This window comes from Populus alba, chromosome 11, assembly GCF_005239225.2.
Source record: "Populus alba chromosome 11, ASM523922v2, whole genome shotgun sequence".
Classification (NCBI taxonomy): Eukaryota; Viridiplantae; Streptophyta; class Magnoliopsida; order Malpighiales; family Salicaceae; genus Populus; species Populus alba.
Window position 1 is genome coordinate 13,568,064 of NC_133294.1, and position 72,089 is coordinate 13,640,152.

A 72,089-nucleotide genomic window follows, 5' to 3' on the forward strand; every position below is an offset into this window, starting at 1 on the left:
GAATCATAATTAAATGAGCGCAATTGATAGCTTCAAACGATCAAGACATAATGACCTCGTTAGTGCTTTTGCTTATAATTTATTATATTATTATGATTCTGGTAAAATCATTAACTTACAATGACATAAATCCATCGATTAAAAAAATTACAAACACATGACCAAAAAAAAAAAAAAACCAGCTGCCTGGAAGATGATCCCCTCTTCTTGACCGCTGCCATTATTGACCTAGTCCACAAAGCAAGTTAGTTAACTAAACTGGTGATGGATCATGGAATAAAATATTTGCGCTACTAGTTAAAATCATTATCAAGACTTACCTTCTCACACCGCCCTGAGTAGCTAGTATCGTCTTCCACCATTTCTGGGAGCATTCTTCCTTCTATGCCTTTTTGCATTTTGATGTGCACTGTCTTCAACCATCTTCACAAACCATGCAGGTTTTCTTGCTCTAAATACAACGTATCCTATAGAGACTCCAAATACAAATCCACATCCATAACCCATTTCTACTGCTTTCCATCCAAATCCCTCTTCAAACATTGAATCTTCTTTCTCGAAGTTTGATTGTTGCCCCCACCTTTGTTGCATTTTACTTGCAAGGGAAACCCGCATAATCCCAAGTTCCCTTCGTATGAACCATTTTCAAATGTGTTGAACTGCTTACCTTGAGGTATGGGTCCCTCAAGTTGGTTATACGAAAGGTTCAGGACTTGAAGAAATATTAAATCTACCAATTGCGGTGGAATCCTTCCAGCAAGCAAATTTGAGGAGAGATCCAGCGATTCCAGATTAGTTAAATTCCCCAGTGATGGCTGGATATAATCGATGAGGCTGTTGTGAGAAAGGTTGAGCTGTATCAGAGATTTAAGCTTCCCGAGGGACTCTGGAATCTTTCCCGTGAATTTATTGCAGGAGAAATCAAGTGTTGCGAGGGCAATTTGAATTTTAGAAAACTCAATCTCCGAACCTTTCCATGCCAAAGTTACAGAATAAACATAAGAAGTGGGTAAATCTTCTGGCCTCATGTAATCCATATTCTCATCAACGCTCATCATGGCTTTGAAGTTGTTGAAATACTCTGTTGGCAAAGGACCACTCAGGCTATTGTTGGAAAGGTCAAGAATCTGTAATTTAGAAAAAGAGTCCTTGACAGTTGGACCCTTCAAAGAACCATGGAGTTTATTTGACCTTAGAACAACAACCTCCAACTGTGGAAGCGTTTCTAAAAAGGAAGGGAATGTGTCATCAATCATGTTGTTACCGAGGTCCAGAAATTCTAAATTCACACAATTGATGATGGATGGTGGTATCACCCCTTTCAATTGGTTGCCATTGAAGTTGAGATAACTCAAATCGTTCCCCTCTGAATAGATTGAAGGGATATTGCCGTGGAGATTGTTGGCACCAAGATGCAACACTGAGAGTCCATCACTGAAGTTTCCCAAGCATTGCGGGATGAATCCACTAAAGCTATTGTTGGACAAGTCTAGAATCTCTAGGAACTTCAGCTCGCAAATGACAGAGGAGATGTTCCCAGTCAGTTTATCATTGGAGGAAAGCATAAGAAGTCTCAAATGCTCAAGCTTGAAAACTGAAGGTGGAATCTGGCCATACAACCTGTTGTGACTGAAATCGATATAATGTAATGAATTACAAAGGAACGGACTTATCTGGCCATACAGTTGGTTATTGTGAAGAAAAAGAGCCCACAAAGAAGGCATAGAAAACAAGGAGGATGGAATTGTTCCATTGAGCAAGTTATGAGATAAGTCGAGAGAGTTTAAACCTGAAAGCCTACTTATTTGTGATGGGATGCTTCCTATCAGTAAATTGTTTGAGAGGTGCAAGATTCTGAGTTGGGTGAGGTTAAAAAAACCATCCGGAATTTTACCAGAAAAATTATTGAAAGAAAGTATCAAGTAATATAGCTTCTTAAGGTTTCCAAGTAAGGATGGAATATGTCCATCAAACTTGTTGTTTGAGAGGTCCAAGTCGGTGAGTTGTGTGAGGTTCAAAAAACGATCCGGAATTTTACCAGAAAAATTATTGAAAAAAAATGATAAGTAATATAGCTTCTTAAGGTTTCCAAGTAAGGATGGAATCTGCCCATCAAACTTGTTGTTTGAGAGGTCCAAGTCGGTGAGTTGTGTGAGGTTAAAAAAACCATCTATAATTTTACCAGAAAAATTATTGAAAGAAAGTGACAAGTAATATAGCTTCTTAAGGTTTCCAAGTAAGGATGGAATCTGCCCATTAAACTTGTTGTTTGAGAGGTCCAAGTCGGTGAGTTGTGTGAGGTTAAAAAAACTATCTAGAATTTTACCAGAAAAATTATTGAAAGAAAGTGACAAGTAATCTAGCTTCTTAAGGTTTTCAAGTAAGGATGAAATCTGCTCATCAAACTTGTTGTTTGAGAGGTCCAAGTCGATGAGTTGTGTGAGGTTAAAAAAACCATCCGGAATTTTACCAGAAAAATTATTGAAAGAAAGTGTCAAGTAATATAGTTTCTTAAGGTTTCCAAGAGAGGATGAAATCTGGCCATCAAACTTGTTGTTTGAGAGGTACAAGTAAGTGAGTTGTGTGAGGTTAAAAAAACTATCTGGAATTTTACCAGAAAAATTATTGAAAAAAAGTGATAAGTAATATAGCTTCTTAAGGTTTCCAAATAAGGATGGAATCTGCCCATCAAACTTGTTGTTTGAGAGGTCCAAGCAAGCAAGTTGAGTGAGGTTTGAAAACTCATTCAAAATTTTGCTAGTAAAATTATTGGCTGAGAGAAGCAAGAAACTGAGCTGCTTAAGGTTTGCAAGTGAGAATGGGAGATGACCTTGAAAACTGTTACCTGAGAGGTCCAACCACGCCAATTGCGTTTGATTAACAAAAACATCAGGAATTGGACCAATAAAATTATTGTTTCCAAGATCCAAGTACTCGAGTTGCTTAAGTTTTCCAAACGAAAAAGGGATTTGACCAACCAACTGGCTATCTGCAAGGCCCAACTCAGTGAGTTGCGTGAGGTTACCAAGTAGACCCAGATTCGATCCAACAAAATTGCACCTTTCAAGATGCATCTTTTCCACATGCTTCAGATGACTGATTGAATCTGGTTCCAAATGTATTGAGATCCGCGTATCTGACAGATCAAAATACGAAAGAGCATTGCTCAAATTGTATGGCGGAAAAGAGCCAGTGAGTCCTCCGTTGCCCGATAAATCGAGCGATTGAAGGTTTGATAGGGGAGAGAAATTATCAGGGAGTTCCCCTTTCAATCCACAACGCCAGAGTTGGAGAGATGACAAAGAAGAAGACAAGTTCATCAAGGAACTGGGTACCACCAAAGACATGTTCACTCCACCCAAGTGGAGTTCTCTCAGCTGGGTAAGGTTCTGAGCAAGCTTGTTGAAAGAAATCGGTTCCAGCATCAGCTCCTCAGAGTTGGAAGAGAGATCAAGTGACACCAATCTGGATAAATGGGAGATTTCTGGGGGAACTTGGCCTGCAAAATTCGATGAATATAGATTTAAATGCGTCAAATGCAAGAACTGACCAAAGGAAGATGAAATGACAGAGCGATTGAAGTCATTGCGAGAGAGATCGAGCTTCTGAAGATGATGAAGGGAGAAGAGAGTGCTGTTAGAATGGAGGGTTCCGTAAAGCATGCTGCAACCAAGGTCTAGGCCAATTACATGGCCAGTTTTCATGTTGCAAGTCACGCCATCCCAAGAGCAGCAATCTGTACCCTCTTTCCACAGCACTTTCTTGGGTGGATAACATGAAAATCCATATGGAGAAGAAGGCATCATGGAAAAGGAATTTTTGAATTGGAGCAAAGCCAGGCTCTGGTCACCGGGGCATAATTGTACTGAAGAGGAGAAATTGGAAGAAGAATGAGCAGGTTGGGAGTGCGAATGGAAGAAAAGAAGGCAGAGAAATTGAGCGAGCAACAATGAAGGTCCCATCATTCCCTAAAAGTGCTCTTCTTAGAGATTAAAAAGAGGAAGTGAACTTAGATTGATGGGAGACTTCTATTAGAATGTAGTCTATATATAGAGACTTCCGGAATGCATAATTTCCCCTTTCCTCGTTGTTTCCAAAATTATTTAAAAAAGAAATCATATAAATATATCATCAAAATATATACTGACGGGAGAACAAAAGTCTAGCCGGAATAAAATTGAAAGCAAATTCGTTCACTGCTGCAAAACAGACTAAAAACGAAATGGGATTTGAAAAGTTGCAGTATCTACTAAAACCTCAGTTCAGCTAATTCGGAAACCAATAGCAAAAATAGACTGGCCAACAAAGTTTGCACTGATAAGTTGCCATTGTTATTCGGAAACTACAATATTTGGATTAAAGGAAAAAAAAAACATAACACTATGCTAAGTCATTATTCTAAATTTAAATTATATTATATACATGATCTTTTGTATCTCAATAAAGATATGCAATGAACATAATGTTTTATACCAATAAATGACTAGGAATAACCTTTATTTATATAGTAAATTTTGGTATCCGATAATAACTGACAAGGAAATAATAATTGACTCGTGCACATAAGCTAGCATAAGATTGAAAATTGCCTCTCCTACTCGTGAGACAATACATGCACTTTATGAACCTTTTATCTCTAACAATTTTTTTTTTTTGTCCTTAAATTGAAAATGTAATTTTTTAAATATTTGAAATTAATTTTTAAACAATCACAAACTCTTTTATTTTAAAACTTTTTTTAACAGTTTTAACTCTTTAATTTCCTAACAACTCTTTTATTTTTTAAATTATTATAACTATTTTTTAATTTTCTAATTTATTTCTTGACTAACTGGTACATGCTAGCAACCTATGTATGCCATGCACTTTTACAATTAAAATATACTGAAAACACCATAGTATTTTTTTGTGTGTTTGCAAGGTTTACTGGTATTTTCTTTTGATCTTGATCTAGTTATTTATGTAACCCTTGTTTTAGAGGAGAAATTTGTTGAATCATGAAGAATGACCTTGTATAGAGAATTTTTCTTAAGGACATTCTTCGTATACGTCTCAGATTTTATTTTGTTTCTGTTTTTCATTGGATTTTCTTACAAAAGGTGGAAGACTTGGTTTTATTTTGTCCGTATGGCTTTCCCTGGTCTTCTCTCCAAATACAACGCAACTTCACTTGATATTCATGGATAGTAAAGTTATGTAGGTCCAGTATTTGATTCCATCAATATTGACTGGACCATAATGAACCCCTTCACACGGTGTTTATTTAAAAGATTAATCAAAATGGTAAAACTAGACAAAGCTATACATATTTCCATGGTTGTTAAAATCGCGAGTCAACTCATAAAATTGTATGATTTTACGAGTCAATCTAGGCTAAACATGTTAAATCGTTCACAAAAATCGGAAATTGATAAAATCGGATCAAAATCGGGTAAAATCGCGCAAAATCGTGATTTTACGCACGATTTTACGTTTTTCTCCAAAACACAAAATGTTGCGCCACTGTTCCCTCCAGCTCCACATGTCAAGCAAGAATTGGCCGATTGACAGTCACACTGTGTGACTTACACGCAGAAGGCAGAACAAAACCACAAATCGTCAATTCTTCAGCTTTCTTCATCTTTTTTCAGTCTCTAAATCCTTGTTCTCCTTCTCTCAGCCGTCCAAGTTCCAGCAATCAACCATCGGTCCACCACCAACGGGCAACAACAATCTTTTTCACCAGCCACCGTGAGATCCAGATTTCAGACAAGCGGCGGCTCTCCACTCTCTAGTGACCAGTCTCCACCAGGCACCAACCATAGTAAGTTATTCTGTTTATATTTTTGCACCTTCTGCAAATAGCATCGTGATTTAGTTGTCAAATTGCAGACCGAATTTTGCCCCTGTTATTTGTCCTCTGTGTCTGAATTTATGAATTGATGGGTCTGTGAATGGGTTGCTCACCGGGTCTGTCATCGACTGCTTTAATCCGTGAATGGGTTTGTGAATGGGTTTGCTAATTGAATTTCTAGTTTGTTAAATTTGTCTGTGAATTTCTCGTTAGGGAACATAGAAGTTTTGAGAACAGAGCAGAAGACTTCCTGGGGAATTAATTTTTATTTTGTACAAAGGCAAGTAGAGCATCACACAAATCATATTTACTGATAAGCAAGCACGTGCTCGTGTGCAGAAGATCAACTTCCTATCATGAGTACTAGTTCTCAAAGCAGTTCAAGAATGAGCTAGGTAGAATATGTGCAGATATGGCCATAATCATCAGAACCACGATAGCTATTTTGTTAAACTGAATCTGATTTTGTAATATTTTGATTCAAAGTTTATGTGGCTCTGTCTTGAATCGGGTACTGGCTGTGAATACATAGAAGATGATTTATATATAAATATGTTGTTTCAATATTGCTTGAACTATGTATCAATTTTTATTTGAAACATGAATTTTTTTTAATGTATTTCAAAATTCCTTATGATTTTATGATTTTACGATCCGATTTTGTGAAGGGCTTTCCGTTTCGTTCTATTCTAAAATCACGATTTTAACAACCTTGCATATTTCACCTCGGACTTGTGAATTGGGCGCCACTAGACTTGGTGCATTGAATTTCTAGGATGGGCCACCTCAATTATGTTTATTATTTTCAAAGCTATTCATATTTCACCACTCGTTTCTAGCTATGTTTATTATTTTTCAGGATTCGATTTCAATACTTGTCAATATTACAAAGTATTTGAAATTGCAGTTGCAATTTGTCTTCCAAAAATTCTGATTTTTTTTTTTAGTTTTGAATTATAATATTTTTATTTACTTTTATATCATTTTGATATGATGATGTCAAAAATAAAATTTTAAAAATATCAATCAATCCCTAAAATCATAAAAAAATTTGAGAATATAAAAGCTCCATCTCATAACATAAATGGAAGAACCATTAAATCTGAGTCCATGTCGTATGTTATTAGTTGATAAATAGTTTTCAAATTATTGGATGGCTAAAAAATGTTGGGTTTACTTCCATCCCATTTTGAGTCCAAAACCGTGTGTGTATTACAAAGAAAGAGAAAACGAAAGTCATTTTTGTTGGGTTTCGTGAAATACTGTCAAAGAATCAATTCAACTCAAAAGCTTAGGCTGTTGGGTAAGGTCCCAAGATATGATTTATATTATTCTCTAACACACCCTCTCAAGTGAAAGCCCTTAGAGCTTAAAACTTACATGGATCCACATTACCTTGTGCTTAATTTTTTATCAAATAAATGGGGATGGTGAAATTCAAACTTGTGACCGCTTGGTCATCAACCATCTGATACTATGTCAAAGAACCAATTCAACCTAAAAGGTTAAGCTATTAGGTGAGCTCCCAATATATGATTTATATTATTTTCTAACAAACACAAACATGCAGTGAAAATAGTAAATTTGAATTTTTTTCAGGAGTCCCGAGAATCTTGTTAGAATGATTTAGAGTTGTTTAAGATTAATGCGAAGATTACCTAAAGATTTGAACTTTATTTCGACTTTGAATATATGCTTCAAGGTTAGGTTGTCGCAAATCATAAGTGTTCCAATTGTTTGGCTTCTAAAGGTAATCCACATGAATCACCTGTAAAAAATCTCATAAACCTTTTTAGAAGAAATGGATTATTATATCTTAAAGTAATAATTGTTTTTTATTATTATTATTTTGTAGGTATTTCAATATTGTACTCTACTCACCTTTTTCACAATTAACATGAAATAAGAGACATGGCTTTCTATTTATAAGGAAACCTAAAAACCTTATAAATAATAAAAATAATATATATATATATATATATATATATATTATTTTAGGCTAATTTTAGAAATTTATTCAATTAATTCTTTACTTGATTTTTTTAAGTCTAGAATTGTAATTTCCTGTATATTAGTCTAGTCAATTCAATATATAAGTTATCTGAAAAATACCTACATATTAATCAATTTAGTGTACAAGTTATCTGACAAGTACATACATATTAGTTCTAAGTATTTCTCGTACTTCAGTTTATGAGAATAATAATTTTCTTTTATAAGAAAAAGAACATTATATGTATTAGTCTCAACAGCTCTAATTAATGTCCAGTCTAATAATAATATTTTAAAAAATAACCACCGCTATAATGTCAAATACTACTAGTTTTCAATATCTTAAATAATGTACTTACTAATCATTTTACTTATTCACACAAGCTCATTTTCTCAAGTTTCTCAAATCAAACATTTTTGAAATAGCTACGTTACAACTAAGAAGACTTGTCAGCATCAAGATTCGTCGGGTCAAGCTTCCAGGTGTGAAGCAACTTAACAAGAGTTTCCTGGAAGGATTGGTGATGCCTAACAAACTAATATTTGTATGGAAGACTGAGGTGGAAGACTTTGTTTTTTTTATTTATTCTTTTTAGAAATGAGGTTCGTCGGGTCAAGCTTCCGAGTGTAAAGCAACTTAACAAGAGTTTCATGGAAGGATTCATATTATATGTATTTAATTAATAGATGGAATTGGTAATGATATTAGTAAATGATCTTAGTGATAAGACACATCGTTTTGTACACATTAGTATTTGAATAGTGAAATGGGTATTCATTTAATTTGTCGCATAAAATATAACACGTCTATATTAGATATGCCAAGTCATTATTATAAATTTAAATTATATTATATAGGTGAGTTTTTGTATCTCAATAAAGACAAGCAATGAACATAAAGCTTTATACCAATCAATGACTAGGAATAACCTTTATAATTATATAGAAAATTTTAATATGTTATAATAACTAATAAAAAAATGATAGCAGCCTGGTGTGCACAAGGTTAAGCTGAGCAAGAAAAAAACTTTTAATTGCCCTCCTATACGTGAGGCATCACATGTATTTTTTAAACGTTTTATCTCTAACCATAATTGTTTTTTGCCCTTAAATTGAAACCATAATTTTTAAAACAATTGGAATTATATGTTAAACAATCACAAAATCCTAACAATTCTATTTTAAAAAAACTTTTTTTAACCATTATAACTCTTTAATTCCCTAAAAGCTTTTTTTATTTTTTTAACTGTTATAATAACTTTTTTAATTTTCTAATTTTTTTCTTGCCTAATGTTACATACTAGCAGCCTATATATACCATGTTGCTATTAAGATGTGCTAAAAACACTATAGTGTGTTTTGTATTTGCAAAATTTATTAGTATTTTCTTTCGATCTTGGTCTAGCTATTTTTGTAACCCTCAATTTAAAAGAGAAACCTATTAAAAGCGTATTTGGGAGTGTAGTTGTGGTTGTTTTTCAAAGTGTTTTTTACTCAGAAAAGTATGTCAATAATGTTATTTTATTTTTTTAAAATTATTTTTGAGATTAGCACATCAAAATGATTTAAAAAAATCAAAAACATATTAAATCCAAGCAAAAAAAAATTCAAATTTTTTTCGGAAACGCTTTTCAAAAGCACTTCCAAACAGACACTAAAGCACAAACCACACATTGAAAAGCAAAAAAATACATGTTTTTTTGTGGGACTCACAAAAAATCAAACACACTTTTAAATCCTAAAAGATAGTTTTGTATTAACAAAATATCTTTAAGGACAATGTTGTACATTTATTTATTTTTCTATTCATTATATTTTCTTACAACAGGTGGAAGACTTGTTTTTTTTATATATTTTTTTTTTTAGAAATGAGATTTTTGAATTTATACTTAATTGGAAATATAAATGTTTGGCCACCCAGATGATTGTAAGGTGGAAGACTTGTTGATATGGCTTTCCCTGGTCTCCTCTCCAAATACAACGACGTCGCCACATGACTTGATATGATAGCTATGTTCCAGAATGCATTATTTTCCAGGATTATGACGACTTCAAAAAGTTTTGACATGTTTATCACTCGTTTCTAGCTAAGCTTATTATTTTTCAGGATTAGATTTTGAGACTTGCCAATATTATGAAATGCCAGATTAGCAAACAATGATAGTAGTCAATCTCCATGTGTTTAGTGCACTCATGGAAGATAGGATTAGTAGCCATGAGTAAAGCTAATTGATTATCATAGTGCAAAAGCATTGGTTAAGAATAAGGCAAAGATAGATCAGCAAGCAAACTACGTAACCATATCAGCTCACTAGTGGTAGCCGCCATATCGAGATTCAGCTCAAGAATTGTGGAGGATGGATTATTGTAACGAGGTTTAAGGTTTTATTAATTTCACAACATCTATTCTCATAAATTTTACTAGAGGCGGTATTAAGTGTCCATGCAGGAAGTGTCAAAATAAAAAGTATATGCATCCAGATGTGTAATGATGCATCTTCTACACTAAGGGTTTATAGAGAATTACCGGTGTTGGTATACACATGGAGAAGTATTTGTTAGTAAGAAGAGAATGAGAGAAAGGATGACTGGGTCAACTTCTAGTGCTAGCAACATGCATGAAGCAGCAAATGACAATAGTAATCCTTACAGGAATATGGTTATGGATGCAATGAGAAAGAATCAAGGTAATGTTAGTCAATGTTCAATCATAGAAGAAGAACCTAATACAGATGCAGCTAGGTTTTTGATTTATTGAAAGATTCTAACGAATCATTATAGGATGGTTACACGAACCACAATAAATTATCGGTCGTAGCACAAATTTTCACCATCAAGTTAGATTACGCGTTAAGTGAGGTTGGGTATGACAAAATTATTGAATGGGCGAGAAGCATTTTACTTGAAGGGAACAGGTTGAAAGAGAACTTCTATGCTGCGAAGTCCATGATGAAAGCCCTCGGTTTAGGATACTAGAAAATTAACATATACCCTAACTTCTACATGTTATACTACCTTGAAAATGTTGAGCTAACAGAGTGCATGACAGACATGTGGACATTTCCATTACAAACCCAGAACTAGCAGGGAAAAGACTTTAGTGGCATATAAAAAACTTAGATACTTCCCAATCACACCTAGACTGCAGAGGTTATTCATGTCACCAAGGACTGCTGAGCACATGACATGGCACCAGTCACATGATGCAATTGATCGAGTGATGGTGCATCCTTCTGACGGTGAAGTGTGGAAACACTTTAACAGTGTGCATCCTCACTTTTCAGCTGAATCAAGGAACGTGTGTCTTGGGTTGTGTACAAATGAATTCAATCCATTCGGTTCATTTGCTGCTCCTTATTCTTGTTGGCCAATCATACTCACGGTTTATAACTTGCCACCGGGATTGTGCATGAGGTTGAAGTTCATGTTTTTATCTACTGTCATACCCGGTCCAAGTAGCTTGGGCCGGAATATAGATGTTTGTCTTCGACCGTTGATTGATGAGTTGGCGTAGTTGTGATCCTCCGAAGCTTTGACTTATGATATATCGAGGAAACAAAATTTCCTTATGAGGGCGACTTTGATGTGGACTATCAATGATTTTTCAGCTTATGGAATGCTTTCTAGTTGGAGCATGCATGGAAAACAACAAGGCATTCACGCTAGCAAACGGAGGTAAAGCTTCTTTTTTTTTACTGTCACCGTCGCTTCTTGCCACTTAATCACAGGTACAGAAAGAACAGAAAAGATTTCTTTGTTGGCAGAGTTAAAAAAGATGTTGCATCCCCGCGTCTTTCTGGTGAAGAATTGCACGATGTTGTATCAGAGTACGGTAACATTATGTTTGGCCTTCAATCAGGTAAGCAAAAGTTTCCTGGTTTTGGTTTGACCCATAATTGGGTAACGCAAAATATCTTTTAGGAGCTTTCTTATTGGAAAACCAATCTGCTCTGCCATAACCTTGACGTCATGCACATCGAAAAGAATGTGTTTGAGAACATTTTCAACATCGTCATGGATGTGAAGGGGAAGACAAAGGATAACATCAAGGCTAGATTGGATATAGTTTTATACTGTAACCGTAAAAATATAGAGTTGATTTATGATGAGTCACGGGTCGCAAAACCAAGGGCAAGCTTCGTGTTAGAGAAAAATACACAACTGTTAGTCTACAAATGGCTTAAGAGTCTACATTTTCCGGATGGACATGCATCGAACATATCAAGGCTGGTTAATATAGAGGACTGCAAATTATATGGAATGAAGAATCATGACTGCCATGTGTTTATGCAAACACTCATCCCATTAGCTTTTCATGATTTGTTGCTAAAGGGAATATGGGATGCACTAATGAAAATCAGTCATTTCTTCATAGATATATGCTCCAACAAGTTGAATGTTGAGCACATTACGAGGCTTCAAACAAATATCATCGAGACACTATGCAAACTTGAGATGATATTCCCTCCATCATTTTTTGACTTAATGGAGCATCTCCCTATACATCTATCGTTCGAGGCAAAAGCTGGAGGATCAGTCCAGTATAGATGGATGTACCCATTCGAACGGTTAGATATTACAGTTGCAATGTAATTCATATATAAAAGTATTTTCTATGTTTTTCTTAATTGAAAATACTTGAATTGTAATTCAATGCAGGTACTTGTATAATCTCAAGAAAAAAGTTAAGAACAAGGCGCATGTTGAGGCTTCGATATGTGAGGCCTATATTGTTGAGGAGATCTCAACATTTATCTCATACTATTTCGAACCTCATCTGAGAACAAGAATCAATCGCGTTCCACGATATGATGATGGCGGTGACGTGCCTTCCAGTGGGAACTTGTCAATATTCTCCTATACTGGACGACCCACACCTAAAAATGTCGTAAAAGGAAGATATTTGTCGGAAATAGAATTCAAACAAGCACACAACTACGTTCTATTTAACTGTGATAAGCTGAGACCTTTTATTCAGTAAGTTTATATATGTGTAATACTAATTAAACTTTGTCAGTAATATACTATTAATTATATATTGTAATATCATACACTCATTATCACTTGCAGGCAGCATCGACAATATTTGCTCTCAAATAACTCACAACTGACCAAATCTCAGATCTTTCAATTACAAGATGAACAATTCGCCACGTGGTTCAGAACACATGGAAGCACTATCACAAACTCATTCTAACTGCAAAATTATTGTACATATGCATGTCATAACGAGATTCAAGTTCATTTATTGTTTATTGATGTAAATTACATATATATAAGGTTTATCAAATGGGAAGGAGTGCGCCTAAGTCATTGTCTTCACTAAGCCTCGGGCCTACAAGAAACGTTAAGTGCTACAACGGGTATTTTATCAATGGATATGTTTTCCATACTGAAGAATACGGGCAAGGAAGAAAGACATACAACTGCAGTGTTTGTGTTGAGGGATCCACTAGTAGTGAGTTAGAAGTTGACTACTATGGTAGATTAGAAGAGGTCATCGAACTGCAATATCATAGCGAGCAGAATAAAGTGTTTTTATTCAAATGCTATTGGTATGACACGATTGATAAAGGAATCAGAGTTGATCTGCACTATGATCTGGTCGAAATCAACTCAAAAGCTAGACACCGTAACATAAACGATGTCTTTGTTTTCGCAAAGCAATGTGAACAAGTTTATTACACATACACCCTTTCATTTAGAAAGGATCGATCAAGAGTTGATTGGTTTTCCATTGTAAAAACGAAACCACGAGGTCGTGTTAAGGTTGTTCAGGATGAGAACGAAGACACAAGTGTGCGGGATGAAGTCTTTCAAGTTAGTGAGTTAGTTGAACCATATTGAGTTGCTCATTCGATTGAATTGGAAGAAAATTCAAATTTTCATGTTTCCGATGATAGTCTTGTTGATGTTGACGTAGAGGAGTTGAACGTTGTTTTGAGCTCTAGCGGACAAGTAAATATCGATGAAGAAGATGATATCCATATTGAAGATTGCGATGAAGGTGATGACTATTCAATTGATGACGAAGAAGAAGAAAATTCTGACTAACTATTAAAACGAAGCCTTGTGTAAAACCCTTTTCTTCATGTAATTTACATTATGGATGATATATTTTGTAACACGAAATATATATTTATTGTTTAAGCACTGTTACTATTGTTTTGTGCGATGAACAGTTTATCATTAAAGTTTTTGCAGGAAGGTAAATAGAAAATACAAACACAACATTTCTTGTACATTGAACAATCACCGACATCCATATCGACGGACCATCATCCGTCGGCATCTCACAGAAAGTTCGAAAATAATTACAACAAAATGCCACAATCATCGACGTCAATACCGATGGACCATTATCCGTCGGCATCTCACAGAGAGTTCAAAAATAATTACAACAAAATGCCACAATCACCGACACCTATACCGACGGATTTATCGACGCTAATACCGACAAAATACTTCCATCGGTAATTTATTGGTGGTCAAATTTTACCGACATAAATACCGATGGAATGTGTGAATTCCAAAAGGTGTGAATTGAATGCACCTCTGACCGTGTCAGCTTACCAACAGAATAACCGATGGACCGTGAAAAATATGGAGGGTAATAAAAAATTTCGCTGCAAAATTCAAAAATTATCGACAGATTTTTGACCTGTTACCGACGAATTTAAAAATAATAATAATAATTTGTAATTGCCGTCGGTGAATCCGTCAATAAATCTATCGTATAAATTCCAGCGCCCACCACTTTGGTTTATTTTTTCTTCTCCTTCGTTTTTCACCTCAAAGTTTTGATTTTTTTCCTCTCAATCCTTCAAAGCTTTCACCTAGAATCTCTAGAAAGATTTGTTGTTGTGAATCTTTATCACATTAAAAGGTATGTGTTTTCTTCTATTTTATTTTATTTTATTTTATTTTTAGTTATTTTTATTTTTGTTATTTTGTTGTTTTGGTGTATTTTTTTAATGTAGATAAAGTTTTGAATTCAACACATTATTAAGGTTTGTCTATTTCTTTCCTAAAGTCTATAGTTTTTTTTTTTGAATTTTTTTAATATTTTTTATTGTTGTATTGCCATAATTATTGATTAATTTGTTGAATTAATATTGTTAATGTTGAATTTACCTTAGAATTAGTAATTAAATATGTTGGAATAATTATTAATTTTACTATATTATTGCATGATGTGTGTAATTTTTTCATTGATTTTAATTGTTAGTCTATAATTATTTTTTAGTTCATTGAATATATTTTATTGTTGTATTTCCATAATTATTGATTAATTTGTTGAATTAATATTGTTAATGTTGAATTTACCTTAGAATTAGTAATTAAATATGTTGGAATAATTATTAATTTCACTATATTATTGCATGATGTTTGTAATTTTTTCCATTGATTTTAATTGTTAGTCTATAATTCTTTTTTAATTTATTGAATATATTTTATTGTTGTATTTCCATAATTATTGATTAATTTGTTGAATTAATATTGTTAATGTTGAATTTACCTTAGAATTAATAATTGAATATGTTGGAATAATTATTAATTTTACTCTATTATTGCTTGCTTTGTGTTTAATTGTTTCCATTTATTTTGAATTTATTGTTTTGTTGTATTGGCATAATTATTGAATAATGTTTTGAATTGTAATTGTTAATGTTGAATTTACCTTAGGATTAGTAATTGAATATGTTGGAATAATTAATATAGATTGGGTCAATTGGTTGTGGCTATTGTAAATATTTGTAAGTTTGTAGATTTGGGTAGTATACAGTATAGGGGAGGTGCTGTCGAATTTTTTTTAACATTTGCATTTTATTATATAATTGTTTATATAAAATTGGGTAGATGCAAAGAATGAAAACCAAAGCTAGTCATTCACATCCGGTCGCAGCAAGTTCGTCTAGCAGCGAGGACGATATTTCCTTAGGTGCCTCTCAAGAAGAGGCACCTACACCACCTGCGCCGTCAACCGATGCTGCCTCTTCCAACACTGGTTCACAGCGCAGATGTGGCATGCCTTCACAGTGGAAGGACGACCTTTCAATGTAAATTTGTTAAGGTTTTAGTTTTTTAAAAAAAAAAAAAACATTTTAAACATAATTTATGAAGTAATCACTATTTCATTAATTTCATTTATTTTTAAGTTCACAAACATTGAGGCCGCCTGAGTAATATCATCGGTGTTTAAAACGTCGATGGAGATTTCATTGTTTCAATGGAGTCAGATATCAAGGTATTCTGAATGAATGCCTCAAATCAATGCATGGTTTTCCAGATTTGATGTTAGTGTTAATATATAATTTTAAGCTTATTTCTAATAAATTATTAATATAATTGTAAATAAATTATTATTTTTTTTATACACAGGATCAATTCTGCTGGAACAATGAACATAACACTATTGTGAGGAGGGTTTGGGAAAATCACGCGGCAACCAGGTAACATTGAAAACAATACAATTTTTTTTTTAGAAAAAAAATTTATGTTTTGAAATGTAATTTTTTCTTGCGTGAAGTAGGTTGCGTGATTTTTGGTACGAAGCCTAAGAAAGAGCCAAAAAAACAGCGAGGGATAAGGGGTTTCAAGGCTGGAACAATGTTGCGGTTTGGAGGGATTTCAAACCGATATACATCTTGAAAGATATATAGCCGCACTATCTTCAGCATGTGACGTCTAAGTGGTTCACACGACGCTCACAGTCCGATTCTAGCAACCGGAATCGGCCAATTCATGGCTTGGTGACAACGCACATTGGCGGCTCCGTTTCGTTTTCTGCACATGCAAAACGGATGGTAAGATTAATTTAAATGAAATATTTTGTTCAATTAATTTGTTAATAAATTGTGAAATGTTTGTTGTTAATAAATTTTTTTCATTATAGGCTACGTCTCTTGGACGTTAGCCGAGCCCGATAGAGCTCTTTGTAGAGACGCACATGCGGAGTCAAGACAGCCAAAAGAAGGTGCAACAGTTAGTTGACAACCGTGCTCAACATTTCATGGTATGTTTGTTCAACCATTTTATTTTGTAAGTTATTATTATGTTTATTGAATTGAATATGATGATTACTTTTTTTATTTTCAGGAGACCTATAATAATCGGTTGAAGCAGAGATACGGGGACGATCCAACGACCCATCCGGAATTTGATCCGGATTTGTGGATGGAGGTTGGATCGTCAAGTGGACCCGATAAAAATCAGGTTTACGGGCTCTCCAACACTACAACCAACAACTTGCAGTCGGCCCGTAGTGCTTCAACCGTCGGGAGCTCCCAATCTAAGGAGTTCGTGGCCTTGCAGCAACACACGACTCAGCTCACCGAAAAGTACAACCACCTATCAGAGGCATACGCACAACTCAAAGAACAACAAAAAACGGAGTCTGAACAACAAAGAGCGGCCTACGAATATCTTCGTGAAATGGTCATAAACATGTCATAAGGTGGAACATGTGCGCCTAATCCTTTTTTGTCGTATGGCCAGCAACTTCCTCCTCCTCCTCCTCCTCCTCCAGCTCCACCTTTATATTAATTTTTAATACATATTATTTCCCTTTAAAATTTCATTTAATATTTTTTTGAAACACATTCATTTTGTAATGAATATTATTTAACTTTGATTTTTTGTTTTTTATGCTTAATATAAATTTTATTTGCATATTTGGTTTTTATTACCCTTAATTTATATCATTTTATATTATGTATCCTAAATAATTTCAAATAAAATAAAATAAAATAAAAATTACAAAGGGATTTATCGACGGAATTAATTCGTCAGCATTAGACAGTAACCGCCACCATCACCGATGAATTTCCAGATGGATACATTCAGTCGGTATTTTCATGACTCACCAACAGATTTACCGACGGAATAATGTCGTTGGTATTTTAACTTACCGACGAATTTACAGACGGATATATTCGGTCGGTATTTTAACAATTCACCAACACATTTACCGATCGTAATTGTCCGTCGGTGAATTGTTATATCACCAACGGATTAACATCCGTCAGTATATTTCAAGCGGGAAATTATTTTTTTGGCACGCAAATTCCGTCTGTAAAACCGTCGGCAAATGGTTTTTTTGTTTTTCCGACCGATATAGCAATGAAATTAGGAATCACCGATGAAAGGTAAGCCGATAGATGTTTTCCGTCGGTAATGTAGTCGGTAAATAAATTATCGACGTACTCTCAATCATCCACCGACAGAATATTTCCGTCGGTAAAATTGTGAAATCTTGTAGTGATTATTTTAAAAAATTATTGTGAATGCAACTTTCCCTTTCAATGGACACATTTTTCTTTCTTTCTTTTTTTATCTCAAAGATCAATTTCTTCTTACCAAAAATAAATAATGTTTTTAAAAAAATATTTGTATAAAACATAAAAAAAAATTAAAATGAATTAGAATAATCTCTTCAGAGCATTAAATACATACAAAATAATTTAAAAAATTTTATTAAAAAAAGGATAAATAATCTCATTATTCTACATTATTTAAAAAAATTATTGTGATTGCAACTTTCCCCTTCAATGGACACATTTTTCTTTTCTTTTCTTCTTTTATCTCAAAGATCAATTTCTTCTTACCAAGAATAAATAATGTTTTTAAAAGATATTTGTATAAAACATATAAAAAAAATTAAAATTGAATTAGAATAATCTCATCAAAGCATTAAATACATACAAAATAATTTAAAAAAATTGTTATTAAAAAAAGGATAAATAAACAATCTAATAAATTAGAGAGAATGAGTATTAACTTATTGAGAAAAAAAAAAAGTGGATGCAACATTTCCCTTTTTAATGCACATTTGTTTTTATCTCAAAGGTCACCTTTTTTTTTAACTAAGAATAAATATTTTTGATTTTTTAAAATAAATCTTATTTATATAAAATATAAAAAGAATTGTACATGAATTATACTATTCTATTCAAAATATTAAATACATACAAAATAATTAAAAAAAATCTAAACAATTAGAGTGAAGGGGTATTAATTTAAATATAAATAAAAAATATTTTAAAAAAAAAATATTAAAAAATGTATAAACCAAAAAAAAAAAAAGAAGGTCAGACACTATTGGGCTTAATAAGATAGATCCGAATGCCTTGCCCATTTTGAAAAGGACATTGGCATCGGCTTGCAAGGTCGAATCCACACACGATAACCTTTTTTGTTAATGGTTTAGACGAATATTGTCTACCCTAAAATCTTTTGAAAGAAAAAAAAAATAAGAGTGATGTTTTGCTTGCTTTTTTCTCAATTATAGTCATGGCAGTGGTTAAAAAGGTAGGGATGATGACTTTTTTTTTGTAACAGCTTATTTTTAATTTATTTTTTACTTAAAATACTTATAAAACATCATAAACACGTTGATAAATCTATATATAACCTCGAACAACCAAACAATCTATCAAGAAAACAAAATCAGCCCAAAAATAAAATAAAAAAATTCTTGAGTTCAAATCTAATATTTCAAGCAAGTTTACAAGCACAAAAATACATAAGCTAAACTCCACTGATTAAATGAAACTCATTAAAAATTAAAATTAATATTTTTTATGGGAAAAATTAGTATTAACCGACTTTCTCTCCCCTAAAATCAACCCACTTTCTCTCTTTTATCTCAAATTAAAGACTAAAACGTAAAGAAAAAAATAGATTTAAATCAAAATTGAGTTTATAAAAAAAAAAAAAATGAGGGATCTAAAGGGTATAGTTTGAAAACTAGACTGAAGGAAAAATATTGAAAAAAAAAAAAATCATCATCTACAGTGCAGTGAAACACTGTCACAGTCTTTGTTTAATATAATGCTAATATTGTTATTCCATTCAAAACGAGGACAAAATTGGCATAATAAATTATTATGATTACGAAAATATTTACATACTCGTGAGGCGTTGACCACTGAACACGCGTCCTCCACTTCGGTTTTTTTCCCTTCAAACTAGGCAGAACTTGACTTTTAAAGAGGTGCCTGAGAATGTCCGACTTGACTTTTAAAGAGGGACAGAAAAAATAACAGATCTCATAAACGCGGAATTTGAATAGGAGAAATTGAAGGTCCTGGGGGCAGGGTTTTGTTTTTTCAGATTGATTCTGGGCTGATAAACGTGGAACTTGAATTTAAGCCCCCGCCCCTCTTGATTTTCCAGTATCATTCAACAGACTAGAAACCCATTTACAGGGGAATCTCATTTTATATATATATATATATATATATAAAGATAAAAGGTCCAGAGCATGTCTTTTCCAAAACTCCTGGAATGATAATGCTGCAAATCCCTCCTGCTCTTGTCAAAACAATGCATTTTTAGGCACTGATACTCATCATTACAATACAACTCCTGTACACCAGGAAATGCAAAAGCTCAGCTGGCCTGTATTGTAATGACGCAAATGGCTGCCATGCTCGCGTTTCAATTTCCCAAAGAGCAGATAAGTTGGCCTCTAAAAGATGTAACTGGTGTACCGTGTGATGTATCACCATCATTGCTAAACCACAACTGGATGCTGGAAAAGGAGCTGCAGCTGGATTAGCCTCACTTTCCCAGGTGAGTTAATATCCTGCTGATCAAAACTTCCTTCTTCCCTGTAACAGGAAGGTTGTGCGCTGTCAAGTAATACTTCAGCTCTGTTACTGTCAAGTCCTTCAACTGCGAAACAGATCCATGAAAAGAGGGATTGTTATCCTTTAATTTAGTAACCTATATTCGATTTCCTTATTCATTTGTTACAGTAAGATATTATAAATAATTTCAACAAGCTATAAGCAAATAATTTCCATCAACCAATTTTATTTAGCTCAAGGTGCTATTGACATATCTGCGCAACTTCGAATGAATATGCTATAATCTCCGAGTATCTCTAGTTAAAATACCTAAAGAACATTCAAATAGAAACAACATAGCTTCCAATATTTTTATAAATCACTTGTTTTTTTATAATGACTTTTCAAAAAAGCTTAAAAGGAATCAGTTCTTCTGTTCCCTTTTCATCTTCCTAAATGATTTATTAAGCTTAGCTTGTTTGGATGGTGCAATCCCAGAGGGAAAAATAATCATTAACTTGTTTGGATCAATTAAATAACTTTGTAGGCCCCCATACATAAAACAGCGATTACTTTGATTTGGATTGCGATTTTTTCTAGGAAAACTTTTTCTGTAGGGATTTATGTCCATTGAACAAATGAAGCCTAGAGTTTTTTACTGATCTGGAGAAATGTTTAAGAGAGGGCTTTGTTTACTCAAACCAATTGTCTATATTGATGGTTAAGCCAACTTTTGTGCATTTGATTAAGACAAACACCATCATACTTGAAAGACAAGAAAGCACACCTGTCCGTTGTCAGCAAGATCAGGCCAGCTGTAGCTTGCAGACTCCTTAGCTGCATTTTCAGCAGCTGTTTTCCGTTTTTTGGAGGCGTCGCTTGCTTTTCCATTGCCCATGTCACTTTCCTCATCGTAATTTTCTCCATAGACAGAAAGCTTGAACTCTTCAACTGCTTTAACAACTCCTGGTCTGTGGTATCATAAATGTGAACATTTGTCAGGTTAACAAAAATGATTGTGAAGATCCACGTGGAGGGCAGGGAATGAAAGAATGGTGGATGCAGCAAAGGATAGGAAGCTACGATTTGATCTTACCTGGCCATGCCTTCTTCATCAGGAAGTGTTTCATCATTGATTTCTGGTATGTCATCTTCATCCAGAGCTAGGGCCTGCAGAACTGCATAGTGTCTCTGCAAACCTGTAAGAAAATGTATTGGAAATTGATGATGAGAATCCAGCAAAGATTTAAAGAAAAAGAAAAATTATATGATTTCCTCATAGTTCACATAAATCAATGTCCTCCAATAATAGCATATATTACAGCAAACTAGTATTATGGAATGTGCTATATCCATGATGCACGAAAATTGTGATCCACATGAATAGAGATTTTATAACTTTATATGTTCAATCAACCCAAATATTGATATTCTTTTTATTTTCTTGCACTTAATTCAGGATCTCTCATTATAAAACCGCTAACTTCAATCAGGGCGTTGCTTAGGCAGAGACCACACTTCATAAATGCATGTTATATATTATTTAATTGGAACTGAGACATAGATTGACCAGTAAGAAAATTTTACTACACCTAAAATAACACGCACTATATTTCATCATTTGCAGAGTAGATTTGACAAAATATAAGAGAGCATAAAAAGTTCTTCCTAGTTCAAATCCAGAATCCATGGGTGTACACGCACTTCTGAACCTTACAAAAACTTTGACTATTACATGCTTAATAAATTAAACAGTACTAATTCTAATCCTAGCAGAAATCCAACTTTTACTCCCAGTACGAGTAATGGTTAAAACCAATTGTCATTTTTCATTGCCATCAATTTCCAATTCATAGTACGAATCCAAATTAAAATCACTTTTTTCCCTCAATAATAACCATCAATTCACACTGTCCATGAATCCATATAAACATTTCCATTAAACTTTTAAGGAAATCTATATCAACATCATATAATAACTTTTATACGAATCACATAAGCTAGTTCAATAAGTAAAATTTAAATGTGTTAATTTCAATAATAAAATAATGTTTTAACTTGAATAACACACATGAGGGTGCGCATGCCAAAACCACTAGTTAGACTATACGATAACATAAAAGTTTAGACAACAGCCATGTGAAGAAGTTTTCAAAATTTTTCCCAATGATTGCTTCTGGTATGGGATGAAAAATCTGAAGAAATGTTAACGAGATAACATCTTAAATTTAAGGGTGAAGTGTTAAAGGTAAAGAAAAGTTTAAGAGATGATTTATTAAGAATGTTTGGTAGGAGTTGGAAATAATGAAAAGTAGCGGGTCCCAAAAAAAGAGATATCAGATTTTAAATTAAATATAATAGCAAAAAATTAAATAGCATATAGTTGCACTCCAAAATGGAAATAAAAGGAGAAGAAAGAATAGATTAGTGTTAAAATCTACAAAAGGGGAGGGAGGGACTCGAGACCCAAAATCCACCCCCCTCAAAATTTTTTCACCCCTCCCCACAAGAGGATGAAATACATGGTTTGACCCTATGGTCTAGGATTTTTGGTCATATTTGCCCTTATGGTTTTGGTTTGATCATTGTTGGTTTTGTACTTGTAAATCTTGTTCACATACAGAAAATTAAACCAAAACCACGGGGGACAAATATGACCAAAACCACGGGGGACAAATATGACCAAAAACCAAAACCAGAAGGGCAAACATGCAAGAATTGTAAGTACAAGGGCAACAATGACCAAACTGGAGCAATAGGAAAAATATGACCAAAAATCCAAAACACAAGGGCCAACCATGCATCTCATCCCCACAAGGTTAACATTTAAAACCATTTTGGGGTTAAATAAAACCTCCATGAAAATTTCCTTTTTCCCCTAATTTGTACCAAACATAAGTAAAATGGGTGAAAAGTTACAAAAGGTTTGGTTACCTTTTGTAACTTTTCACCCTTTATACCCACACCAAATATATCCTTAGCATTTATAAGCACTCTTCAAGGTACAAAGTCTGAATAATCAAAGCCAGCTTACCAGGGTTAGCAAATTGGAATACAGAAAAATCTTTCAAGTCAATGCGTTTTATTAAAGCAGCAGCCTTTTTAATATGGTCATCAGTAGCTCGAGGTGCCCCAGCATTTGTGTCTGAATGAATCTGCAGCAAGTCAACCATAGCCTTGTTGCTAAGATTACTATATAATCCATTTTGAATCAACTTAAAATTGCACTTGCCTCTTCAACATGCCTGACATCATCAGAATAGGGAAGATATATCATGTGCATTCCAGGTGGCTCAACCTGACCACCAGCACTAATAATCTCATCCTGTTTTTCAAAGATATCAATAAGCAACATTAATGACACAGTAATTTTGAAATTAGACATAAAAACAACAGCAATTATGTTCACTGCATAATTAGTTCAAGATAACAATTCGTATCACATAAATCATATTGTTTAAGGAACTTAGAAATCTAGTTCAACAGCATGGACTAAGCACCAGAAATTACTTTCTTTCATTACTCAACAAAAGCACAACAAGGCATGGTATTCAATTCAAAAAGATAGATTCAAATCCAGGAAGAGAGATCTAAAAATATTGGAAAGATAAACAAAAGCACAGGGCATAGTATTCAATTGCAAATGCAGCAAATGACACAATTGCATACAATGACAGCATGAGGTTATTCACATGCCTTAGTTTAATAGACCACAGAGTGGGACAACCAGGTTAGAATATTATCGTATCCTGAAATGCAATTAGGAAAATAAAATAAAAATAAAACAAAGAAAACAAATAAGCAAAATGATAAATGTGTTAGACAAGTATTGGGAACCTAAGCTACTCTCTACCAATCAATCAGTTTACATTACCAGTTTATTTCATTCCTCTTTACATTGGAGCAGAATTTAGTTGCAGGGTCTCCCACTTATTTAATGCAATAGGGTAGAAATTCAAAAGATAGACAAGAAAAAAAAAAAGAGTAATAATGACAAAATAATATAAGGATGAAGATGGCATATTGATGCCAAAATCAGACTTGTTCACCAATTAATTATAAATTCATGCATGCAACAATGCAATGGTACTTTAAAAATGCAGTAGTTTACTTGTGCAACAAGGGCAACCAATTGAGGACGAGATGAGCTTCCATAAAATGCAACTGCAAAACTGCAAAATTTTGAATGAATGAAGAAAGAAAAAAGAATTAAGAATAAATAAATGCAAATAAATAAAAAGCATGACTAATTCAAGTGATAGGATAAAAAAATCAACTTCTGCAATTGATGAACAACACTTCTCTTGGGTTCCATAATTTATATTCCTGCTTTTCCATAACCAAAAAGAAAGTGGAGCTGCTAAAGTTGGGAATCTTGATGCTCCTAGCCACATAAAGTGTAGGTTACTAGCACCACAAAAATTAAAGCCATCACCTAGTTATGCTCCAACAGAATTTGGGTCCTGGAAGAAGAATTTGGAGATGGTTGTGCCCTTTGAAATCTTTATACAAGGTGGATGCACTAAAGTTTCAAGTCTAGACACAGACATGGTTACAAAACCAAGAGTTTGCCCATTGCATCATAGAACGGTCCCTATATTATGATTAAGGATATGGATAATAAATATGAATTTCTACAATCCCAGGCTTAAACAAAAATTGCCCAGGTAAAAGGGTAAAATGCTATCTGTAAATACTACAATAAGGAGAAGGAAAGTATAAACAATAAATCTAAATAAATACAGACAGTGTCTATCATGAGTAAAAACTTATCTCATTACTAAATAATATAACACAGCAATACAAATAAGAGATATTATTAGATTATATCTTATAAATATTTGGGTTCAAGTTCAAGGAATAATACTATAGTTTGCAAAACAAACACTGCTCACCGTTTAAGGTTTACCATGGATCTAAGCAGGGCAATGAAAATGCAAGTGCTACCAATTACTTCCTGCAACCAATAACCAGAAAAGCAAAAAAGTTCTATTACATACCAGGGATGTGATTTCAGGATATATGTAAAGCAAGACGGGAGTGTTGATTGCCTGGAAACAAAGAAACTCAAAAAAAATCTGGAAATATAATCTTACAATCACCAAATATCTGAAGTGCATATATTTTTTGTTTGGTAAGGTAACTACTACTAGTTATAACATCCATCATAGCCACAAGAGAGAAGTATCGAGCTTTAATGGAGAGTGAAAAGGGAATATTTGAGTGGCTTGAAAGTATTAATTTTACTTCTCATTGAAGTTTAAAATTAAATAGATATTCTACCATTTCACTACCAGACTCTCAATTAACATGCTTTTATGTTGTAAGCAAGGCACAGGCATATCTAGACAGACTCATAAGAGAACCATCAAAGCTCCCTGACTTATATATCCTAAAGTAGAAACAATCAACAGAACGAATCATATTATGTCCTTTAGATGCAATTTTGTAGGTGCAGTGGATCAAAATACCATTCACTGCACACCCATGAAACCAACATATTGCCAAATTGCCCAAATGTACTCACTGTATGAGATAATGTGAAACTAAAAAAACTCTTAATGCATTCTTAAAAAAATTTATTTCCATGAATGTGCCATCTTCTATATAGAATCCTATAACATTGCAATACCAACCTAGGGAATCCATTTCTCTCCACTAACTGCAATTCCTAAAGGGAGATATAGAGAGTTGTTACCCAATCTAGGGGAAAATTTTATTTAGCTGTGGCATTGCATGGCCATTTATAGGCTTGAAGAAGCATGCTAAGTCATCAAAAAAAAGTTATCTATAAACCAAAGCAGAACAGGCAGCATGAACTTTAGGAAAATACCCAAATACTGTTCAAGGAAAAGAATTAAGGAACCTTGTCACTAGGAAAAATAAATGTCGAAGGCCTCAGGTTGTGATAATCTTTCAAGCAACTTAAGGGCTTGAATCCAAGAAGATGAAGATGTCCTGTTGAAACTCTTTTGATCTCAGACAGCTCCTCGACAGACAACATGATACTGTCACTGAACCATAAATTGATTAATTAGGCAACAAATGCAAGTAGACAGCCACCATAATTTATCAAATAACAAAAAAAAATATTAAAGTTTTGGCATATACCAAAATCAGCATGCCAAAAAGGACGGTGTGAAAAATGTAAGGGTATGACAACTTTGAAGTTACAATATTGAATGATCTAACGGGAAATTTATTTACATCATATACTCCTAAGAAAAGGGGAAAGGAAGAAAAAAAGATGCAGCTGGTTCTTGAATCAACTAAGAAAGAAAAATAAAAAAGCATTACAAATAACATAATCAACAGAAGTGAAACATGCTTACTTTTTGTAAGGCTGATATCGTTTTGCAGGTTCTTGCATCAATGCACCAGTATCAGCACAGATAAAAGATCTCTCGGTCTACACAATGTCAAAATACATGACCTGATTAAGATCTAACACTCACAAGGTGAATCCAAAATCTAAAACAAAAAGGAAATGATGTGAATAAATTAAAAGTCAATTACATATGATTAGAGCAAGTAAAGAAACTCCCCAGTTTGTATCTAATTAACTGGAAACTAATTCCTTTTTAAGAAATTTTATGGTGTGGATTAGGGAGCAATAAGTAAAATACAGGTAAGTTCAAGAATATAGCACCATATTCTGTTTTACAATATCATTGAACAGAACATAACACCTCAAGAGAAAGCTAATGCTAATCTCCTTAACCTCCTTCAGTGCCAAACTGTGGAGAAAGTTCATGAAATCCCACAAGCTAGAGCCATAATGAGGGAAAAAGAATACTACATGAAATGCATCATGCCATAAGAACCAATCCAGATGCTGGAAAGTGCAGCACAAAATGATCAAGACTAATGATCTCAAATAGGCATAATTCACTTACATTGCACAAAATATGTGCAATGTAAATAAATGTAAGCATTAAACCAATAAACAAAATGAAACATGACAATCTGTTATTACCTTCAAAGGACGATTGGTGACAGAATCAAGCCACGTAATTGCCCCTAGGAAACAAAAGCACAAAAAAATATTCATAAACTGCCTTATGTGATGACAACGATATTAAACAGAAGCCTCTATAACATAATGCAGCATAGAAGTTCAGAGTAATTGTACCTGGCAAAGTTGGACGAATCAAAGCATATGTATTCAGCTCAATTGACAATCCATTTGCAATTGATAATGTGATTCTTCTTACTATTCGCTTTGTAAACATTCGTTTTCTAAGCTGATCTTTCATATCTTGCAATCTGAGAATAGAACACAATGTGAGAGGATTTTATGAAATGAATAGTGCACAAATACACATGAAATGCATGCAAATATAGATAATCAAACATCACTGTGGATCAATGAGTGTATTATAGCAGGATATATGCGCCAATGAGAATTATCATCCTAACAAAAAGCTCTGTTTTGAGGGTTCCCATGAGAGACTCCTGTATAGATGTTTGTTTTTGGGTTTACTGTGAGCAAAACAGGACCCCACATATAGAGAATAACCATGTCTCCAACACAAGATGTACGGGTGTCTCCAACACAAAAAGAGAGAGAGAGAGAGCTCATTTACATGCAGCTAGGTAGGTAACTCCTAACAATAAATATTTTTATGGCCATCAGTTTAGAACAGCACACACACCTAGCATACACACATGCATACATACATTTAATATGTGTGTGTGCACGCAGCTATAAGCATAGGAGCATAACTGTTTGGTGCTCATTAACATTTTTGTGTGTGAGAGAGTGTTTTTCCTATTCCAGAAAAACTTGCACTATCATATGAAGCCCTTATAACAGTATAGCCACTACTTGTGATAGTTTTTATTCCTCTGGAGCATTAGCATTTCCCATAGCTTTAAAATATGGTAAGTCCCCAGAAGCCCAATTCCACAATTGCACTTGTGCAATGTCAGACAGAAAAATGAAATAATCTTTGCAAGAGTATCACAAAAAAAAAATACATACTTTTGCCCTGCTGAAGGCATAAACTGAGCAAGTTCATCACCCTCCAGCCCAATCAAATCCTGAAATATAGTGAATTCTCTATCAAATGTAAATCAACTTGCCACCCAGAGAAGTAAATAAAGAAATCAACTGGAGTAGATATGGAACAATGAAAAATCAACTGGTGTAGGCAAGGACATACAGAATAGAAAAGTGAAACATTGAACTCCTCATCAGATTGACTCAAGGGGAGAAGTTCAATTGAGATGCCAAGATCTTGTGCATCCTGAAAGGTAGCAACGGCATTATTTAACAACGAAATTTGAAGTGAAAAATTGCATTCTCACAAAGGGTTGAATTTTGAAGATGTGCTAGTTATGTCAATGGAAATCTATACTTTAGCTCGCTGCAATGTTGTCCTGGTCATATCTGCTTTGGCTACACCCTTGATGCTCCCAAAAGGATCATCTTCGTTTGTAAATAAAAGAATCCGTTTATCAGCTGTTTTCGCAGATCTGAGATGGTTTCATCCCTTACATTAGGAAACTATGCATGGAAGATATTAAAAAAGAAGATGAAAATATCACTTCAGCTCAGAAGACAATCAAAGCTATAACATCAAAGACAAAGAAAAACATGTATTACCCTTTACGCAACAATGCTTGCGCTATCCAGAGAGAATTGTAAAGGGAATTCTCCCGAGACCCAGACACAATACCATACTGACTGCCAATGTCTTTCGTGAATGATTCTGCAAACAAATTAGATGAAAAGTCATTTGATATTTTTAAATTTCACTAAAAAAAAAAGGCTTTACAAAACATTAAGTAAGAAACTGCTCTCATTATTTCCATATTTGCATACAAAGATCCTCAAAATTATTTTTTTCCAAAAGTTAAAACATCTATGGAGATGATAAGTCAGAGATAATTATGACCATTCAAATTCAACCATCAGCTTCAACAAGCTATTAAGAATTAGAGAACTGAGCTCTCACAACTTTTGAAACCAGAAGATTCAAAGACCATGTAAGGAAAAACAAGATACCAGATAAAATAAAAGAGAGATGAAATCCAAAGCATGACTACTGGCTACTGCATCATTTAGCTATGACAGAGATAGTTGCCACACATTCTTCCAAGAGGAAAAGAAATATTATTAGATTCAATAATCATTGGTGTCATCCCATCTGACAATTAACATTGGAAAGTAAACTAGGAATTGGTTAGAGGTTGTTGGAATTCCACAACTTTAGACATCAAAATGCAGATTCAACAAAGCCTTGCTCTGAAAGACAGACACTATGCTAGCTACGATAATGACAAAAGACTGGTGCATTGAACACAATCGATGTGATACAATTTCAGCACATAAAAATTTAACTACTCAAAATATTAACATTTTTTTATGTTTAAAACAACAGCGGTCCAAAAACAATGTAAGGTTAGATAAAGTTGAGTAACTTTATTTCAATGTAAAAAAAAAAAAAAAAAAACTAAAGGACCCTGTCTGCTATAACAATGAGTGAGGAGAAAACATAAAGAGTTTAGACCAGAAATCAATAAATCTGTACCAAAGCACATAGAATATGCTGTCGAGACTTACCCTCTATGCCATCAAAATCTTTGATAAGTCTTGCAGTTGGCCTGTCTAGATACTCTCTCTCCGCAACATTGAATACAAAAGCACCATTTAGATCCTGCAAATTCTTCTTTTCCCTCTGCAATGATTATCAAATAATGGTGAACTAAATATGCTAACAACTTCCATCATAGCTAGCATGTGATCCTAAAAGAAGACAAGTATACAACCAAGTAACTTTGTCAAATCACATGCCACTATAAATACCAAACTAACCCCAAGAAAAGGATAAACTACAACTATGGAATTGCAAAATGTATTGCTTCTTTCATCTACTTACACCCTTTTTTGTGTTGGCTGTTAAAGCCAAAAACAAATAAAAAGACTTACAGTGTTAAAGAAGCAGATTGCCACTTCATCATACGATCTATTAATTATTTGGGTCTTCAATGACTGCGCGATACAGCTGATAGCTATGTGGAAATGAGTTTCTTCCTTTCCGTCCTCCTGCCAATACCACCAAAATCAAGAAAAACAAAAACAAAAAAAAACATTTCCACAGCCACAAAACAGCAGCATTTCTTATGTACAGTCTATTATTAATTACAAATAAATCATTTGGATTAAGTAAATGGAAAAGAAATTAACGAAACCTGCTATTATGCAATGCTACATGGTAGTGTTTACAATTGTGATAGTTACCACGGTTGCTTTTCAAAATCGTTTGGAAATGAATCAAAATATTTTTTTTCAAAAAAAAATATTTTTCACATCCACGTGTTAAAACGATACGAAATCATTAAAAAAAATAATTTGAAAAAAAAATAAAAACACTTTTTAAACACACTCTAATACAAAAGAAACAGAAGAGAGAGAGAAGATACTGACAGAAGGGCAAGTAGATGAGAACATTTTGGGGGAAGCATCGACAAGGTAGACCACGAATTCTTTCGACGATTCTCTTTGCTGCAGAATGTAGTTTAGCAAAATTAGTGTTTTATTTTTTGGGAAAAATAAACAAGTAAAAGTGACAAGAAGTAAGGACCTGACCTGATAGAATTCGCTATCGGGATCGTCTTCGTCGTCTTTAAAGATGTCATCAGGGTCCAACTCCATTTCTTTCTTTCTTTGTTGATGTTTGGGAAAGAAAAGAGAAAACAGAGAGATCACTCGGGGGGTTTGTTTTAGGTTTCTCTGTGAGCATTCACCCTCCCTCCTAATTTCTTAAATATTCGAAGTTCGAAGAGGTTAGTGAAGAGTACTCGGTACTCTTTGTGCTTGTTTTTCAATCGAAAAGTAAAATAGCGTCTAGCAAACACTGCGCCTGCACCGGTGGGCCTGAGAGGAGAACTAAACTGGGTTTGGCCCGTATGTTTTGTTTGGAAAAACTGTGTTTTTAACAAATTTTAAAAAAATTATTATTTTAATATATTAATATCAAAAATTATTTTAAAAAATATATATATATTATTTTAATATATTTTTGAACAAAAAAAATTAAAAAAATATCATTACTACACTCTTAAATACTCTTAAAACTAAGGTCTTTCTTATTATGATTATGATTGCTCCATGTTTTATTTATAACCAAGTCAGATAGCTTGAGTTTAATTAAATAAATTTTAATTTAATTGATAATTAATGGAATTATTATGTTTAAAATAAAACATTAAATCATATAATTTTATTATTTAAAATATTTATTAATTTAATTCAATTTTATTGTTTGAAATATTTATAGAAATTAACTGCCTTGACTATTTTTCTCTTCATTAAAGAAAAAACATTTTTACATATTATAAATACCACTTTCAAATTAATCTTTAATAAAATACATTACAACTTCACTTATGTGGGTGATTCTAAATGCTTGTGCTCATTTAGCTACCATTAGTTTTGAGAAGCAAATACACACTCAAATTATCAAACTATAATTACAATCAGATATATTTGTGTGTACATACAACATTCTTATTGATATCAAGCAAAGTTAATTATGGTTTGAAAAATACTAATTACGCTAATATTTGATTCTTCATCTATGATTGAATATTTATTTACAAAACCTTAATTCATTCATGTTACATTTATTCATATAAAAATTATTATTATCATATACAACTTCATGCACGTTGTTAGAACTACAAGTTGGCATAGTCATCCTTTCTAGCATGGTCTTGTAAAGAACATATGGTTCTTTATACGCAAACTAACACAAGCATTTCTTCATAAATCCTTTTTGTAGAAGATGCATTGTATAATATTTGGATCAATGAACTTTTTATTTTTACACCTATTACATGTGCATCTAATATCACATCCACTAATATTTTTTGGATCAGATAATGATTAATTAATAAAACCCTCAATCTTATAACAATAATCCATTTAGCGTAACCCTTCGGGTGAAACTCAATACATTTAAGAACGATCATTCATTACTTATATCAAACTTATATAAAATATTGATGACAACATATATTAATTAATTATGTGAATTAAATAAATTAGCTATTATTGATTTAAATCAAACTTATTCAATTTGTTATAATAGTACCCTTAATCATTATCAATTTTCTACAAAAAATCAAATTCCTTCATATTTACCAAAATTTCAACTTAACAATAAAATTAATAAAATATGAAACATACTCATTAAATAAATTATTTATTTATTTATTTATAAAATACCTAAATCACAAAATCAAAATCAATTTCATCAAATTATAAACAAATATAATTTTTCAAAATCTCAAGCAAACCCTAACATGTACAAATCATGCATTCATATAATAAATTTCTATGGAAAAAAGCTATAGAATATAAACACACATACAAACTACATATAATACACCAAATTGCCAAGAAAATTAACGTTTGAAAAATGGGTTAAAATAAGAAATACATAGTTTGCTTATTTGATGTTGGAAATCTTCAAAATAAATTAAATTAGAATAGGGATGCTAACAGTCTGGGTGTTGGGATCGTCAGATTTGTGATGATGAGAATTTGATTTGTGATAAAATAAAAAGATTATTGTTTTTTACAGAGAAAAATAGAAGAAGAAGAAGAAGAAATAGAGGAGGGAAAGAAGGGATGCCAATTGTCAAGTTATAACTTAAATATTACCTATGAATTTACTGAATAATATTAGCGAGAAGTTTATTTCATCAATAATATTGTCTGTAACAATGACATGTTATCTTTTTATTTTTTTTATTTCTCACTGTAATTCTCTCGGTATATATCAATAAAAAAAATTCATCGGTATATACCGATAGATATAAAAAGAAAATATTTCATCGGTAAATTTCATTGTAATTTATCAATGAGTTTTTTTCAATCAATAATTTTATATGTATTTGATAAGTTTCTAGTACTGAAAAGAAAATAAAAAATCAAGCTGGCCACCAATCCTGTTGATGGAAAAGAATCCGATGAATTCAAATTTCCAACTGCAACATTTGAGACATGTCTTATGAGATCACGGGGTCAACATTATAAAATTGACAAATCAAGTATCAAAACATTTGCCGTCCTTAATTCTTACAACATCTTGCCATGCAACAAGAAATTTCAACTTCAAACTTCGTTTATAATAATCACATAAATATCACCTCTTAATTTATAATAGTTTTGATAGTTTTAATTAATCAACAACCAAACTTTTCATGCATAACTTCAATCGAGCCAATAACATATCACCAACTCATCTCTCTAGACAACCATTTGATGTGAAGCTCAAATGGACACGCAAAAAAATGCTTACACATCCAGGAGATTAGCTCCTTCCATTCCTGATTTATTTATTGCTTGAAATATTTTTTGCCTCCTTCCAAACATAATTGTGTTGTGTTTAGATGGCATATGCAATTTCTTTCATTGCACCAGTCATTTCTCTTAAATCTCAAGGATAATCATTTGTAATTGATGTTTGTTATTTTAAGAAGGATGTTATTGACATAAATGGAGTAGAAGATGATGGATCTTGGGCTTTTGGCTTTGATGTAACCCTTTCATAATTAAAAAAAAAAGAAAAGAAAGAAAGATGGAAGTTCTCTAAATTAATCTTATTATTTACTTGCATCTATTCAATGTCATCAATATTCACCTCCCTCTTTTCTTTTTCTCATCTTTGAACCTTCTCTCTATGATTCTTTCTTGAGCTAAATTGCTATAATCTTTCTTATATGTCTTTTTAAGGATATCCTAGTGATGAAAAACAATTTCTCGAATAAACCTTAATTTCGGATGAGTCTTGCAACAAAAAAATTAAACACATTAAAACAATTACAATTAACAATTACATAAAAAAAAAAATTATGGTAAGTGAATTAGAATACTCATACTCCAACAAAGACTTCCACACCTCCATTAGAACCTTAAATGTTTCAGTAGAGTCATTCCATCTAATTTTACTTTTGCATTCAATTTCTTTTGCTAAGATAATTTGATCATGAGTTTTAAAATGATAAGGGTATTTTGAGTTGAGAAATTAATTTATTAAAATTATAAAGGTATTTATTATTTATTTTTAGGTGAAAATAGATTGTAAATGGTATTTTGGATAAAAAAAAAAATACGATTCAATTTTTTGACCACCTTTTTAATGGCAAAAAAAATTGAGCTTGTAAACAATGCATCGTGCAAAAATAAAAGGGCAAACGACATATTGTCAACCCCTTAAAAAAAGGCTATGAATATAGGGTTGTGAGCGTGTCATGTCTTGTTTATATTTTCCATGTGCCCAGCCATGTCCACTTTATATTTCTTCTTCTTTTTTAATGTTTTTAAATACACTATATAAAAAAGGCTTAGCATGATATTTCAATTATTATTCAATTTTTCATGGTTCTTAAATAATATTATAGATTTTTATATGAATATTAAAAATTTGTTTCTAATTATTATGTAGCTGATATGGAAAAGAAAAATAGCTCATGAATATTACCTGAAAAAATAGTTTTAAAATTTTCTAAATATATTTTTTACATGATTTTATAACATCTATAAATTATTTTTTTACCTTCAATCACATTCAAAATATTGAAATATTATTTTAATATTTTTTAAAACTTGCTTTTAATATCATAATAGGTTTTTTCATAGAAGAGAATTTTTGCAATTAAACAAATATGCTTTCATTAAAATATTTCTACCACAATCATACGAGTTGTTTTTATTGTGTTTTTCATCTCAAAGTTGTAAGAGAGTAATTTCTTGGTCTCTTTTAGTAAACCAAAAACATTAGTTGCAAGTTCAACATTTTAAAAAAAAATCTAAAGAAATTAATAGTATCAATAAACTTGAAATACCATTATCTGGAAGCTTATTTAAGTTTATATATTAATTTTTTAAGCTTACACATCACGTGCTTTTTTCCTTCAACTAAACATCCATATACACTTCTTTTTTAAATTACCATCTATAACAATAATTTTTTAACATCATATGATGTAACTCTAAGTCATAATAAGCTATCAGAACCACAATAATTTTAAGTGAGTTATTTTTTTTATAAACTAGTGAAAAGATCTTTTTGTATTCAATATCATCTTTTTAAGTAAAATAATGGGTAAAAAGGGTAGCCTTAGGTTAATGTTGCCATTTAAGTCTCGTTTAGTTCTAAAGTCTTGTTTACATCTGAATTTTTTGCAACCTTCAGGTATTTCAACAAGGTCTCAAAATTTATTTTGTTACATAGATTTTAATTCATCTTTCATTACATCTACCGATTTATTAGAATTACCACTATTAATAGCATCTGAAAATAAAATTGAATCAACATTAATTTCTTAGTTAAATTTTGACTCTCATAGATATACCACATAATAATTTAAAATAACATATTTTTCCTGCCTTTGATGCTTTCATAGAGACCGTTTGAGAACGCGGTTCAACTCGTTTTTTTTTTTAATTATTTTTTTATATTTTTGAATTGTTTTAATGTACTGATCTTAAAAATAATTTTTTAAAAATAAAAAAATATATTATTTTAATGCATTTCCAAATAAAAAACACTTTAAATCGCAACCACAATTCCAAACATGCCCATATTTCTTGTGGTTCATCTATTATAAGTTTATTAATAATTTCTTCATTATAAGATGTATAATCTTTCAATTGTTGTTCTTAGTAATTGTTAAACTATTCAACAATTAGAGGAGAAATGACTTTAAAAGATGTAAAGGGTGATAAAACTTCTACCTTAACTTTTAGAATTTCCATATTGCATGTTTTTTCACTTTTGTTAACTTTATTATTTTCAATTTCAATAATTCTTGTGTTATGGCTACAATAATAAAATTTATACCCTTTAGATTTTTCTAAATAGCTAATGAATAAAGCACTGAATCTTTTTTTTTTTCAAGTGGATTATAAATTTATATTTACATCGAGCAACCCTAAATATATAGGTGCCTTAAACTAAGTTTCCCATCAATTCACAATGCATAAAGTGTTTTAAGAATTGTCTTCCTAGTAACCTTATTTAATAAATGAATTAACATTTTAATAAGTATGAACTCAAGATGTAATTATGGTTTAGTATACTTCAAACAATTTAATTTCCAAGCACTTTTGCCTATAAAAGAAGGTTATGTGACTTGAAAAAAAGAGGAGAGAATTGGGAACTAATGGGGGAGCAACTAGAGAGTGAAAAAAACAATGGCTATATAATTAATTTTTTTGTTACAACTAGTTTTTTTCTGGTTAATAGAGTGTTATTCTTCTTTTTCTATGTCTTTGTTTGTATGGACATTTTTATGTCTTTTTGTTTATTGAAAATTTCCGTATAATCTTTTTGTATTTATATTGTCCGAGTTCTTGTCAAAAAAGAAAAAACCTAAATTGAAAATTTTATTTTTTCTATACAGTATTCTCTTCTTGAACTAGTATTTGTATACAATTTTTTTTTCGTTTTGCTTGATTCTCTTATTTGTTTTCTCACTTATATGATCTTCCTTCATAATATTTGACCATCCACCATTTTGATCTTTCTTTTTTTCTTTTCATCATTTCACAACTTGATTTTGTTTTTTTTTTCTTACTATAAAAACTTATACAAAATGAAACAATAGGGCTTAAAATCATTAAATGATTGTAAATTGACTAAATTACATAAGAAGATATTTTTAAAAAAAGTTTTATATTTTTTTTTAAAAATTGAAAATTCAAGGTTCAAAAATTAGTTGTTACAACTACCTCTTCACAATACTTATAATACAAAGACATTAAAAAAATTGTTTTCCTTTAACTTTGTGTAGTAATTTTGTAAAGAATTATAAGAAAGATATCAATATAAAAGAAAGAGTTTTTTTTTTATGACTTTAAATTAACATAAAAAGAAACGGTATTGTTACAAGATAATTATTTTTAAAAATAAAAAAAACAAATAAAAAAATATATATATAATACTCCTATTTATAGATGCATGTACATAAATATTTCTAAGCTTAAAAATCATAAGAAAATGTAGATTCAAATGAACCCAAAAAGATTCAAATAAACTTGATAACAATGAATGAATATAATAAACAAAGGAGTGCAGGAAAGTATCTTTAAACATCCATATATGATTTAATAACCTAATTTTGAGCCTTTTTTTTATCATAGTCTTAAAAACAAAAATTTTAAAGTCTTGTCTTTTCAAATCTTTGAATTTTATTTCAGTTTTTAAATCTTTAGATTTTAATTTGTAATTTTTGTTTATTCTAAACTCATTCTTTATCTCTCTTGATCTCTCCAGTTACTGCTAGTTTGAAAATGAAAATCTAAACTTTATTTTGGTACATCTTTTTACTTGCTTGTCATTTCTCCAAGATATCCTCAGCAACAATCAGGTTGGATTAATCTTCACATTGCCGGCCATTTTACTTGCCTAACGGCTTTCTCATCTCTCTGTATGCGCGCGTGCATGCTTGGTGACTATAGAAAACGAGATTGTAAAAAAACATGACGAGCGTTTTTAATGAAGGAAAAAATCACCTTCTCCTAGGACAAGTAGAATCATTCAATTAAGATAATTATATTTTAAATTTATTTTTTAAAAATTATTAATTTGAGTTTCAAAAATCTTAAAATTACCGAAAATTTATATAATTGTTAATTTTAAAACTTGTAAGATTAATCCAGATATATGCAAGCTGATCTAGATATTAATATCAATAACAACAATAATAAAAAAAGAATCTTTATCTTGTCCCTATTTTTTACTAAATGAAATTTAACAAAAAAAAAAAAGTATATCAATTCTAGTTAACATCACCTTATTCTGCATAACATGTAATGTCTAATATATACATTTATAGATCAGATTGATGAGTATGCGTTTCAAAAAGAATTGAAACGAGTCATGCAAACTTTTTAATAAAAATAGATATAATTTTTTTATGCAATTACTAGAACAAATTGAAATTTAACCAATACGTTTTATAAACTCAATTCCATATGAGATCAACTCGTTAGTGCCAGTCAACGTAGAAATCATGCCCAAATTAAGTGCTCGTTTGGCATTGCTGTCCAACCTGTTTTTTGAAAAAATTAAATTTTTTTTTGTGCTAAAATTGAGTGCAGTTTGTACTTTCTGGATCGTTTTGATGTGCTGATATCAAAAATAATTTTTAAAAAATAAAAAAACATTATTGGTATGCTTTTCGGCACGAAAAGCTATTTGAAAAGCAACAGCTACCACACTTCCAAACACCCTCTAAGTTTGAAAGGTGTTGTTTTAGAGTATTCTTTATTTTCTTTGTTATTTCCATATTTGTTTTCTAATTAGGTTATACTTTTATTTATTGTTTATTTTAATTAGCTAGATCAATTTAGATTATTATTCAAATTGTTTTGTATATTATTGGCATAATATTCAGATTTTTTTCTACAATTTAAGGGTAATTTTAAAATTCCTTAAATTTTAATTTATTATAATTGTTGTCGCATCACTAACACGAAAGACTTTTTTTTTTTTGCCTGCTCTTTTCTAAAGTAAAACGTTGATTCTTCGTTCTGCCTTTTTTTTTTTTTTTTTTTCATGAGTTAATCTCTATTTTGGAAAAATAATTATACGAGTCCAAGTAAGTGTTAAGACTGTTTAGGGAGTCCTTCTCGGACCGGCACTGATTACGACCATTCACAAGTTTTATTTTCCACCACTCAGCAGCAACATAGGAAAAGGAAAATACAATGTTTTTTTACCTATTGAGTTTTAACTAGAACCCATTTATTTTTATTTTTAATTTTTTACCCACCCCCACCTCTTACCTGCACTAATATATATAGTTGTTTTTCCCAAAATAAAAGGTAACTCGTCAAGAAAGGCAGAACGAAGAGTCAAATTCTATCTTCAGGAAAGGGCATCAGAACCAAAAAGACCAAGTGGTAAACAGGTTCATCCCACTTATTTATTTTTTTTAATGAAAGAATAAAGAGACAAATTGTGTTATTTTTAGGGTTGTGATAGTTTTCTTTTAAATAGAAAAATTGATACATGAAAATAAAATTAAATTTCTTGGAGAATATTTAACAGTGCAAACAGGCCACCCGACGGAATCTAGTTAATGGGATTTGTCATATAATATACTTAAATGCATGATTGTGACAGAAATTAAAGTGTTTTAGAGTGTTCGTGGAATACAGTTATATTTGTATTTTTAAAAATATTTAAATTTTATTTTGTTAAAAATTAATTTTTTATATGTTTTTAATCGTTTTAATATATTGATTTTAAAAATAATTTTAAAAAATAAAAAAATAAATTATTTTAATATATTTCAATACAAAAAATATTTTATAAAATAATTATAATAGTTTTTTAACCTTTCATGAAGCTATTTTGGGACGGTTTTATCATGGATTGAATATATACTTTAACGTAGTTTGTATGGAGTGATCATGCATCTTTGACTGAAACTTTTTCCCTTTACGTTGTGTCTGTGCTTTTTCTTGTGCTCTGCGGATTTCATTCCCAAGATAACTTTTTAAAAAAATATTCTCGCTTTATTATTATAATAGAAGTTAAATAGTATGAAAAATCACTATCACTGTAGATTATTTTTTTTTTATTATAAATTATAATAGTAATTTTATTTTTTATTTTTTCATGAGATGTTTCTTTAACTCTTTTCCCCCTAATAAATTGGTAGTGCCAGCATTGTTAAGAAAGCATATATGATATTTTTCAGTGGTCAAATATGATCATTCGTAGTCTCATTAGATATGTAATGGTATTCTTTTTCTACATGATGTGACGGGTTTAAACGGATAATAATTGAATAGCCGCTGATAATTGATTATTTATGTTTTTTTTTTTTTATTTCTTTTAACAACTAAAATACATAATTATTTTATTTATATTTTTTTTTAAATAAGATATATTTATCATATCTGAAGATCTTGTATCTAATATGATTCTCATGCTGCAACTAATAAAGAATATTTTAAAAAGTTTTTATTTAATTATTTTCTAACTCTAACTTCATGTGGAAACTAGGCATGTCCTCACGTACGACATCGCTTGACTAGCCATTCGTTGATTTATATGCCTTAATATTTTAGTCCATTTTGATACGTTTGACGACAAATGAATTATTATAACAAAAACAATAACATTTAGGCTTTTTCATTGCAGCAATTTACACTTGTTGTTTTTCTTTCATCCTTATTTTTTTTTATTGGACTAATTTGTTAAAATTTATTAAGCTGAGATAAAATTCAAGAAAAAAAGTATTAAAGTATAAAACAAGAAGAAACCCATGGCTAATCTAAAATTTAGGGAAAAAATCTTTTTCACTCTCATAATTTTCCTTTTTTCCATGACAATCCCTATAGTTTTTGCAATCTCAATCCAAAAATTTATTTTCTTTATATTTCAATTTGTAAGTTTAAGAAAGGTGAGAGAAAGTCGTTTGAAAACAATAAGAAAAAATAAGTCTATCCCTTAAAAAAAAAAATGATCCAAGCAAGTAGGACTGTCCTAGGCCCATGAGCTTGGTTTTTTTTTTAAGGCTTAGGTGAGCTAGGGCACCTAGATTCGTGCACTTTAATTTTTTTTTTATTTCATCATTCAATATTAATTTTTTATTGAATTTTGTTTTCAATTTCATCCTTTAATATTTGATTGATTTTGAATTGATCTTTAGTTTTTTTAATCATATAATAAAATAAAAAAATATATTGAACCTAATGAAGTTAATAACCCAAGTCACAAATTTGACGAGTTAACCTCTGTTGATCTGGCTTAATCCAATAAGTCATCATCTCAATATTTTAAAAAAGAAAGATGTCATTTATTTTTATTTAAATTCAAACTACCTTTTTACCGGTAGTTCAAGATGCATTTGGATCCGTGCATCTTGTCTTCTTCTTTTTTTTGTCATTTGGATTTGCCAAGTTAGCCAAGTCGTATTAAAACAACTCCTATACAATTTAATTTGAAAATAGAGCTAGGCAAGGTGTCGGTTAGGATTTTCAAGTTTCACTTACTAGATTGGGTTTAATGACAATACCAAAGAGTTTCCTTTAGCTTAGGCATTCTTTTCTTACATTCAAAAGGATTTTGGTTTGACTCGCACCACAACATGGAAAGTAACTTTGTGACAGAAACTAAAATGCCAAGGGAAATCACTATAACATTCAACAATAACTTTGTGTCGGTTGAAATTTTTTTTTTCAATTTTAGTATTCAATTCCTAATTTCATGATCAATTTTTCAAAATTCGTTATGTAGAGATGGATTTAAAAAAAAAAATACCAAACTATAAAATAAGGAGAAACCTCATGAATAATCTAAAATTCAAGGGAATAATTCTTTTTTTTTTCCCTTATATACTTTCCTTTTTCTTCCTCTAGTTATAGTTTTTGTAATTTTAGTTTTGGTTCAAAATTTTATTTTTCCTTACATTGAAGTTGATGAGTTTAAGAGAGGAGAGACAAATTCACCTGAAAACAACAAAGAGAGAGGGAGAGTCATTAGTTTCTTTACTTTTCAGCAATATAACTTGCCATTCTTGGTGCCAACGTGTTCCATCTAACAAGAATAGTTTGATGGTGGTTTTCAACCTTTATCTTGCATGACAAAGTAGATCAACATTAAAGGAGGGATTTTTTTCTCGATTTGAATTTGTATTTTTGCAATGTCTTTTTGTTGTTTTTTAGGCCGTTAAATTATTTCTTATGGGTTTTAAAGGTGCTATTAGGTGGTTTTGAGTTAAAATAGATTGAAAAATAATTTTTCTAGCAAAATACCCTCCACCCCATGATTTTCTAACAACTATAGTGGTGGTTGGATGCCTTGCAAAGAAAAAAACAATATATTTCCAAGGCTTTGTGGGCCTGCCCCAAGCCTGCGTGCATGACCTTTTTTTAATCCTTTGATTTTTTTTTCTTCCATGTTCATCCTTCACCATTGGATTATTATTGAAATTTTTTATTGGTTTTTTTTTTTTAAGTCATCCTTTAACATTGAGTTCATTTTAAATTGGTCTTTATAATTTGTTTTAGTTTGCTTTCTCTCGGGTTATAGCGGTCTCAAATAAATATTCTAATATTTGGTTGATGCTCAATTTTACAAGTGTCTATTTTTTTATTATATAATTGAGTAAAAAATATATTTTTATAAATAAATTAAACCTAGTGAAGACCATAACCCTAGTTGCGGGTTTGGCTGGTTAAGACGCGAAACCCGAGTTAATCTAATATGTTTCTGACACGATCAAAAGATTGATGTCTTATCCAAAGTGCAGGGTGTCGAAGTAATAAGTAATTCGGCAAGACCGAGATCGAACCACATAGATGTGAACTATATAAAATTATAAACAACAAATAAAAAAGAGTTGAAGAGAATTTTTGAGATGTGATATTGATGTGAGTATTAATCAAAGATAAAAGAAATTGTCAAGGTTAGAGGATCCACTAATAGTATTAGAAATAAGTATAGTATAAATTCTTTTTATTAATCAACTAGAAACCATACACAAAGAAAGTTTCAATCGGATGATTTATTCTTAATAATTTATTATAAATTTTTAACATGATCATATTAATTATCTTATTTTAGGAACACTATACTTTTAAATGTTGTCAGAAATTATTGATGTTAATTTATGTTAACAATAAATTAAGTTCCTTTCATAGCACATCTGTCGGTTATACCATACAGTAGGCTATGAAAGTGCCAAGTATTTGTTGTACCAAGGGTTGTATAACACAAATCTAGATTAATCATTTAACAAGCAAGGTATTAAGAATTACTAATATAAAAAGATAAGACATGTTAATAATAAACTTTCTTAGATGTAAACATTAAAGTCCATGTTGAGTTTATATTATACCTATTGTAACACTATTAGTGAAAACTTTTCACCTTTACATAATAAGCTAAGCTAAACATTGTGAAGAAGAGAAACATAAATAAACTAGATAAGAACATAGTTATAATAAAAAGTATAAACAAGAGATTAATGAAAGCAAAACTTAAATATTACAAAAATACAAAGAAAGAAGGCAAGAATATGATTTTGATATGAAAACCAAGATGTCTAAAATGTATGGCAAATGCCTCCTTTTATAGGCTAAAATTCAAAACTATTGATTTGATGACTAATTATTGAGTGGATGACCACCTCTTGACTTAGTGACACTATTATCTTTTTGTCTAAACAAAACATCATTGTTAACGCCAGAATGTGAACAAATAGTCTTCATGAAAGTTATGGGAATTTATCTCAGCTTTCCAACAAAATAAGAATGAGCTCATTTGGCCTTCTAGAACTCGAGATATGGGCTGAACATTGAACAATGTCTAGGCTGTAGGACAGATTCCGACTTCTCTTTTGTTGCTACAATTGAAACTTGAAAACGGTCGTTTTGAATCTTGGACTCTTCATGAAAGTTTTAGGCATATGTCTTAACTTTCCATCCATATAAATTAGACCTAAATCCATGTTCTACAGCTCCAGTTATGATCCAATAACCGAATGATATTCCAGTTTAAATTGAACCAGAATCTCTTCTTTAAGCTTACCCCTCTTTGTGTCTTTTCACTTTCAATAGTTAAACACATCAATCAATCCTTTAGATTGTGAGATATGCCTGCATTCAAAATGAGCATTTACTATAAATTAAATATATCTTATGTTATCAGACTTGTTATTATAAAACATGCTTAAGTTAGGGAATTTAATGATATTTTAAATGCAATATGATGATATAAAACCTTGATAAAAATACATTTTTAAGTACTAATCAGTTTCCATCTTAATATTATTATTAGAAAATATGCCATCCTGAAATTTTTTTTCTTCAAAGTTAAATCGTGTTTTTAGCAGTCATTTGAGGTGCCTTTAGACCTATCAAGTCAATTAGGTTATGTCAAGGCAACTCCCACATAATTTAATTTGAAACCCAAAGTAGATTAAGAGTCAGGTTAAAAGGTCTCAAGTTTAACCCTTTTAAGCAAGTTTAATGATAATGTCAAATAATTTCCCGTAACTTGAATATTTTTTTACGTTTAAAATTTATCTTATCCAGCCTACAACATAGTATGGGATGTAACCTTTCATTTGCTAAATCATTCTATCATCTTAGGATTTATTTGTTTATTTATTTATAAAAATTACAATAGTGAGGAGATAATGTGATTTTCTCATCTACATATATATTGTTCTTTACAGAATATATGTTTAAGTCAAAGTTGTTAATTCCATTCCATTCTATCAAATTTGCGACCTAGGTCATAAAAATAAGATAACTTCATATAAAATAAACTAAGAACAATCTGAACCTCAATTCCTAGCCAACTTAATATCGAAGGATAAAAGTGAAAAAAACTCAATTTTTTTTAAAAGACTAAAAATAACCCGAATTAACCTGCTAAACCCACAATTTAGGTTATGAGATCAAGATATCATCATAGAAAGCAAATTTAAAAAACTACAAAGCCTAATTCTTAACCAATCCTATGGACAATGATATGTAAGCCATATAGTATGTTTAATATCTTGAACCCTCTCTTATAAGTGTTGGAGTAATTTAATCCTATTTATTTTTTTCCCTTGGTTAATGGTCAATAATAGGTTCTTGAGAAATAATATTATTGATATTTCCTTGTTGGAAGGTAGTTTGTAAGGCATTGCCTAAGAACAAGTTGGGTTGTCTAGGAATAAGGTTATTGGGCCATATAGTAGGTCTAATATTGTTTAGACACCTATGAATTGGGTGGCACCACATTTTAAATTATATTCAAATCCTACTAGGGTTGTGGTTGTGTTTGTTGTGCACATAAATGGTACCTTAGATGTGGTTGGAAATTCCTATACATTCTTTTTAAAGCATTTTCTATTGGAAGACACCTTAGGACTTGCCTTTTGGGTGTTTGTGTGGGAAATCAATTATGTCTCAACTCATTCTAAATTTGATTGCGCTAATCAACCATGACTTACATGGTTTTATTGACTACCATGATATCTTTATAGTAAGTCATGTTTGGTGTGTTTTTCATCTCCTATTGAATGGCTATTAAATTAGCATTAGATAGGCTCATTTGTTAGTTTAAAAAATGATTATTCAAGTGTAATCATTGGTGGCTATCTAAAGTTTAACCATGTGGTAATAATCATCTGCCTATACTATCTATCATTTGAATAAGGTTTGTATATAAGGTTGTGTTAATGGTGTAGGAATATTATTGTGTCTTTTAATATTTGGTGAAGACAACAATGTTGGGAATGATATCAAATGTATGAGCTATTTAATAGTACAAGATAGTGAAAATATTATGTCCTTATTATGAATTGGTCTATATGCAATTCTTTATTTCTCAAAGGAGTTAGACAATGAGAACTGCCATATGGTACATCTAATTGAGGCTATTTAATTGTCCTTTGAGTTGGTGATTGGTTGTTAGATTTTTCATGGTCATGTAATTGGTGTATGTTAGTTACTTATATTGATTGTTGATTAATTATGACAATGTTTTTACCATATTTATTTTAATGCTATTAAGAAGAATATGCTACTATATTAAGAAATAGGTCTTGCCAATTTGTTAGCGTTCAGTGATGTGATTTGTTAATATAAGAAAATCTTATCAAGCATGTATGTCAATCTATTTATTAATTATATAATTTTCTAAAACAATTATGCTATTTTTTTTTCTTTTAACAAGAATAAACTACAATTAAGAATTAACTCCTAAGTAGAGGCAAATAGCAACCTTGCAAATCAAATATAATATATGAAACCCTACTTGATTATAACAAATTAATATATATATATATATATATGCAACTAAACAAAACTAGAAAAGCACAAGAAAAAAATTCAATAAAGATAAATTGTAAATAAAAGAAAGAAAAAATAAATTGCAAAAGGAAAGCAAATTTCATAAAGAAATATGCAAATAGGGCTGGCCATCATTTCCAGTAGTTGGATGGTTTTTTTTATATTTTTACAGAGATGAAATTTTACAAGAACTACAATTCCTATCTCTAGACAATCCTAGTACAATTCATATTTTTATAAGCATATCTCCTTCTTGACAATCATATGATTCCTAGCTAACTTATAATTTATATTAGTGTAATATGCTTCATACGCTTACTCAGAGTAGGACGTGGTCATCTAGTTAATAACATGAATCCTTATCTCTATAGTTGATTGTATTTTACAACTTCTAGCTCTCATGACTTTCCTATCTTTCCTAGTCGATTTGGACTCTCTTTGAACAAGATTGATTTTACTATTTATGATATATATTAAAATAATATATTTTTTATTTTAAAAAAATTATTGTTGGTATTAACATATAAAGATGATAAAAAATATAAAAAAATTAATTTAAAACAAAAAAAAACAATCAAGTTTTTAAAAAATATAGTTTCAACTACATTCCTAAACACTGTTATAATCAATTGGATACCTTATTAATTTTTTTAAAATATTTTGATATATCATAATCAACACATTAAAACAATATAAAAGCATAAAAAATTAATTTTAAATAAAAAGAAAAAGCATTCCAATTTTTTAAGAAACATCAGTACAATCACGTTTTCAAATACAGTGAGATACCTTATTATTTTTCCTCTCAGTACTTGCGTCAAAGCCTAGATACTACTACATACGGCATAGCCATAACTTTTGCTATCCAAACCCACATACGTATCTTGTCATTCTCTCAGACCAACATAAACAAACACTGCGTATAGTACTACTAATTCTAAGGTCCTCACACCACCAGGCTAGCTTATTTTGCTTCTTGGAAGGCAGTTCAGAGCACCCAGAACAGAAACACACCGGCTGGTTTCGGTGTTTACTGCTGCTGATTGCAACCATCAGCCACTGGTTTCGGTGTTTACTGTGATGCCATCGTCTACTTTTTCCTGGCTTTGTTTCTTGCTTTCTTTCACACTGTTGAAGCCGCCAAGAGAGAGCTTCTCCTCTGCCATACGAACCGCATCCATGGATCTGCGTGTTTGATTGATTTTGCCACCGCCCCCGTGACTGACCTCAGCTCCACGTCGAGCTCTTTTGATCATGCACAAGGAGAAAAGGATTATAATATGGACGTAATTAGCGAGATTAATTTCAAAAAATAAAGAAGAAGAAGAAGTGATTCAGGAGCAGAAAACAAAAGACTGGATGGAAATTCAGGAGTTGAAGAACCAGATTAATGACAAGAAAAGCCACAACATACATGGGAAGATTGACCGCTATGATCAAAGTTCTCCGCTGGAGGCAGAGCCTGGTACTAGCCATGCGGAGGACGAAGGTCGACTTTGGCATAAAGCCATTCACCAGAGGCATGCAGGCCATAACGGAGAAATTCCTTCTTTGAGAAATGCTCTAGAACTCTTAACTCTATTTACTGCCTTAAGAGTTGAGGCGAGGCATTATTATATATAAAACGGATGGTGGATGAGTTTTGCTCGTTAATGGAGTGTTTGAGAATATACTTGTGGTTGTTTTTTAAAATGTTTTATGTTTTATTTGGAAATATATTAAAATAATATTTTTTATTTTTTAAAAATAATCTAAAAACAAAAAAAATATTATTTTAAAATAAATAAAAAATAAAAAATTTTCAAAAACGCAAAATAATTAGTACGGTAGCGTAAAGTGTTTTTAAAAAATGTTTTTTAATTTGAAAATACATAAAAAAACAAAAAAAAAATTCATTTTATATTTTTTTCAAGATAAAACACATAAAAAATAAAGATAGCTAGGAATTATAAACACATAAAAAGAAAAGATAGCACAATTCCAAGTTGTCCAATTTACTTTACGCTGCTAAATGCCTTTGGAATTTTGCAAAAACAAATGCACCTTTTTCCCAGACAAATTCTTTTCCTTTCCTTTCCAAAACCATTTATGTTTAATCCGGAAAGTATGTGTTATTTTTCGAAATAATTTAATGTAACAAGTCAAATGAGATATAATTATTCGATCGAGACCATGGGAGGATTGCAAAACAAGAATGTCGAAAGATATACATTTAAACTATAGTGGCATGAATGTTTTCAAGGACATTGCTTTCGGACTTCGAGAATATTCTATAATTAACATTAACAATTGAATAAAATAAAAAAACCCCAAACAAAGATAATTAACATTATCTTCTTCTTCTTCTTTTTTATTTTTTTATTTTTTATTTTTATTATAGTCATTTTTTTCCCTTTTCTTTTAATAACTATGTAAAAAAAAAAAATTCTATCATACCTGGATATATTTTTCTTAAGTTTATTTATTTTTATTCCCCACATTTAGTGGCATTCAGTGATATAATAATGCAAACGGGAACATGTACTCTCGTCTCGTGGGCATGTTACAGCTAGCATGATTGCCATTCTTCACTCTTTACGTAGTGCTAGTGGAATTACCTTTATTCCTTTCAATCTTCCACATTCTTCTCAATTCTTTGGATTCTATTTATATCTCGATTAATTTTATAAATTTAAAATTAATAATAATATAATTTTTTTAATAATTATCATATTATCAATTATAAAACTTAAATTTAAAATCACACGTCCACCTGCATTTTTTTCTTCTTTATTGGGGCTGTAGATCCATTCCTAATCAGTCCTGATCAAAGGACTGGGAATTACATGAAAAATTATGAAGGAAAGAACAAAAACTCCATTTTGTGCTGGGAATTCCATTCAAAGTGAAAAGGAGAACGGCCCTTTGGATATTAAAAACATGGTGATCGATGAACATTAACTTTCAACGTGCAATAATATATAGGAAATTATTTTGATGACAGATTGCAAGAATAATTCTGTTTTCCTACCACCAGACAACTTATCCTTCTGCATATATTCAAGTTGCATGCTGCTCAGTGATCCGGAGCCTATAAGCTTATTTATAGACTTATAATACTTGATTAATGACACTTGTCAGGTATCAGAAGATCTACTTTCTCTTGAAGATAGATATGAACTTTAAAAAATAGTTTTATGCTAAGCTGAAGCATGTCAAAATATTCCAAATTACCACATGATCCAACACTTCGTCTTTGAATAATCATGAAGACATAGTTTTGAAACCCGGCCCGGCCTGGTGGGTAGACCCGGGACCCGACCACCCCAAGGCTGGACGGGGCCGAGTGAAGAAAAAAAAAAGGAAGGAAAAACTCGGTTGACCCGAGAAAACCCGGTCAAGACTCAGTTGCAAACCCGGTGATTTTTGTTTTTTTACAAAAACGATGTCGTTTTGATTTTTTTTTTAAAATCGATCCGGTGACCAGGTCAAGACCCGGAACCCAGGTCTTGGACCGGGCCGAGTCTTAAAACTAAGTGTGAAGGTATTCACTCTCCCTTGTTTCGATGAGAGAGATCAATCTTGTGTCTTGATTGCTAGATACATAGAGGGATGTGGTGGCTTCAGTTAAACAAAAGTATCCAACATCGTTAATAGATATATTTAATATCAAATTAAAAATAAAATTTTTAAAGTTAAATTATTTTAACATGAACTTTAAAATAATTAAAATAAGTTGTGAGATAATGAAAAAACGCTAGATTTTTCTTATATTTTGTATAATGAAAAGTTGAAAGTTAAAATTAGACACATTATACACCAATGTTTTTAGAAGGGAAATGCTACAAGAGAAGTGAGCTTTGGGCATAAGCTATGCACTTTCTCAGCTCGAGATGGGCTTCAGCCATAGGTTTCAGGTCTTGGGCTTGGGTTTGAGTTTGAGTTTACAATAAAAAATTTTTTAGCTCATAAAAAATTAATTTTTTTTTATCAATTCATTATTTTTTATTTATTTATCTAGCCTAATGAATATAGAGTTTAATTTTTGTTTTTAAAAAATCATATTTTAAAGTAAAAATTGTCAGGGTAAGAAATTTGGTTACCATAATTGTTATTCTGTTTATGATGCTTATGATATAAAATCTTGTAAAAATATTTATGTAGTAAGGTTTTAAAGAAAATGATGTTTTGAAATAGATCGAGTCATTTAGGCGACTAAACTTATCACGAGAAATTTTAAAATGGTCAAATTGTTTTGGTGACCAACTCATTTGTGAAAAATTTGAAGATTTTTCAAATGGTTTAATTATTTTAGACAACGAGTATGTTTGGTATTGTGGTAGCTGTTGTGGTTGTGGTTTGAAAAAAATTATTTTATAAAAAGTACTCTTAGTTGAGGTTGGTTTGGAAAAATATATGTTTGGTTAAAACTGTGGTTAAAATTGAGGTTGAACAAAAAGTAGTTTAATGTGTTTGGTTAAAAAAATACTTTTCAAATTCAGGTTATAAAATAATTAATATATATATATATATATATATATATATATATATTATATATTGATGGTTTTTAATTTAAATATTGTATATTTAACTACCACTATTACATCATTAAATAAATCATATTTTATATCAAATATTTTTAATTGTTCCTTTAACTTATCTATAGTTTCATCACGTATGAAATTCATCCGATAAGGACTATGAATTTTAATGGTTTTTTTAGTGTGCAACAAAATTAGGTAAAATATCATCAGAAACAAAATTGGAATTGCAATCAAATTCCACAAATGCTACGTCATCATGCAATCTCCTTCCAATTTATATAGTGTTATTAAATAATATTAAACAATAGTTTTTCGAGTAAAACACAATTTTTAAAAAATTAATTTTTTTTTGGGTTGGACGCGGTTCAATGAACTCGGTTCACATAAATAGAACAGTAACACATGAATTAATTCACCCGGTTCAATGGATTTAGGTTTGGGACGGACCCAAGTTAATGAATTTAGGTTTGGATTGGACCCGATTCGACCCATATGGACTAGGCTAAACCTAGCCATCCCGGCCCGGTCACTGGCCCAAGCCAGTGACCCGGCTGGGCAAAGCAACACGCGTGTACTAAATTCACGCGTGTTGCTACACTGTTCAAGTGAATTAAAATTCACTTGAACAGTGTAATGTTGATAAAAGCAAAGCGGGAGGGACTGAAGAAGAAAGTCGAGCACTTTTTTAGCTATTCCTCTGTTCTGCTCCTTCTTCTCTCATGCTATTCCTTCGTGTCTGCATGTTGGAGTTGGGTGACAAAGCTAGCTACTCTTTCCTTGTTTTCCCCACCCCCTCATTCTCCTTCTTCTTCTTCCATTTCTCCACTGTTCACGTGAACAGTGGATACATGGAAGTGCAAAAAAAGAAGAAGTTGCGCGCCTCTGGTTACTATGCTATAAAAAAGCAGCTTGGAGTTGCTTCTTCTCACCCTGTGTTGCAAACATAGTAATCAATGGGGCCCATGAACAGTAAATTCTATTTTTTACTTTACCAAACGACTTAAATCTGTGGTTTACTTAAAACGCAGCCGCGTAAACAAATGGATTCAACAAGCTAATTTGTGAAAATTTTGGAAAATTTTCAAAATGGTCTAATTGTTCAAGGCAACTAGCCCATTTATGAAAAAATCTATTTTTTTTTTCCAAAATGGTCTCATTGTTCCATGCAACTTACGCTTAAAAAATATTTAAAGATTTCTTGAGGATGGTTTAATTATTCCAAGTGATCTGTCCATTAGAAAAAAAAAATAATTTTTTTCGAGAATGATCTAATTGTTCCAAACAACCTTTCAAAATGGTCTAATTGTACTATGCAACTTGCTTGTAAAAAATATTCAAAGATTTCTTGAGAATGGTCTAATTGTTCCAAGTAACCTACCTATCAGAAAAAATTTAAAGATTTTTTGAGAATGATCTAATAGTTGCAAACGACCTTTCAAAATGGTCTAATTGTTCAATGTAGCTTACCCATAAAAAATATTCAAAGATTGCTTGAGAATGATCTAATTGCTCCAAGTAACATGCCCATCAAAAATTTTTAAAGATTTTTTAAGAATGATCTAATTATTCCAAACGACCTACCCATAAAAAAAATTAAAGATTTTTCTAGAATGATCTAATTGTTCAAAGTAACCTACCTATCATAAAAATTTATAGCTTTTTCAAGAATGGTCTAATTGTTCCAAATGACCTGTCCATTTAAAAAATATTTTGGAAATCTGGTTGTTGACAAAGGTGACATATCTCATGTTTAGAAGTGACTTACCCGACCATGGGATTTAATGACATGGTTAGCCTTTTCATGACATGAAGATGTTCTAGTTGCATGGTTGAGTATGAAATTTCTTGATTGCAAGGTTAAACATGAAACTTTCTAATGACACGGTTAGCCTTTTCTTCTTGATTGCGATGTTGAAACCAATATTTCCCGATGACATGGTGAATTTCTTGATGAGAAGGTTAAATTACTGATTATAGGGTTAAAACTAACATTTCCAAGGTTTTTTTTTTATGATTGCAAGTTTTGAAACTGATATTTCCTGATGACAAGGATCTTTTTTTTAATTGATTACAAGGTTTAAACTTTTATTGGTATCATGGCTTAAGGATAATTTATTTGTTAACTTGGATTCATTGAAGCCTTATTAGACCCTATTGATGATTTTTCATATACAATTTTTGCAAAAATATTATGTAATGTTTGGAGGTTAAATGACATGTATGCATCATTATCTATTTTGAAATATAATCCCTCATTCTCTTCAATGATGACAAGGCTTGCTATTTTTTGACATAACCTTTTTTGGTCACTTGATTTAGTGACTCACTTAAATTCTCCATATTTGAATCTTATAGGAAGTTTATAGTGACCATTACCCTTTTATTCTCAATAGAAAGTTTTTGTTTTGTTGACCATTTAGAATGGATCAACTATCCTTTTAAAATCATGTATGTACCTCTATACCCCTATCCAATCATGCATTCTAAGGGTGATATCGTTACATCATTGCTTACTCATTATCTTTTTCTTGATTAGGTCATGGTGCTCAACTTTAAAAGAAATTTATCAAATCATATATTTTCATAGACTATTTCAAACAAGACTATCATAAAAGGCTTCTGATCATACAACTTTAGTTATGTGTATCATACAACAATATCCTTATTATGGATTTTCCTACATTCAATGCTTATGGTCATCACTTCACTATTGTCAACATAATGAGCTTCTTTAAACTTAATTTTCCTCAATTAACCTAAATATGCTTGACCTTTTAAAGATCATAAAAAGATGTGTATAATATTTTATCAACAAGTTTGCTAAATCTGTTAGCAAATTTTTTTTTAATAAATCATTTTTCATGTTTTGAGACCACTTCATAAATTTTAGGAATTTTTTCTTTATGTATGTTATAGTTGAAATGAAATTATTGAAATGTAAATTAAAAAAATATTTCTTTGGTTGAGATCCAAAGACATGTCTTTTAATACTAAAATGTAGTTTTGCCGGTATTTTTTTTATGATTGACAAGAAATAAGTTTAGAAAGAAATGTAAGCTTAAAATTAATTATCTATCGCGCAAATAAAATTTTCAAAATTTGGCATGTATTGTATTTTTAAAACAAGAATTTACTTGATATAAGTTTAAAACAATTTTGTTTTAAATTTCTAATAATTTCTTGGGTAATAATTATTTATTTAGAAAAATGGTGATTTGGTATCTTATGCCATTGAGATTTGTAGCTAGTGAAAGTACATGATGAGATTACCTTCTATCTGTTATTAGTTTTTATATAAAAGGCTCGAGTGAAAGCTTGAGATTTTGTTGAGAAAACAATGTCTTTTTAAACACTCATTTTATCAACATGAATAAGAATGAGTGACTTGTTTACAATTTCATAACTCTTATGAAACAATTCTTTTCATTTTGAGAGCGTAGTTTATTGGTTCAAGCTGCTTGCTTAAAAAAGACTTTTAAAGGCATGTAATATTGTCTATGAATGAAAAAAATGAGATTCATAGGCTTAAAAAGTATTTCAAGGTTCTAAAGACTTAGGATCATTACCATTTATTTGATTCATTATGTCTTTTGGTATTCTTTTCTTTTGTTGTATTTATTTACTTTGTCCTTTTTTATTGCTTTGGTGAGGCATTTTATTTTGTTTTGACTTTGACTTTGTTAAATTTTATTTTAATTTGAGCATGCCCCCTAATATTTGAGTTTCTCAGGTTCTTTTGCCTTTTAACTTTCTCACAGCTTCTCATCAACTTTTGATTTTTAAAATTTTCTTTTACCCCTAGTTTAGGGTGTGATCCTAGTAAGGATTTTTATATATATAAAAAAACATAAACAAGATCAATTAGGGACCACAATGGATATATTTGTTTTTGAATATGAAAGAGATAAAAAAATATGATATTTTCCTCATTTCCAATGCTAGTAGTTACAACTGATAAAGTTGGACCTTTTCTAGTGTAATGATTTAGATTTACAAAGAGCTGCATTTCACAAGTCTATAATTATCAAATCCATTATATTATATTATGTATATAGCTAAAAATGGTTCAAGATACATTGTGTAAAGGTAAATAAATGCTTTTCAATTTATGTATTTTTGGCTTAGTTGTTTGGTCATTTTAGAGTGAGAATTGATTGATTAATTCATTTTTCATCCTATGAGTAGGATGCCAAAATGCTATTTTAAGCCAACATCAAGTTATTTTTGAAATAAATAAGCAAGTTTAACTTTATAAGATTTTATTGGCAAAAAGTTTTCACAAAACTGATTTGGTAATAACATTTTGAACAGAGCAACGAAATCATGTACAATTAAGGGTTAATATTTCATGTTTTTTTTTTTAAAGCAAGGCTATTCAATAGCGTTTATGTGACATGACTTAAGGGTTCAACCATTTTTTTCCATTATATTTATCAAATTATGGACAACAATAAAATACCAAGAATTGCTTTAATAAAAACATCTCTTAATTTCAAAATGTCAAAGAGAAAAAATAGGCATATTATTAAAAAAATATGATGTGATCCCAATAAACATACTCAAAAACAAAATAGAAAAGTCCCATAACAAAAAGATTGACAATGCAACACTCCTTCAACATTTATTCTTAGGTTAGATTTCCTAACAATATATGTGTCTCAACATTTACCAGGTACTTGTTATGCTAAAAATGGTCTCGTAACAATGTGATCCGTATCATTATCCTCTATAAACTTAACTTTTTAAGATGAGAGCTTTTGTTGTTACTCACTTTTGACCTTACAAAAAAATCAAGAAAAGAAAAGAGAAAAAAATAGAAAAAGAAATCCAAAAAACAAGAGGATATACATGAAGAAATCCTAGAATATTGTCCAAGTTGGTGGTGAAGGATCAAAATGACAAGTAAAAAACTTGGAGGGTTAAAACATATAAAATTATCAACTCAATTTTGATTGAAAAAAAGACTCTATTGGTAAAAGTATTTTTATTTGGGGTAAATAAATATAACTTTGGATAGGTAAGGACTTAATGAGAATTTTGGAAGGAGTTAATTGCAAGGAAAAAAAATGATTTTTGATGTCAATTTATGCATTAAATAAAAGAAATTAAAGTTTGGGGGTGAAGTTACAATTTTAAAGAGTTATTTTGGTCAAATCAGGGAATTAATTACATAAAATATTGAAGTTTGACGGAAAATTAGGGACTTAATTGATAAAATTCAAAATCAAGAATCAAACTAAAAAAAAATGCATGATTGTAAGGGCTGAAATTGGTAAAATTAGGAGACAAATTGAAAAGAATTAAAAGTTTAATAATCAATTAAGGGTTCAACAAATCATAAATCAAAAACCAAAATGAAAATAACACTAAATTTTAGAGTTAATAATTAAGTTTAGCAGGAGTAAAATTACATGAAATTAAAATTTTGAAAAACAATTGTATATATAATTAAAAATGAAAACTAAAATAAAATCAATTAAATCTTAAATTAAAATCCTAGATATTTTTCCTTATTTTCTACACCTTTTTCGGTTAACAAACAGGGTGGTGACATGACTAAGAAAAAGGAAGCAATTATTCTTGCATCTAGATTCTTGAGCTATTCTTTTTCTTTCTTTTATAGTATGATTTATATGTTATGGTGTAGTTTTTAGTACTTAAGATGTGTTAGTTATATCTTATTTATTTATTTATTTTCTTTATCTTTGTGTCAAAATTAATAATTGATAAATAATTATAATGTGAGGGTAATGTTTTCAAATTTTTTTTTTTAATTTTAAAATTTTTTTGTTAAAAAATATTAAATTGTAATTCCTTAAATAATAAAAATAAGATAAAAAATAACCTATAATAATGTGAGGGTAATTTTTTCAAAATTCAAAGATGTTTCAAAACGAATTCAAGAAGAAAATACTTTTTAATTAAAATTTGAAATTGGTTAAAGACAGTTTTCGTACACATACACGTGGAAGAAGATAACTGGTTTCCTATTGTCCCATCACGGAGGCACTGCTAGATCCTTCTCTCTTGTCCAATTTGTCGTGCTCAGCTCGCCACTCTCACAGCCTCCTCGCATTCCCAACAGTACGGCAATAGACCAGCCAGCACTCTCTCTCTCTCTCTCTCTCTCTTCAATGTCAAATACCCTCTCTCACATGCCTTCTGCTCCGCCTTCTCTCACAAACCTTAACTTATTTTACTTCCTAATTTTCCAAAATGCCTTCACACTTCCTCTCTAATTCCCCTTCTACCCCTACCACCAAAACCTCTGATCTCCAAAACGACACCGCCGTTTCCCTCACCTCAACCTCCTCCTCCTCCTCCTCTACTGCTCCAGACATGTGGACTTACCTTTGGATCCCTTTCTTAATTTCACTCTCTAAAGAGCTAACCCTAGCTCGAGCAGCAACAGCTACAACTTCTTCTCCTTCGATTCTCCCCCCGAGTCAACTCGCCGATGATGACTCGCCTTCGGTGCCTAGGTGTTCGGCCCAGGACATCAAGTTGAATTACCGGCCGGTGATTGGAATTTTAAGTCATCCAGGCGACGGTGCGTCCGGAAGGCTGAACAACGCGACGAACGCTTCTTATATTGCGGCGTCGTACGTTAAGTTTGCTGAATCGGCTGGTGCCAGGGTTATTCCCTTGATTTATAACGAGCCACGAGAGATTCTTTTTGAGGTATCGAGATTTTTAAAGGAGAAGTGCAGATATTGATGTTGTAGCGAGTAGAGGGAGATGGATCGTCAGATAAGATGAAATGGGAAAATGGAATGAGAAATTCTTGAGCTTTTTTATTTGATTGCAATTGAGAGAAATGAAATAGTTTTTTTTTAATGATTCAGAAATTAAGTATGCTTAGTTGAGTTAATGACTTGGAGTTAAAAACTTTGCTGATGAAAAAAAAAATTAAAAAATCAAATACAAAATTCTGAATTATATAAAGTTTTGTGCATGATCATTAAAAGGGATAGCATGGCTTCTTGTTATATCCATTAGGTGATAAATGATGGTCAAGCTTGCTCTATGTTGTTGCATTGCAGAAGCTCAATCTGGTAAATGGAGTGCTGTTTACAGGAGGTTGGGCTAAAACTGGTTTATACTTTGACACTGTGAAGGCAATTTTCAAGGTTGGTAATTTTGTAAAATAATAAAAATTTGATTTGAATCTCCACGTTTGACATGTGTTGGGAGTTTACCACAAATAAATAAATAAAAGAAAACATAGGATATTGTACTGTTGGTTTACCCTCCTAGCTGCTATCAATTCAATCGTATTTAACTTGCAGGAAATTTTAGCAAAGAATGATGCAGGCTTCCATTTCCCAGTGTATGCCATCTGCTTAGGCTTTGAAATCCTGACAATGATCATTAGTGAGGTAATGTGTAGCCCATAATACCTAAAATGTATGGATATATAGACCATAGTGATCTAACATTTCCATTCCAATCGTTCCCATATTTTCCATCATGTCCGACTGATTTAGTGCAAGAAGAAGAATTATCAATTTATTATCTTATTAGGATATTTGGTATTAATTAGGATTTTATCACTATTAGTATCAGTAGGGGCCAAAAAGAGTAAGAAGAAGAATTATCAATTTATTATCTTATTAGGATATTTGGTATTAATTAGGATTTTATCACTATTAGTATCAGTAGGGTGTTTTTTTTTTTTAATCATATATAGCCGATAGTGATTAGGACTCTTCAGGACTTTTGGTGTGCCTATGCAAGCACAAATTGTGTATTTTTTTTAGCCATTATGATATTAAATTGAGAATTTCAGTTTCAATTTACAGAGGTGGATTTCCTCCAGTGTCTTGCAGTGTATTCAAGGAAGCTTTTGTTGATATTTAGGAAATTAGCTTGGTGATTCTAGGTTTTCTATCCCTTTTCTATTTTCCGAGTCTTTTACCCCTTTTACATCAATCGGTCTTTGTTCCATGTCACCAAGCTACTCTTGTCTCAAATTTATTCCTAGCGATTCTGCTTCCCTGTGAGATGCATAATTAACTTAACACAGCCTCACAGTGCAGTTGTGAAGTGTTTGCTAGAAACTCTTTTTGGCCCCTCACGTTTAAAATTACAGAAAAATATCAGCAGTGTGAACGTCATTGCAACTATAATTGACTTCATGCGGCTTTTTCTGTTTTGTTTGCTTGATCATCCATCAATGTCAAAATGTCCAAGTAGTTATTTCAAATATTAATACACTATTAGTGGAAATGCTTACAACTCTAAGATACTTTCACTTGAGAAATACCTAAGAACAACAATTTTTGAACTCCCTTTGTTTTCAATTATGAGCATGACTGTTTTTTCTTGATAATAGGACAATCAAATTCTGGAAACATTTAATGGAGCAGATCAGGCTTCTACTCTTCAATTTATGAATAACATAAATATCGAAGGAACTGTATTTCGGAGGTATATGCACTGTAATTTTGTCCCATCTTGTTCTCTTTGGTAAAAGCTCAAGCATTCCTCTTGTACCAGATAGTATAAGCATTCTCAAATCTTTGTATTTATCAAACACGAAACACTTCGTTTTTTTAACAAGGTTCTTAGTTTCTTTATAGAGCCAGAAAGGATCCTAATGTATTAAACAGTGTAAATAGCAATGAATTAGTGCTGATCCTGCAAAGCAGGGATTTGTCTCAATGACTAGCGCACCTGAATCTGTCTTGAAACCAATAATCACTTACTTTGCTAAATATAGAAAACTTTAAGTTCTTAGATGATCTGAAAAGAGAGAGTTGATTTTTTTTGTCAAGTTTTTAGTTATTCTAATTCTCTTATATGCAAGTAAACAATCATAAAACCCAATTAATGGCACCTTGGTCATCAATATTTGTTTTACTTCTTAATTTGTAGTATGCTGTTATCTCAATGTCTTGTTCGACATGCCAAATGCCTACTTGTGATTTTAGTCCGACTTAATTACTAGCATGGAGAAGGTTCCCTGGCTTTGATATGGTTATCACGTCATTGATACAGTTTCTCTTAACTTCTTTGACATTTATTGTGAATTTTGTTTTCCTTATAAAAGTTCTGTTGTGTTTCAACAGCAGCAAAATGATACTTTTAACTGTACCAAGCATGCTTGTTAACATCGACATTTCTTTGCAGATTTCCTCCAGATTTGCTTAAAAGATTGAGTACAGATTGCCTAGTCATGCAAAACCATCGTGTGAGTTCAAAAAACTAGTAGTACCTTTGGAATTCGGTTGCATGGTAAAATATAGTGACACATGATACCCTTTTACTTCTTTCTCTCTATGTTTAGGATTCTCTACTAAAGGGCATTTTAAACTTCAAAAAGGAGCATGCGATTTTTTTTTATATATATAATTTTATTTTGGTGCAGAGTTCTGTCTTATAAACCAGCATTACCTTCTCATTTCCTCTTGATTGGAGATCAAGGAATGTCTGGATATGCATTTAATTCAAATCAAGGAGAAAGTAAATTAGATTTCCTCATAACCCAAGCATATTTTTATACTCTTATACTGAAAAATAGTCCCTCAAAAGTTAACTAAAATACATTGGCTGATGAGTATCACTCAAGTCAAAGACAGAAAGATGCTGTAGTTGGGAGCTCATATGGGATCTAGAGTTTCTTGTTTTTGTTTCCTTTCTTGGGAAATATTTATATTCGGCATTTCCAGAATTTCGACTAGATTTGGGAGATGATCCATGCTTGTTTGCTTCCCTCAATTAAAAGTTTTTCTACTTGCTATTGAACCATGATTGTTGTGTTAATGCTGTCTTTAATCTTTAAAATTCCACTGTTACTCTGAAATTAGAATCCCAATCCTTTAGCCAGAAGGCTGTGTCATGTTGTTTTATTTAACTTATCTGATTTTCCATTGCAACAGTATGGCATCTCACCACAACGGTTTCAGGAGAACGAACATCTATCTAGTTTCTTTGAGATCTTGACTACTAGTACAGATGAAGATAACCAGGTAATGGATGCATTAATTTTGCAATGTAGTTTTCTATATGCTGGAAGAGCTCTAATTCTCTTTCCAATAACTATTTTAGGTCTATGTCTCCACTGTACAAGCTTGCGGCTATCCTGTGACTGCCTTCCAATGGCATCCTGAGGTATTGCTATACGTGCTTTGCATTAGTGCTATTGTGATTTGTTTGCAGATGCATGTTTTGGTTGGTCAAATACGTACTTGTATGAAATATGGAGTCAGATACTCAGGCAATTTGGGAAGGATGATGAGTCCCATATACCCTTAAAAAAGGTTGTTTTGGAATAAAGGGAGGCAGCTGTATTTGTTTTGTAGTTGCAGGAGAAATTCTTAAGTCAATTTTCACTCTCGGTATTCCATTCCTCATCTATATGTAAAATACATGCAAACTATTTTCTTACAGCAATGGTGTCATATAAGCAAGTTCTGTGTATATGTGTTTAAGTTGAGTTTGGTTCTTTTACCTTTCCTTTTTTCTTTCTAAATTTTTATGAATGGTCTAGTACTTTTACACAGATCAGTCATCCATGTATTCAGTTTAATCAAATTGAGCTAGAGTTAAGGTCTGAGCTCTTTTGTGAAGTTGAAAGATGGCAGTTTTTTATTAGCTCTAACATGATACATACCAGGAGGGGTGGGGGATAGAATGACATGATGGTATTTTTATAGCTCAACTTTAACTTCTAAATGCTTTGAACAAATGGTCCCTCATGGTATGGTGCAATTGTCAATTTTCATTCCGCCCCGATCTGCCTACTGTTATTGCAATTTTATAATTGCTTGTAGTGATGGGATCACTAATGACTGAAATGTGACTGTTCATCCAAATGATTTCCAGAAAAATGCTTTTGAATGGGGTTTATCAATGATTCCACACTCAGAGGATGCCATTCAAGTTACCCAACACATTGCAAACTTCTTTGTCAGGTGAGGATTTTGTTGTGCTGAAAAGTTGTTTGCTCATGCTGTAAACTTTTTTGAGATGTGCTGAGAAGGCAATTCGAGTGTTTGCATTCTGAATTGAGGTTGCATAATTTAAAAAGAGCAATGTCATTCACATGCATGTTACAACAAGTTTACGATGGCTGTATGATTGTTTCTGTAGTTTTTTGTGAGGACTCTGTCAGAAGTACATAAACCTCAGGAAATGAAGAGTCCAATTGCGTGCTTCATGACCTTTCTTTTCATCTATTTATGGTACTTTGTTGTTTACAGAAGAGTGATAAGATAAAAAAGAAACTGATTTCAGTAATTTATTTTGTGCTGCAGTGAGGCTAGGAAGTCCTTGAACAGGCCATCTTCTCGGAAGGTACTCGCCAATTTAATCTACAATTACAGTCCCACATATTGCGGGAAAGCCGGGTGAGTGAATTGACTCTTGAGATTAGATTGCTACCAAGTTAGTTTGGCACTTGCATTTACTGATCCGCGTCTCATCTTTTATTCTTCTATAGGAAGGGATATGATGAGGTTTACATCTTCGCAGAGCAAAAGGCACCGAAGTATACGAGGTGCGCTGTGCATGGTGATTGTCATGGACATGTGAAGTTGTAAATATTTAGGACTCAACTCTTCAAGTCTGAACGCATAAATTGCATCATTGTCTAGGCTGAAGATTGGACTGCACTGTAAATTGCCATTTGTTAATATTGAAGATTTATGGACTGGACGGTAGAGCATGAAATTATTATTAGACAAGGCATGTACTAAATGGAAAAAAAAAAAAAAAAAAAATCTTAACAGGTAATGCGGAATGTAAAATCAATTATTAAAACTCTTACCATGTTTTTATAATGCTGTTTGTAACCAGCGTATTTAATATCAGATATAATTAAATAATAATTGTTTACTTTACAATTAGGAAAATGGCGAGGATTGAACGCCTTGTTTATATTCATGTGGTATATAAAGGCAGAGCATTGTGTTTGAGTTATATTCAAGATAAAGATAGCACTCATCAAATACTTGAACGAAAGATTAGCTGGAATTCGAGCAATAACAACGAACATACAAGGATAATTACTTCTATTATGTAGGGGTGATCATTTCCGGTTCGGTTTGGTTTTTACATAAAAAAATTAACCAAATCGACATTATTAATTTTAAAATTTTAAAACCGAAACCGAACCGAAACCGGTTCACAAAAACGGCAAAGCAAATCTCAGTGTGCGGTGCCCACAAACTACAAGCAAATGTTGATATTTGTTATTCAGGAAAACAGATCTGTCCAGTGCCTACAAACTACAAGCAAATCTCGATGTCCAGTGTCCACAAATTACAAGCAAATCTTGGTTTCTGTTGTTCAAGAAAACAAATCTGCCCACAAACTCCAAGCAAAGTAAGTAATAATAAAAAAAAAACCCACAAGATGCAGAGAGAGATAAACTTGAAATGGAGTTAGAATCGACGAAGAACACTTTGGCTTTCTCTTACGACCATATTTCAAAAGTTGAGAGCCCTTCTTCAAAGCAATTAAAGCCTGCAAAATGCAGAAAGATGAACCAGTGGCGTGATACAATTGGCATCTGGATGATATGTTACTAAGACAACAAAAAAACAAAAAGGTGTCATCTTTGAATTTAGTTAATTGTTTTACACATATTTTGGCACAACTGCTGGGAGAGATGAGAATTGAAAGCAAAGAGAAAAGGAGAGAAAAAAGGGAAGGGATTGGGAGAAGATGATGAGAGGCAGAGAAAAGAGAGGTGGATGATGAGAGGGAGAGAAAGGGGGGTTGTTAGAAGATGATGAGAGGAGGGAGGGAGGGGGATGATGAGAGGGAGAGAAAGAGGGACAGTGAGAAGATTATGAGAGGGGGGAGGGAGGGGGGCGGCGTCTGCTGAAAGTTAGTTTAGGTGTAGGGTTTTTTCTATTTATACTTGCTTTTTTTTTTTTAAGTGATGGTATCGTTGAACCGGTTCGGTTCGGTTTAATCGGTTTCGGACTTTAGAAATCGAAACCGAACCGAACCAGAATTTTTTTGTGATTTTTTAGTAGGTTAATTCGGTTTTTTTTTTCGGTTCAGTTTTTTCGGTTATTTTTTTTTCGGTTTCTCCGGTTTAATCGGTTTATCGGTTTTTTTGCTCACCCCTACTATTATGTCCTTTTGATATGGAGCTTGAGAGACGGGTCAAATCTTGATCTTAAAATTATAGGACACGAGCCTGAGGAAGAGACAAGGTCAAATCTTGATGAAAATGAAAGTCAATGGCAACATGTTTGATTTCTGAATAAAATACTATACTATAATAGAACGATGTTGATTGCACCTAACATTATCACAAAATATCACATGAAAACAAGAAAGTTTAACACCAAGATCAAGCATACCCAATTTAGGTCAAATCTTAATCTTAATCTTAATATATATATATATATATATATATATATATGTGCAAAAATTGTTACAAAACTATTAACTATCTCATCACTATGAATACGAGAATCAAATTATCAACAAAAACCTCTTAACTATCGTTTATATAATAATGTTTTCATTGACATTATGATTACATAGAGATGCTTCAACATGAGAGTTTCTAAAGCATAATATTATGTTTGGGAAGCTTGTTTGAGGTCATAAATTGTTTTTTTTAAAGTTTGCACACATAAGATAGAGTTTCATAATCAACAAAGCCTAGGAGTTAGTCATGTAAACTCTCTCTAAGAGATGGCTTTGTAAGAATGCATTATTTACATCAAGTTATCACAAAGTCTAACCATGACTCACACCTAAATTGAGAACAACATGAATAATGGTTTGTTCGACAACATGATTGGATGTGTCATAGTAATCTAATCTTGGACATTGATGAAAGCCCTTTACATCCAATGAAACAATTAGTGTTATATTTAGTTCTAAAAATTCACTTACTATCAGCAATATTGGAACTCGAATAAGATGGTACTAGCTTTTATATTCCATTATGAACTAGAGCATCATACTCTTCAGACACGACCCAATGCCACTTAGGATCTTTGAGAGCTTGGTCACTATGGTTAGTTCAAGATCATTGGATTTGGATAGTTAGGTATGGATATTCAATTTTCTAATCTGTTTATAAATGTTATTCTTGGATTGAGTTGTCATGGTATGAGAAAAAGATGATGAGTCAAAGTTAGATTGGGATTTAGTAATGGTTGCCTAGAATTAGGATATGATTGAGGTTTATGCGAAGATGCAGTAGGTAAAGGCTCATGCAAAGTTGGGTGTGATGGAGCTTCACATATAGCCTAATAAGGAACTTCAACTTTAGATGAAGGAATGAGTGGTGTACTAAAAAATTAGATGTAGTTTTAAGTGGTGGTGGAATCCAGGTGGTAATAGTACTAGGTTATGAATGGGGGGTCTAATTAGAGAGATAAGTGAAAGGAAATATAGACTCGACAAGCTTAACATGCCTTGATACACATATTTTTGAACTTGAAGGATCAAGGAAATAGCAAGCATTTTGAGTTGAAGAGTAGCCAAGAAAGACGCAAGATTTGGAACCTGAATCACGTTTATGGGAGGTATAAGGTCTAAGCCAAGGGTAACATAAACAACCAAAGACTTGTAGTTTAGAGTATTTAAACCAATGCTAAATATGTGTTCAGAGGGAGAAAACAAATTGAGTGTGGGAGTTGACATGCGACAGATTAGGTAAATTGTAGTGACAAATGCATAAGATTAGTAAATTAGAGGAAAAGAAGCATGTGATAGCAAGCTAAACCTAATTAGACTATAAATATTGTGTCGTTTAGAAAATCTATTATGTTCAAGTGTGTGAAATGAGATACACCATTGGTGGCAAGAAAAGTAACAAGAGATATATATCCATCATCATTATCAGAGTAAAGAATTTAGATTTTTTATCAAAATATTTTTTATCTATGACTTTAAATCTAATGAAAATATCTTTTAACTTCTCATTTTTGCTTGAGAGGATAATACCATACTTATTTGATGAAATGATCCATGGAAATAACTTAATATTATTTCAAGTGGTTGGGAAGAGAAGTTTGGAAATGGAAAAAGATAAGTTTTAGCTTTTATTGCAAAAACAAGCATCACATGATAAGTTAGAGTACAAAGAGGAAGATAAACCTTGTTGATTATGAGAAATGATCACTACAAGATTTCACAGTTTTACCAACGGAAATATTCCGTCGGTGTGTGATAGAACTTTCGTCGGTAAAGTATTTACCGACTATATTACTGACGGAATACTCCCGTCGGAATACCTTTTGTCGGTGATTCCACATTCCGTCGCTATATCGGTCGGAAATACAAAAAAACTTTTACCGACGGACCGTGCGCGCTAAAAAAAAAAAGTTTCCCGCTTGGAATATACCAACGGAATATTTTCCGTCGGTGTTATAAAAAGATCGACAGACTATCTCCGTCGGCAAAAGTGTCGGTGATATTTTATACCGACCGAATATTTTCGTCGGTATATACGTCGGTAAATTTATACCGACGGATTTGTTCCGTCGGTGATGGTCGGTGACGTGGCAGACACTGTCCAATGCCGATGGAGTTTTTCCGTCGGTAAATCCCTGTGTAATTGTTTTTTTTCTAATTTTTTTTTAATTATTTTGAAAAAATAATATAAATTAATGGTAACACAAACCAATTATGCAAATAAAATTTATATTAAGCAACAAAAACTCAAAGTGAAATAATATTCATTACAAAATGAATGTGTTTCAAAAAAACATTAAACAAAATTTTAAATGTAAATAATGTTTATTAAAAATTAATATAAAGGAGGAGGAGGAGGAGGATGGGGGTTAGGCGGCCAAAAAGGATTAGGCGCACATGTTCCACCTTGTGTCATGTTCATGACGATTTGCCGAAGCTCTTCATAGGCCGCTCTTTGTTGTTCAGACTCTGCTCTGTGTTGTTCGTTCGCCAATCTTTGCTCTTCTTTGAGTTGTGTGTATGCCTCTGATAGGTGGTCGCTCCTTTGCTGCAAGGCCACAAACTCCTTAGATTGGGAGCTCGATACAGATTGGGAGCTCCCACCGGTTGAAGCAGTACCGGTCGACCGCAAGTTGGCAGCGGTAGTGTTGGAGAGCCCGTAAACCCGATTTTTATCGGGTCCACCTGACGATCCAGCCTCCATCCACAAATCTGGATCGAATTCCAGATGGGTCGATGGATCGTCCCCGTATCTCTCCCTCAACCGATTATTATAGGTCTCCTGAAAAAAAAAAATCATCATATTCAATTCAATAAACATAATAATAACTTACAAAATAAAATGGTTGAACAAACATACCACAAAATGTTGAGCACGGTTGTCAACGAACTGTTGCGTCCCCTTTTGGCGGTCATGACTTCGCACGTGCGTCTCCACAAACAGCTCCATAGGGCTCGGCTCACGTCCAAGAGACGTAGCCTATAATGAAAAAAATGTATTAACAACAAATTAATTGAATGATATATTTCATTTAAATTAATCTTACCTTCCGTTTTGCATGTGCAGAAAACGGAACGGAGCCGCCGGTGTGCGTTGTCACTGAGCCATGAATTGGTCGATTCCGGTTGCCAGCACCGGACTGTGAGCGTCGAGTGAACCGCTCAGACGTCACGTGCTGAAGATAGTGCGGCCATATATCTTCCGGGATGTATATTGGTTTGAAATCCCTCCAAATCGCAACATCGTTCCAGCCTTGGAACCCCTTATCCCTCGCTGTTTTGCTTTTTTCTGGGTGTCATACCAAAAATCACGCACGAAAAAATTACATTTCGAAACATAAATAATTATGTAAAAAAAAGTCGTATTGTTTTCGATGTTACCTAATTGCCGCATGATTTTCCCACACCCTCCTCACAACAATGTCATGTTCATCATCCTAGTAGAATCGATGCTGTATATAAAAAAATAATTTTTTAAAATGTTAATAATTTATTTACAATTTATAACTAGAATTTATTAGAAATAAGCTGAAAATTATATATTAACACGAACCTCAAATCTACGAAACCATGCATTGATTTGAGGCATCCATTCAGGATGTCTGGATATCTGACTCCATTGAAACAATGGAATCTCCATCGACGCTTTTAAACGCCGATGATATTACTCTAGCGGCCTCAATATTTGTGAACCTGAAAAGAAATGAAATTAATTTGTAATTACTTCATAAATTATGTTTTAAATTTTTTTTTTTTATATATAAAAAAAACTAAAACCTTAACAAACTTACATTGAAAGATCATCCTTCCACTGTGCCTCGTACTGGCGGGTAAATTGATTCCGCTTCGAAGGCACGCCGCTTCTGCGATGTTTCACATTGCTGGAAGAGGCAGCATCGGTTGACGGCGCAGGTGGTGTAGGTGCCTTGAGAGGCACCTAAGGAAACATCATCATCGCTGCTAGACGAACTTGATTCGACTGGGCGTGAACGACCAGCTCTGGATTTCTTTCTCCGCATCTAAACAAATTTATATAAATAATTGTATAATAAAATTCAAAATTTTAAAAAAAATCGGCAGCACCTCCCCTATACTGGATACTACCCAAATCCACAAACCTGCAAATATTAACAATAGCCACAACCAATTGAACCAATCTATACTAATTATTCCAACATATTCAACTATTAATCCTAAGATAAATTCAACGTTAACAATTACAATTCACAAATTAATCAGTAATTATATTCAAAACAATAAAAAATATGACAAAAAATAAATTCAATAAATTCAACAAATTATAATTCAACAAATTAATCATTTTAATTCAACATTAACAATTATAATTCAACAAATTAATCAATAATTATATTCAAAACAATAAAAAAATATGACAAAAAATAAATTCAATAAATTCAACAAATTATACTTCAACAAATTAATCATTATAATTCAACATTAACAATTATAATTCAACAAATTAATCATTATAATTATGACAACAAAACAATAAAAAATATTCAAAAAATTCAAAAAAAAAAAACCTACATCAATAAAAGGAACGAAATATACATACCTTAATAATGTGACAAATTCAAAACTTTATCTACATTACCAAAAAAAACACCAAAACACCAAAATAACAAAAATAAAAACAACTAAAAATAAATTAAAAGTAAATAAATTAAATTGGAAATCGATAATTATTCCAACAAACGCAATTATTAATTCTAAGGTAAATTCAACATTAACAATATTAATTCAATAAATTAATCAATAATTATATAGGCAATACAACAATAAATTATATTCAATAAATTAAAAACAAAATATAGACTAACAATTAAATTAACAAATATTCAACAAATTCAAAAAATTCAAAAAAATTCAAATATTCAACTTTAACTAATTCTAAGTTAAATTAACTAATAACAATTCTAACAACACAACAACAAAAATATTCAAAAAATTAAAAAAAAAAACCTACATCAAGAAAAGGAACAAAATATACATACCTTAATAATGTGTCAAATTCAAAACTTTATCTACATTGCAACAAAAAACACCAAAACAACAAAAATAAAAACAACTAAAAATAAAATAAAATAAAATAAATTAGAAAAAAAACACATACCTTTTAATATGATGAAGATTTACAACACCAAATCTTGCTAGAGATTAAAGGTGAAAGTGTTTAAGGATTGAGGGGAAAAAAATGAAAAATCTGAGGTGAAAAACGGAGGAGAAGCGAAGCGGCGGGGAGAAGAAGAAAAAATGAGGCGAAGCGGCGGGGGCTGGAACTTATAGGGCAGTTTTACCGACGGACTCACCGACGGAATTTATATCCATCGGTAAAAGGTAAAAAATTCCGTCGGTAACAGGTCAAAAATCCGTCGGTATTTTTTGAATTTTGCCCCGAATTTTTAAATGCCCTCCATATTTTTCGCAGTCCGTCGGTGATTCCTTCGGTAATATGACAAGTTCAGAGGCGCATTAATTGACACACTTTGGAAGTCGCGCGGTCCGTCGGTATTTCTGTCGGTAATATGTGTGACCGACAAATTACCGACGGACCTATTCCGTCGGTATTAGCGTCGACAAATATGTCGGTGAATCCGTCGGTCATTGTGGCATTTTGTTGTAAATATTTTCGAACTCTTTGTGAGATACCGACGGACTATAATCCGTCGGGATTCCCGTCGCTGATTGTGGCATTTTGTTGTAAATATTTTCGAACTCTCTGTGAGATACCGACAGAATATAATCCGTCGGTATTCCCCTCGCTGATTGTGGTATTTTGTTGTAAATATTTTCGAACTCTCTATGAGATACCGACGGACTATAATCAGTCGGTGTATGTGTCGGTGAAGCCGTCGGTAATTTCGTTGGTGTTGGTGGCATTTCGCGTAATTAATTTCGAACTCTCTGTGAGATACCGATGGATCACTATCCGTCGGTATGGACGTCGGTAAGATTGCATGATGCAGGAAAGGTTGTCTTTGTATTGCCTGTTTACCTTCCTGCAGAAACTCAACTGATAAACTGTCCATCACATAAACACAATAACCACATTGCTTAAACAGTAAATATTTTTTTTTACAAAATACATCATCTATAATCTAAATTACATGAGACAAATGTTTTTACATAGGGCTTCATTTTCATAATTAGTCGGAATTTTCTTCTTCTTCCTCATCAGTTGTATTGTCATCATCTTCATCGCAATCTTCAATTTGGATATCATCTTCTTCATCGACATTTGCTTGTCCGCTAGAGCTGAGAACAACATTCAACTCCTCTTCGTCAATATCAACAAGACTATCATCGAGAACTCGAAAATTTGAATTTTCTTCCAATTCAATCGAAGGAGCAACTCGATATGGTTCAACCAACTCACGAACTTGAAAGACTTCATCTCGCACACTTGTGTCTTCGTTCTCATCCTGAACAACCTCGACACGACCCCGTGGTTTCGTTTTTAAAATGGAAAACCAATCAACTCTTGAACGATCCTTTCTAAATGAAGGGGTGTATGTGTAATAAACTTGTTGACATTGCTTTGCGAAAACAAAGACATCGTTTATGTTGCGGAGTCTAGCTTTTGAGTTGATTTTGACCAGACCATGATGCGGATCAACTCTGATTCCTCTGTCCGTCGTGTCATACCAATAGCATTTGAATAAAAACACTTTATTCTGCTCGCTATGATATTGCAGTTCGACGACCTCTTCTAATCTACCATAGTAGTCAACTTCTAACTGGCTACTTGTGGATCCCTTAACACAAACACCGCAGTTGTATGTCTTTCTTCCTTGCCCGTATTCTTCAGTATGGAAAACATATCCATTGACAAAATACCCGTTGTGCCACAGCCGATAATTTACTGTGGTTTGTGCAGCCATCCCATAATGGTTCGTCAGAATCTTTCAACAAATCAAAAAACCTAGCTGCCTCTGCATTAGGTTCTTCTTCTACGATTGGACATTGATTGACATTATCTTGATTCATTCTCATTGCATCCATAACCATGTTTCTGTAAGGATTAGTGTTGTCATTTGCCGCTTCATGCACGTTGCTAGCACTAGAAGTTGACCCAACCACCGTTTCTCCCATTCTCCTATTACTAACAAATACCTCTCCATGTGCATACCAACACTTGTAATCCTCCACAAACCCTTTGTGTAGAAGATGCATCATTACAACATCTGGATGCAGATACTTTTTATTTTGACACTTCCTGCATGGACACCTAATACCGCCTCCAGTAAAATTTCTGGGAATAGATGTTGCGAAATTAATAAAACCCTGAACCCCGTTACAATAATCCATCCTCCGCAATCCTTGGGGTGAATCTAGATACATCCATGAACGATCATCCATGACTTTTATCGAACCTCTATAAAAAGGACCCATTAAGCAAGCTCTTAATTATTTCAAAACATAACATGTAATTCGGTAATTTTACAAATTAAGTTTTAACAATTTTCAAACAAATACAATCTTACAAAATCTAAAACAAACCATAACAAGTATAAAATTATACATTCATATACTACAAGTTTGTTTGAGAAATAACAATAAAACATGTACATCTACTAAAAAAAAATACATATACTAAAAAAACAATAAAATTGACATTGAAATAATGTTAAAATTTTGAAAGATAGAATTACTTACAAAAAATGATAAAATCCGTCGGTAAATCAGAACACGGATGCTGTGACCACAAAACTTCAAGAAATACAACTTGTTGTGCTGAGATGAGGAAGATTTTTGTTTTGGGGCGAGGGGGGGCTGGTTATTTTGCAGATGGGGAGGGTTAGGATTAGGAAGAAGAAGGAGAAATGGGGGAGGAGAGACGGCAGAGTGGCCATATATTCACTTTTGCCGACGGACTTGCCGACGGTTTTTATTTCGTCGGTGACTCCGTCGGCGAAACCGTCGGTACTTCTGAC

General features: G+C 32.0%; 3 protein-coding genes and 2 long non-coding RNA genes across 5 annotated transcripts; 2 read left to right on the forward strand and 3 right to left on the reverse strand.

Annotated features, from left to right (window-relative positions):
- Positions 1-509: 509 nt before the first annotated feature.
- Positions 510-3,962, reverse strand: LOC118038372 (receptor-like protein Cf-9 homolog). The gene is made up of 2 exons (XM_073412264.1): positions 2,695-3,962; positions 510-1,629 (listed from the first exon to the last, which is right to left on the reverse strand). Exons 1-2 carry the CDS (start codon positions 3,960-3,962, stop codon positions 510-512), a joined length of 2,388 nt encoding a protein of 795 aa, XP_073268365.1.
- A 1,571-nt stretch (positions 3,963-5,533) lies between these two features.
- On the forward strand, positions 5,534-6,384 carry LOC140956061 (uncharacterized). Its single transcript, XR_012171102.1, has 2 exons — positions 5,534-5,803; positions 5,872-6,384. It is a non-coding gene; the product is annotated as an uncharacterized lncRNA (long non-coding RNA).
- A 13,469-nt stretch (positions 6,385-19,853) lies between these two features.
- LOC118038287 (ATP-dependent DNA helicase 2 subunit KU70) lies at positions 19,854-31,224 on the reverse strand. The gene is made up of 19 exons (XM_035044606.2): positions 30,992-31,224; positions 30,830-30,907; positions 30,332-30,448; positions 29,966-30,080; positions 29,006-29,111; positions 28,758-28,875; positions 28,563-28,646; positions 28,382-28,440; positions 27,530-27,663; positions 27,374-27,417; positions 26,730-26,806; positions 26,264-26,411; positions 25,293-25,354; positions 24,509-24,569; positions 23,630-23,722; positions 23,432-23,552; positions 21,494-21,596; positions 21,185-21,368; positions 19,854-20,503 (listed from the first exon to the last, which is right to left on the reverse strand). Exons 1-19 carry the CDS (start codon positions 31,055-31,057, stop codon positions 20,390-20,392), a joined length of 1,884 nt encoding a protein of 627 aa, XP_034900497.1. The 5' UTR covers positions 31,058-31,224; the 3' UTR covers positions 19,854-20,389.
- Positions 31,225-46,931: 15,707 nt separating this feature from the next.
- Positions 46,932-47,846, reverse strand: LOC118038373 (uncharacterized). Its single transcript, XR_004685762.2, has 2 exons — positions 47,634-47,846; positions 46,932-47,464 (listed from the first exon to the last, which is right to left on the reverse strand). It is a non-coding gene; the product is annotated as an uncharacterized lncRNA (long non-coding RNA).
- Positions 47,847-56,775: 8,929 nt separating this feature from the next.
- LOC118038288 (gamma-glutamyl hydrolase 2) lies at positions 56,776-62,395 on the forward strand. Its single transcript, XM_035044607.2, has 10 exons — positions 56,776-57,423; positions 57,786-57,872; positions 58,032-58,121; positions 59,078-59,172; positions 59,875-59,935; positions 60,624-60,713; positions 60,793-60,855; positions 61,570-61,658; positions 62,001-62,093; positions 62,186-62,395. Exons 1-10 carry the CDS (start codon positions 56,959-56,961, stop codon positions 62,283-62,285), a joined length of 1,233 nt encoding a protein of 410 aa, XP_034900498.1. The 5' UTR covers positions 56,776-56,958; the 3' UTR covers positions 62,286-62,395.
- Positions 62,396-72,089: the final 9,694 nt, after the last annotated feature.

Coding starts and splice junctions, on each gene's coding strand:
- LOC118038372 (XM_073412264.1), bottom strand. CDS start 3,962: ATGGGACCTTCATTGTTGCTCGCTCAATTTCTCTGCCTTCTTTTCTTC. Junction 1,630..2,694: donor TTGGACCTCTCAAACAACAA/GTTTGATGGGCA, acceptor TATCGATTTCAG/TCACAACAGGTTGTATGGCC.
- LOC118038288 (XM_035044607.2), top strand. CDS start 56,959: ATGCCTTCACACTTCCTCTCTAATTCCCCTTCTACCCCTACCACCAAA. Junction 60,856..61,569: donor CCTTCCAATGGCATCCTGAG/GTATTGCTATAC, acceptor AATGATTTCCAG/AAAAATGCTTTTGAATGGGG. Junction 61,659..62,000: donor ATTGCAAACTTCTTTGTCAG/GTGAGGATTTTG, acceptor TTTGTGCTGCAG/TGAGGCTAGGAAGTCCTTGA.
- LOC118038287 (XM_035044606.2), bottom strand. CDS start 31,057: ATGGAGTTGGACCCTGATGACATCTTTAAAGACGACGAAGACGATCCC. Junction 29,112..29,965: donor AGATTTTGATGGCATAGAGG/GTAAGTCTCGAC, acceptor ATTTGTTTGCAG/AATCATTCACGAAAGACATT. Junction 24,570..25,292: donor TCCATGGTAAACCTTAAACG/GTGAGCAGTGTT, acceptor AAAATTTTGCAG/TTTTGCAGTTGCATTTTATG.